Genomic DNA, 71,680 nt, shown 5'->3' on the forward strand with positions numbered 1-71,680 from the left:
GCTTCACAGCAGTTTGTGGTGAAGAACTCTGTGCTCCTGGCTGGCTCCTGCAGGCCCTGGAAGGAAGGAGAGGCTTTGGCTGGGAGAGCCCCCAGACTCCCTCCTGCAAACCCGCTCTGCACCGACAGCAAGAAGGACTTGATCTCTTAATGCAGATTTCAGTTCTAGGATATGGATCCAAAAACTGCAGGGAGAGAAAACCCCCAGGATGATTTTCCTCTGCCTGTCCCCAGCAGCACCCTGCACAGAGGGCTCCTCCCAGGCCAGCTCCCCTCTCCATCCCAGCAGCAATTCCAGCACGCTCAGAGCACGCTGTGCCTGCTCTCCTGGGACACACCCCACTACCAGTCACTCCCTCTGCTGTGGCTCAAGGCCAAACGAAATTTCATTTTTTCAGCTTTTCCCTCTGCACCTATTCCTGAGCTAAACCACAGCCAATGGAACTGAAATCAGCTTTCCTTAAACTAAATGCCATGTACCTGCAAGGCAGAACGTTCTTACAGAAAACTTGTGTGGGACAAACACCACCAGACTCAGAAACTATGAACAAGCTCTTAAAATGCAAATCCAAAAGCCCCTTTTGTGTTACCTGCAGCACAAACAAAATAGAAGTCAAACTTCAACTGCTCATAACTGAAAAAGACAAATGTAGTTTATTATTGTACAATGCTGGATTAATGATCCAGTTATGCAATAATATTCTACATGTGTCTCAGCTCCCAGTGATGCAACTCTATAAACCCTTTAAAAGGCTATTTCTATAAAAAAAGCAATCCCATAATTAGGCTGACTTCTCCAAATTCTGTTCACTTAAGAGGATGTTTTGATAACCTGGGACTGAGACTGTACACATCTAGCCTGCCCAGTCACGTCACCATCCTCAGAAAATCACCATACCCAGCAGTACTAGGTTGTTCTCCTAAAGGTGTTCACACACTGTTTCAGGTGCCTTAAGAAGCTACTGAATAAACTCAGAGTGGCAGTAAGCTGTTTGCTGTGTCTGTGCACCATCCCTTCACCAGCAAGCTCCAGCTTGAGTTTTAAAGCAAGCCCAAGGTCACAGACGGACCCTGGCAACTCTCCTGTGGGTTTTTTGTTTGGTTTTTCCTTCCCACATCCAGAGAAAACCCTCTCAATGGGAAATTTCGCAACAGTGTTGCTTGCTTTGATGCCCAAAAGAATTCAAGGGACTAAAGAGCTCAAATACCTTGACTTTGTGCCTGGAAGTGCCACCAATGCCATGAGAACCATGGACCAGGTTTTCCATTTGCCATTGGGGATGGCAGGTGCCTTCTTGCCTTCTACTCCCTTTTAAGCAGATTCTGCTAATAAAACATACCAGTCAGGTGGAACATTGCAATATTCTGCCCCAGACTTTACAATGTCAGCTCAGAACTTGCGAGTGTGAGCAAGCAGCAGTGAACTTGCTGTTTTTAAAGGGGAGAAAGTAGAAGTGAAGAGTGATTCTCCTCCCACAGAAATAACGTGCACAACTTCCCAAGAGCTCGGAATAACTTGGAGAAGACTCAGAAGACATTTTTGCTCCTCTGCTCCTGGGAAAAAGTAATTTGCAGCTCTGTCAGAAGCAGTGAGTCCCAGCAGGTAGCTTGGCCTTTGCAGCGACCTCAGAGCACTCAAATCTCCACAGACACAGAGCTGCTTTGCCTCTCACCTCAGAGAGGTGACCACAAGGCAGAGCTCTGTTCTTATTCACCTCCAAAAATTATTCTAAAGATTGACTTTCAGTTTACTCTTCTGGCCTAAAACAAGAGCCAGATCTACAGCTCAAAATGAGTTCACAGGCATCAGTACCTACCTTTGATGACTTGAAAAAAAGCACCATTTTCATAGAAAAAATAAGGAATAAAAGATCACAGGCAGTAACCACATTATTTTAAGTATCTTGTGCTGGATTACACTTTATGGGGTATGTCCATCACCTAGCAGCACAATTTTCTGTGGCTGTGAAGAACAGTTTATTTGGAAGAGAAATTCAATAGAATGTCTTTTCTAGAAAAACTGTGTGCCATAAGCATTATTTTGTAGGAGTTTATCCACTAAAGAAAGAATTTATAGCAGTTTAATTCCCTGAGTTAAAGGGGAGAGAAACGTAAATGATGCTGCAAAGGTAACTAGGCTACCAAGAAGCAGATGGCTTTAATTACCTATTTACAGGATTGCTTATACTGGGAATTTGAAAGAGACACACAGTTTAGAAACAATACTCATTGTGGGAATACTCTGTACATTTTAATTAAGCTGGATTTTAAATGGGAATGAAATGAGATTATTGAATGCTACCCAAACTCAAATTGGAAGCTGAAAACCACGTGTGCCTTGCACACAAGCCTGGTGTGATATCAGAGGTGCACCAGGATGCACAAATCCGTACCTGCCAAGGCTCCCTCGTGTTTGCTCCTGCTGCACCAGTCCTGCCCAGCGGCCAGGCTGTGGGGCAGCACCATGCACAGAGGAGCCAGGCTCACGTTTGCTCACAGAGCAGAGCTGTCTGAGGTTAATTCACACTCTCGTGCAGGACCCCAGTGACCTGAGCGTCCTTTCCCTGAGCACCTGCCAGCAGTGCCAGAGCCCAAAGCAGAGAGGCACCTCCAGCCCCCCAGGTGAGCACCTGCTGGCCTGGCCCAGCCCTAATTTGGGGTGAAGTTGCCTGGAGCTCAGTGGGGAGCTCACAGCAGTGCTGGAGGAGAAGGTTCCACCCAGAAGTGTTGCTGGCCTCTCTCACCTGCTCCCAGACATTTTCCATCTCCCCTCGGCAGCTGTCTGACCCCTCAAGGAGTGAACCACTACCCAGACACAAAAGTGACTAAGCCAGAAGGAAAAGGGCTTTTTTATTTTCCAGAGGCAGGAGCAGCCAGCCCTCCCTGCAGCAGCAGAAAGCAAAGCTGCTGCCCTTGAAACACCAGGGGGTCACACCAGAACCTGCAGGACACCTGGAACAGCAAAGCCCCTGGGACTGCCCAGGCTCTCGATTCAAGGGTGTTTCCCTTCAGGTCTCCTGTCCCACTCGTTCCTCTGAGTGCTTTCATGGTGCAAACACGGGCACAGAGGGCAGCAACCACGCTGGCAGCAGCTGAACCAACCAGCCTGAGGGTGCCCAGCCCTGCACATCCCTCAGCACACCAAATCCCAGGAAAAAAGTGCTCACTTGGAGCACTCCCACCCACACCACCTCTCAACACAGCAGTCTAAAATTACTCTTTAAATTAAGCTGGTTAATCAATGCCAGGCATTATCTACAACTCAGGCCCACAATGAGCCCTTTTTTATAATCAAGATCAAACAGAAGGGGCATAAACACACTAATAATTTAAGTGAGCAAATTATGTCTGCACAGAAAATACGCTTAAGGAAGGGCCACTCAGCTTCAGTGACTCAGTACAAACAAACCCCTGGGGCAAAGAATAATTACAGAACACTGTATACAAATGAAGAGAATAACCAAGTCAAGACAAAATTCAAATGTATGGCAGAGGCTCTGAGGTGCTCCTAGGTCAGAGCAAGAGAAGACACATTGAAGATTTTGCATATGAGACAGAACAAGAGCAGCAGAAGCCCCACCTCTCTGCATTTCCTGGAAAAACTGGAAATATTCATGACCCCACAGAGAAAAAGCCTGAGCCAAGACATACTATTAGAAAGAGAAAAGGTCACCAGGAATTTCCCTGCCAGTTTGTAGTATAACATGCCCTCCACACATTCTGCCTGCCACGAAGCAGCTCCATCAGTCCCCAGAAAGGGATGGCAATTGTTCTTTGGGACTCCACAAATGTGAGTTGAAAAATTCCTCTCTTCAAGCTGCTGTATGCTCTGAAGCAGCTCCATCAGTCCCCAGAACAGAGGTGCACACCAGAAAGGGATGGCAATTGTTCTCTGGGACTCCACAAATGTGAATTGAAAAATTCCTCTCTTCAAGCTGCTGTATGCTCTGGAGGCCATGACATTAAAACTCACTCACTTCTGGCTGATGTCGCAGCAGGATGAACCTAAACTCAGTATCCATGAGCTTTTCTGCCCTCACAAACTCTCTGCACACAGCTGTACCTTGCTCTGGGGTGAAGACCATGGTCAGGAGACCTCAGCCAGTTCTGGAAGAGGGTCTGTTCACACACCAGGCTGCTACAGACACATGGATCCGAGATCACCTGCAAATTCCTCACAAATTGGGAGATTTTAATCCCACATGTAAGCAATCTAACAAAATTAAAAGGGAAAAATAAGTCTAACAGGCATCTGAAGCTTAGCCTGGTATTTTTTCCATTGCCAATGAAAGGGATTACAGCAACAAGGGGATTGAGTTATTTCCTTTGTCCTGTAAAGTCTGAATGATCCACCTTGCTGACATTGATATGAAGGACTGCAGAAGGTGCACAGCCTCAAACTGGGTCCATCCCACATTGTTAAACCACGTTAGAGCTCCATGGAACACGGAGCTGCAGCAGCCTGGGCCAGCTGGGGGCTCACTCCACGTGAAAAATCCTGGCCAGAAGATGGAAGGGCAGAATTTCCACTGCATACAACAGGACTGGATGCTGCCACTGGCAGACACTTCTATTTTTTAATCAGTGACCAGTTTCCAAGGCTTATCTCTATCACACTTACAGATTTCAGGTACAGGTCCCATTTTATTTATAAATATTGGCTTTCTATAATTTTTTTTAATATTTTATTCGCCCTGCCAAAACCATTTTTTGGCATACTGACTGCAGCCTTCTGGACTATCCTAATCCCTGAGAAGACTGAGACACAGAACTAACTAAAATTGTCTAGTACAGCCAACACTGTGCTTAAAATAGTTTCCCATGCTTTTAATCTATTTTTACTGGCTAGGGCAGGATTTAATCCTTCAGTTACAGGGTTGTGCCTTAGATTTTATTTTTAAATGTGTTAGAAACTTTTAAATATCTGTTTTACTACATGTATTTTCTGATGTGTGTTAGATAACTTCAAACCGATATAAAATTAGGAGACACAAGTTAGTCCTCAGCAAGCAGAAATACCACATAACTTGTCTTTTCCAGAAGGGTGCCTCACACTGAAAATCTGATTATCTTGATGTCAGTGCGTGGTTATCCCTGGAGGACATCCATGTTTGTAAGGCATGGCCACCAATGCCTCTGCACTCTGGTTTATTCTTTTATTTTTCCCACAAACCAGTTGCCCACGGTGCCATTTGTATCCACCTTATGCTACCAGAAAAACCAAAATAATTATAGTTATTTTAAAAAAATTATATATGTATATATTTATAATTGCTCAGAAGTTTGCTCTGGTTTCTGTTGGCTCTCTGTTCAGCTATGGCAAAGGGTGAGAGCAAAGACCTGCAGGAATATCTCAGTGGCAATGTAATCAGTTTTAGGATTATCTGGAGGACTGAGCTATCAAAGGGTACAGACAGTGACAGAAGTTATGCCACTCAAGTCCCTTACTTGTATTTAAAACTGCAGGCTCATTTTGTCTCTCAATGTCCAGAAGCTATGGGATTTTTGGTTCCCAAGCAGTAGCAATTTGGAATAATTTGAGTCTGCTCCTCATGGCTGGAAAACCAGCCCTGATAACAAGAACCTTGGTCTCCTGCTCTTGGCTCACAACGTTTAAGGTACACTGAAATTTTTACTTGTAGCAAGGCAAGGTTGGTTATTCTGAGCCCTACACACATTAACAACATTTGTTTGAGAGAGTTGTCCTTAAATAACTGCACTTTCAGTTCCTCCTCAAAGCTGGGCAGGTAATGCCAGCCTCTATCAGAAGTACAAGAGTGGCTTAATTAATTTTTTATAAATCCGTTTGAGATGTCAGAAGTACTACTTAAATATCAAAAGCTCAGTATGAGCTTCTTCCAGCCTATTAGAAGTGGAAAAGTAATTTTCTCCAGATTTGAGGAATCCTCTAGAAGTGATCCATGACTGAAATTATGAGACATCAGTGATATCTACACAACTAATAGGCAGGCAAACAAGCCTACAACTTGCATTAAATATTTATTAAGGTGTTATTAATTTACAAGTACATACTCATTAGGAAAACTCCTACATTTCTAACACTTGACAAGCAGTGCCTCTAGCATAACACTGTAACTGGGACCTGTGATCAAAGATATCTGCCTCAAACATGTTGGATCCTAATAATAAAGTTAACCATTAGAAACAATACCAGTTATTGAAACAGACTTGTAAATTAGTCACTGGAATATCAAAAAGTCACTTACATGTAGCATATGCATGAGTCAGAGATGCCCTTTTCCTGCAGCTCCTTCACATGTACAAGAAGCAGGGCTGCTTCTGCCAGACGAGTTCAGCAGCTTTTTGCTTTATCACTGTGTGGACCCAATAGTAATTTGACATCTTTTTGGAATTAGAATTGTCTCTTACATCAAGTTCTTTCCTGTAAAAAAAGGGGTTTTTTCAAGGTCAAGGGATGGAGGGAGAGGTGTTTGCTCCATTTTAGGGACACTTGATTTTCTCCTCATGTGTTTTCCATTTACTTCTTGTCATTGAAAGAGAAGGAAGACTTCAAGAAAATTTTTTAAAAATGCAATTGCATAAAAATGCAGAGTACTTTCTTTAATTATTAAAATGAGGATAATTTAATAATTTCCCAAAAACTAACAGGAATGCTTGCTGTCTTTTTACAGGTTCCAAAACTGCCCCAATGGCTGCTGGGTTACAGCTTAATCTGTGGGGCAGTTATAACTAAATATTCTTGCAGGAAGCACTTAAAAATAGCCACTAGTTTCCATTTGTAGAAATGTAAATTTACCTGACTATGGAAGAGGAAAGCTACTCCCAGAACATAGATCAACTCCTAAAATACAGCTGATCACTCACTAAAAGCAAATAAAAAGCTGATGCTAACATTTGTGTGCCTTGAAAATGTAAAACATTGCATTCAACAAATGCCAGCTATAAACTTGACAATCTTTGTTAGTTAAAAATGAAAGAATAACTTTTATTATTCCTATGTTTCTTGGTGAATCCTCTGTCATTATTTCAGGTTAACATACTGCTTTGCTTAAAAAGATAGATTGTAGGTAAGGAAAAACCCCTTCATTTCAACCTTAAATAAATAATATAAAACATGGCCTCATGCAGGAGAGCTTTCTTCACAGCAGACCAGTAATAGGGACACATTTGGCATATGCCTTATAAGCATATATACAAATATGTATATTTATTTTACTACCTCCAAAACACCTGATGCTCCCAGACTAATGCACCCCTAGCCATCCTCCCTAGAAAATGAGGCTCTAATAGTTTTATTAGTCAACTGAATCTGGAACTGTGGCTTCCAGGCTCTCTCTCTTTCCCAGTCCTTAAAGTTCAGAAAAATAATCATGACTTGTAAAATTAAGAAGACTTTTAAAAGCAACTTTTCAAAAACCAACTTCCCACATACAAAAAAAAAAAAAAAAAAAAAAAAAAAAAAAAAAAGAGAACAAAAAGAAAAGAAAGTGCTTTCTTCCTCGTTGGTTTAATAAATGCAAAACCAAGTTGCTAACAACACACATTTTTAAACCATGTAACAATCAATGCTGCAGAAGTGACTGGCAGCTCAGGTGCACTGACTTCAAGGTGATGGAGATATCCCCAGGAAGTTGGCTTTAATAATGAGGATGTATTAATAATTTTTCCCATTGAAAACCTTGGCCCAGGCTTCTCCTAAGTGTCAGTGCAATGGAAGTTGTGCCCTGATTTCTGCCTGAGAAAAGATGCCTTTCTTCTCCTGTGCAAGGAGGGACTCCATCTCCCTGCCACCTTCATCTCCTTCCACCATAATTAAAGTTGACTTATCTTATGTGGGCCATTCACCTCTTGTTTAACAAGAGCAGCCTACTAAAATAGCTGAGAGGTTTACAGGAAGGAAGCAGTTAAATGATAAAAATGTGAAATGTTATGCAGCAAGCTGTGTACAATTAACTAGAATTCAAATATACACCTTGTTCCAATCCAAGCCATTTATGAGATAAAAATAGTCTGCTAGAAGAATGTCATGATTAATGAGGTGAGACTCCAGCTAATTACTGTTTCCTCCAGAAGTAATTAGGTTGGCATTGCTAATCAAGATGAATGAACACTCTGACCCGCTTTTTTAAATGTAAAACTATGAGCTGCAGCAGCAATAACATCATTTAGTTCAGGCAATGTAGTCTTTATTAGGCTTGTAGTTTGATTAAATTCTTTTGTTATACCAGGCTTTCCACACATGAACAGATGAATGCCGTGATGTTCAAAGAGTTTGTCACCCCTAATTAAAGACTGAAAAGGCTTGTTCAATTCACGGGGCAGTACACAGGACAGCTCTAAATTGATAGCTTTTAAGTGGGGGATAACTGGGGGAGTCAGAGGGTTTCCCATCTGCAAGAGGATCCTTCCACAGTCTCCTGTCATAGTAGTGGAAAATTCGTATCAGATATTCTTGGATTGATTGCCTTAGGCAGCACTCATTTCATCCGAGCGCCTTTTCGTACACAACCGCACAGCTTCACTTTTCCAGAGCGAACCCATCAGGAGCTATTTACTGCTCTGTGTCTGACTGTGGCCCTTTGTACCCAGAGCAGCCTCATGTCCCACCATCCCATCACAGCTACGCCATTCCACCTGCTTGTACCCAGCCCCAGAGCAGCCTCATGTCCCACCATCCCATCACAGCTACGCCATTCCACCTGGGAAGGAGGCTGGGAAAGCGACACCGGAATGGTGCAGAGACTCAGCACGTTGTAGTGCAGTTAACACCTGGTACTTCCCTTTTTTACCTCTTACAGGCAGGTAAAGCACCCCCTAGTCACCAGGATTTATTGCAGCCGAACATCAGGTCCAAATTTCCAGCTAGCACTTTTAATTAGAAGCATAAATGAGTGGGTAAGGAAGAGCCCCTCAGCCTGCTGGACGTGTTTGCTGCTTGCAAGCAGCACAGCAAATGAGCAGAGGGGGCACAGGCCCCAGCCATGGGCACAGGGAGGGACAGGGCCTGCTCCAGCAGCAGGTTCCCTCCCTTGGCACACGGTAAATCCCTGTAAATGTGGAGCACAAGGACCTGCCTGAGCTGCTGCACACACATTATTCTGGGCACAGGGAGGGAACAGGGATGGTGGCACAGGGGCCCTGGCCTGCTCCAGCAGCAGGGGCAGGCTCCTTCCCTGACCACACGGTAAATCCCTGTAAATGTGGAGCACAAGGACGAGCCTGAGCTCCTGCACACACATTAGTCTGGGCACAGGGGCTCTGGGCTGCTCCAGCAGCAGGGGCAGGCTCCTTCCCTGACCACACGGTAAATCCCTGTAAATGTGGAGCACAAGGACCTGCCTGAGCTGCTGCACACACGTTTGTCTGGGTACAGGGGCTCTGGCCTGCTCCAGCAGCAGGGGCATGTGACCATACTGTAAATCCCTGTAAATGTGGAGCACAAGGACCTGCCTGAGCTGCTGCACACGCGTTCCTCTGGGTACAGGGAGGGACAGGGATGGTGGCACAGGGGCCCTGGTCTGCTCCAGCAGCAGGGGCATGTTCCCACACGGTAAATCCCTGTAAATGTGGAGCACAAGGACCTGCCTGAGCTCCTGCACACACATTATTATGGGCACAGGGAGGGACAGGGATGTGGTGCGGGGGCCCAGGCCTGCTCCAGCAGCAGGGGAAGGCTCCCTCCCTTACCACACGGAAAATCAGTGTAAATGTGGAGCACAAGGACCTGCCTGAGCTGCTGCACACGCGTTTGTCTGGGTACAGGGGCTCTGGCATGCTCCAGCAGCAGGTTCTCTCCCTTACCACACGGTAAATCCCTGTAAATGTGGAGCACAAGGACCTGCCTGAGCTGCTGCACACGCGTTCCTCTGGGCACAGGCCGTGGATGAGCTGGTGCCGAGGCTCCCCAGCCCGGCCTCGCTCCATGTCACCCCAGGAGTGTCACACTGACCGCAGAGCCAGCGGCCCCCAGCCCTCCTGTGCCTCAGCTGAGGGCACAGCTTCCCACAGCACGCCGCTCTGAGCCTCGGTGAGGCTTCTCTAGCACGCACAGCAGCCACCCCGAGGCAGCCTGCAGCTTCCCACACGCAGCACAGGGCTGGTGGGACCGGGGTAGCGGCCTTCAGCACAGACAGCAGCTCCCTGAGCCAGCTTTCACTCATTCTCATTTTACTTAGTGAATCAGGGCTGGTTACAGATTCCTGCAATGGCAAACTCGCTAGGAATCCAGGAGACATCCACCACTCCTAAGAGCTGCATTTCGCCTTCATGGCTGTAGGCAGGACTTCGCATGGTCACCCTCTGCCTTACATCTCTGCCTCCTTTCAGTGCTTCAACAAGAAAGTCTACAGTGTGGAAAGTAATTTAAAAATACAAAACCAATAAAACACACTCGCTATGGCTGCACACCTTGTTTCTCAGGCAGGCATGCTGAGCTCACAAATCATAGAGTCACTTATGTTGGAAAGACCGCCAAGGTCACCAACCAACCTTTAATCCAGCACCACTCTTCTTCACCACCACACCACAATCCTGAGTGCCACGTCCAAATGTCTTCTGGAAACTCCTCTAGGCAGCTGGTTTCAATGACTTACCAAAATTTCAGTGTGGAAGTTTTTCCTTCTGTCCAACCTTAACCTCCCCTGGTGCAATTTGAGGCCATTATCTCTCATCATTTTCACCTGCTGCCTGGCAGAAGAGACTGATTTCCCCCCCCTGCTCCCCTCCTTTTTATAGCCCCTTTCAAGGAGTTGTAGAGAGCCACAAGGGCCCCTTCTGAGGCTCCTTTTCTCCAGAGTAAACACCCGCAGCTCCCTCAAAGTCTCCTCATAAAACCTGTGCTCCAGATCCAACCCCATCTCTGTCACCCTTCTCTGGACACACTCCAGCACCTGATGTCTTCCTTGCAGTTTGGACTTTGCAGTCCCAAAACTAAAGACCGGATTCGAAGCGCAGCTGTGTCACAGCACAGGTCACAGTTGAGACGGCCACAATACACAGAATATCCCCACACAATATCAGAGAGCTTCACCCCAAACTTCTTCAGAGGGCTTCACCCCAAATTCTTGTTTTGAGAACATTGGTTAACTGACTCCAATTAAAACAGGTGACCCCATAAAGCAAGCAATTCCTAAATCCCCTTTCCCTGGTCACAGCTGTCCCACGAAGGTGTTTCCCTTTCTCTCCACACATTATTTCCACGCATTCCTGCTGGGTGTATTCCAGGGTTCTCCAAAGGTCCTGTTGCACAGAGCATGGGCAGCAGCTCTTCTGCTGCTGGAGCATAATCATTTCTGTCTCCCAGCCTGCTGCTGCCACAGGGCAGGCATGGCATCAGTGGTTTTCCTTGGACTCCTTCAGATGCATCACTCTGGGCTGCTTCTTCCCCTGAGAAACAGTCTAGTGTATAGGGATTGGCTCTTCCCTTCCCTACATGCCCTCTAAACATGTCACAGTGAGGTGTGATGTCCTCTCTAAGGTCTGCCAGGAAACAAACCTGGATAGACAGCGGATGTTGAGGATAAACTCTTATTTTGTATGAGATCTGATTGGTTGCTTCTATTTTTTTTTTTTTAAGTATTTTTTTTAGTAGAACATGGATGTTGAGGATGAACTCTTATTTTTTATGAGATCTGATTGGTTGCTTCTTTTTTTTTTTTTTAAGTATTTTTTTTAGTAGAACATCTTTGCTGCCAAAGACTGATCTCTGCCCTAGCAGTGTAAGCAAAATTATTCTTAGCTGCACTTTTATTTTTTTTCTGATAATAAGACCCAAGAGTAGCCTAAGAAATACTGCGAGAATTAAAATTTTGGATGGCTAAATGAAAACTTCAAGCAAAAAAAGGCAAATGAAGTACGAAGCATTAATAAGCCCATGAGGTCACTGCTGGTGCTCAGCTCACTTGCAGTCATGCACATGGCAGCCATCACCCAGCATGGAGAAAGGAGGGTGGAGCCCACATCCCAGCAGTGAGCTCATCTCCACTCTGATCCTACGCTCCCCAGGTTTTTGGAGCACAGCTGCTGCTGTTTGAGCAGGAACTGAGCTCAGCCCTGCCAGCCAAGGGGTGCAGAGGGTCAGGAATTCCCAGACTGCTCCTCAGTCCAGTCCACCCCCACCAGCTGATGGTGTTTGTAAGTCCCTGTACCCTCTCTGCTTAAAGAGAATGTAGATCCACCTACTCTCTGCACTTCCTGAGCTGTTGATGTACCACAGAGCTGACCTTGGCCAGCCTGGGAATCTGTCCCACAAACGATGGTTTTCACCAGATTTTGGGTGTTAGGTGACTGTGAATGCCTGAACCACAGGGCAAATGAAGAGATCAGTCACATTTCTCAGACCCAAAGTGTATTAACCTGAAATGGAGAAACATTTATGCAGTATTCAGGGGGGCTCCCAGCTCTCTCCCCTACAACCAGCCAAAGCATCCCATACAATGTTTAACTTGCATTGTGCACTGCACTCGGTCTGGTTTGGACAGCAGATAGCAGAGGGAGCTGGTTTTCCCACCTGCATAAGCAGCTGGAAGAGCTTGCCCCATGCACAAATGAGGAAGAGCAGCTTTTTATATCAGCAGCAGAGCTGGGAGTACAAAAGTGGGTTGGGTGTACAAAAGTGGGCACAAGGACCATGTAGTTCCCTCTTCCCATGTAGTTTTTTTGGGCTGGCTTTTTTTGGGGGGAGGAGGTAGAGCTGGGTTTTTGGTGGTTTTTTTGCTCCTTCCTGCAGTTTTCCAGCCTTCAGAGCTTGTCAGGTTTGTAAAAAGAACAGCTGGGATGTGAACAAAATTGTTGTTGTTCTTTTTCAGAGCCCCCTGCTCGCGGGACTGCTGCAGAGATGGCTGAGAGAAGATGGCACACAACTGGGCTTGTCTGCTGCAGGCTTCCTTCAGCCAACTCAGGTTCTGCAAGTCTTGATGTGAGTTCTTCTCCCTGAAAGAGTAAAATTGAAAAAGTCACTGATGATTTGTTCTTTGGCTCTATTTTGGTGCCAATGCATCATTTAGCACTGCAGCAACCATCAATACCCATTCAAGCACTATCACAAAGCTTTTCCCTAACATTCACTGTGTCATTTGGAAAGTGATAAAAATCCCAGTTACAGCAGTATATTCTTTTGTGGTCCCCTAGTTCCAGCAACCTTTTAAGGTACTGGACAAAATTAGCAACAAATTACTTTATGAATACCAAGTCCTTTTGTTGCAGTGTTCTGAGAGTTTGCAATACTGTCAGATTTGAATTAAATATAACAAAAATTAAGCTACTTTGTGTGGCTGCTTGCTTAGACAGTGAGGTAATTATATATAATAAGGAGATCTGATTAACAATCACTCCTAGTCATGGCAACCTCACACCATTATTGTGCTTAACATGGAGACAGATTGTTGTATTGTTTTGGAATGTGGGAAACCAGCAATAGCAGCAGCACACCAAAAACTTAATGCATAGAGTAGGATTTTTAACACTGCCAGCTGCAGTGAATTAATTGTTACCAATATTGTATTTTTTCAGGGAGTATGGTTTTGCACACAGGTTAAAGAACTGTAAGATGCTCAGTAACTTGTACACTGTTCCTTCAGCAAAAATACCATAATGTCCAAGCTTTTGTTGCCCAAAATAAAAACAACTCTGTGGGTACTGGTTTTTTCTTGTTTTGAAAGGAGACCACAGCACAAAATAGTCATTGTCCTGTCACAAGGAGGTGTGGTGGCAGTAGTAACAGCAACCATCCTGGAAGAGACACCTTCAGCACAGTCCTGCCCCAGCAGCTGCCCAGTGCCTTCCTTTGAGCCATCGTGCCATGGGCTAAGGCGACTGGAGTGTGTGCTGCCGAGAATTCAAGAGCCAGCGATTGTTTCATTTGGGCAGACCAACACAAACAGGGGGTTCAGACACAAGATTTCATTCACACATGGCTCAAGAGCTTCTGTCCCCTCTGCCTGAGCAGCCCTGAGGGCACACACCCTGTTTACCCTGGAGGAGGGAAAGGGGAATTTTATTAATAATGCATTTTTTAACTGTGTTGGTAAAGTGTCTTGTCCAGGGTTAGAATAAGCAGCTCTATTTTGGGACTCTCCTTCACAAGCGTGTGGCATTTTAAACTCAAGGAAGCAGCTGGAAAAGAAAATGTCACATTCCATTCTGTTCAGGACTGAGTTTTGGATCTTGGCTAAGCTTAACCAGCCCATCAAGGAGTGTAAGTCAGCTTGCTGATTTGTGCCTCCGAAAAGGAAACAGCTCCAGCCTCAGCACACACAAAATAAACAGCGGTGCTTTTCAAAGGACAATGCACAAAGCTGTGAAACTCTCCTCAGCAGAGCAGGAGGGAAAACTCCTTGGTGCTGGGGGGATTTATGAAACATTTGAGACACATTTCAAAGCTGAGGGTGAAAACAGAGCAGAAAGCTCTCACAGGCAGCAGTAGCCAAGTCGAGCTCCCAAACATCCCAGAGCAGCTCCCAGCTGGGACTGGGACACAAGCCAGCACAGACATTTGGCAGGGGCGGCATCTCGGAAATCCAGAGGTCCATCTGTGGGAGGAAGTTATTGGGTGAGGGGGTGATAAGGTAGCCAGGAAAAGCACATGGACACCAAGAAAAGCAAGCACTGCACTGGGGCAGGGAGTCACTGTTCAGGAAAGGGCTCGGTGTCACTGTGCACAGCGCCACTGGGACATCCAGCCGTGCTGCAGGGGGCTCAAAAGGCAAAGGAGGCACAAGAGCCATGGGGCAAGGGAGGGCAGGGAGAACAGAAAGGACAATTACTGTGCTTGTGCCTGCTTCAAAGCCTTGTTGTTACCCTTGAAAATGACACAGCACATATAGAAACAATGCAGCAACAGCTGGATCCCTGTCCAGACCAACAGAGGCACCCTGGGACTCTCCAGCCTGGAGGAGAGGGAACTTCATCCTCCATGTGCTGGTGGCAGAAGTGAAGAACAGGAGGGGGAGATCTGTGGCTCCTTCTCAGTATCTAAGTCCTAAGGACATGAAATGAATTATCTTGCAACAGAACTGGAATGAGCGGAGGAAGCACTTTTCCATGTGGCACATAATTAAGCTCAAACACAGATAATTCTGGAAGCCAAAAGTATAATATGGTTGAAAATGTAGTTTGACAAATTCATGGAGGAAAATCTATTACGGGCTGTGCAACACAAAGCCACAAGTCTCCAGCTCAGAAAATCCCTGAGCCATGGGGAGGGGAAAGTTGTATGACACATTAGACCCCTTCCTGCACTCTTTTTGATTTTCATAGGAAGCAGAAAATGTTGTCTGCTCTGACACGCTGCTGCTATCCCAAATTAGCTGGCCAGCCTGCTGTCACTGGAGTGTCCCTAGACCCAGCTGGATGGCTGGCTGTGCCCTGCAGGGTCTGTTGGGAAAACTTCCTCCCTGCACCTACTCTCCCCCGGGTAGGGGATGCCCTGTGCCTTTCAGATCTCAGCTATACGGAGATTTTTCTACTCCATGAGGAAGATTATATAGATTACACGAGAGAGTGCAATAAAATACTAGTTTGAAAAGCTTGATCAGGGTCACATCCTAAATTAAGTAGAAGGAAGATTCCTGTCCAAATCCTGCAGACGGCTGGGGGTGGCAACCAGTCTGCCTCAGGTTTCAGTCCTATTTTCTCCTAGAGCACACTGAACTCATCATCTCATTGAACAAGCTTTAGCAGTGAGCAACTGCCAATAAGCTAAATCCAGAGAAGTCTGCATGGATAGAAGGCAAAATGCAGTGTTTTTCTCCAGGGAGCAGAGATATCCATGAAAAAAATGTAGAAGCAATCTAGTCCTTCTCAAAAATAAACAAGGAAACATAAAATCTCCCTCTTTTCTTTGATCATAGTGATCTTCATATAATCACCTTTGGGTGCAAGGCTGGCATGGAAAATTCCAGTCCAAATGCTGAAAGTCTGAGAGAGTTAGAGACATGAAACAAGGAAGCTATAGATGAAACCAGGCTTTCAACTACCTCGGGCACATGCAATCAGTCTTCTCATCAAAGGGTGTGAAAGCCAGCACATGAGGCCAAGCTGAAACCCCTGCTCTTGTGCACAGCACCCAGGGTGTGCAAGGGCACCCTGTCTGCCACAGGCTGCTGTGCCCACCCTGCTCTTCACCACATTTCACAATTACAGGGTCTTACGTACAGGTGTAATCAGCATTTCATATTGACTGGACTGAAAATGTCCTCTGAGCAGCTTTTCACAAGGGCAGGTAGTGGCAGGACATGGGGAAGAGTTTTAAACAAAAAGAGGAGAGATTTAGGTTAGATGTTAGGAATAAATTCTTTACTCAGGGTGGAGGGAGGTACTCAAGAGTTCACCCAGACGAGTTGTGGGTGCCTCATCCCTGCAAGTGTTCATGGACAGGCTGGATGGGGCCCTGAGCAACCTGGTTGAGTGGGAGGTGTTCCTGCCCAGGGCAGGGGGTTGGAGTGACACCATCTCAAAGGTCTCAGCCAACACAAACCATCCTGTGATTCTGTGATTTGTAACTCCTCTCTTCTGTGTCCATCTGAAAATATCAGTTCTGCTCCTACACTGCCTAGAGACCTTAGGGAGACTTTCTATTTAGAATTAATTGTGTATTACTGTTTCACACATTTTTTGCTCTCCTTGGAGAGGTTTGGCAGGCTTGGGGGCAGCAGAAGCAGCTTCTGGAATACAGCTGACAGGTGCCTGGTCTGCACAGGCTGCCTCTCTGGGGCAGCAGTGGGCAGAATGGTGCTGTGACAGCCTTGCTGTTCAACAGCATTCTCCTGAGGAGCTTCTCCTGAGGAAAAGAAGAGAATTGCATGTACCTGCTCATGCTACATGAGGATAAAGCACAAACTGAGCAATAAATATGTTTAATGCTTCCAGGGGTTATGTGGCTTCCTGCTTGCACTTCTCTGCTTCTGTTTCTTCAGTATCTCTTGTTACACGACTGCTGGTCTTGTTCAGGTTGAATGTTTTCCTAAATCTCTTTCACCCTTTGCTTTCTTTGAATGTGTTAGGCATTGCTCTGGGACACAAAGTAAGCAGGAAATCTTGTGAGGCACCTTTGTGTCTGGTTCTGTGAAGTTTGAGAAGCAGAGCCTGTGTCCTCTTTAGGCAGAGGAGCCAGAGAAATGGCAGTGTGCATCTATCAGCTGCACAGTTTGGCACTAAGCTCATGTATTCTGCTACCAGCACCGAATATGCTGCCTAAACACAAAAATTCAGGCCCCTGTCCCAAAGTCTGTAAGCACCTGAATCAAAATCAATCACTTTCCTGTTCTGTCAGTGCTCTTCACTGTCTGAGTGCTGTAAGCAAAGCATCCTCCTTTTGCACCACTGGCATTAAAGGTCCCTGAGGAAAAGTTAGGTTCTCCATCAAAAATGTGATTTATTGAATTTGCAGGGGGATATAAATAAAGTTTAGTAAAATTCTCTTCCTGAAGCAAAAGACCATCTAGGTCAGTCATTGCTACTGTTGCTCTGCAGCGCTAATGAGAGAAAAGGCAGCAATTTTTTGTCACTTGGAACATGACTCAGAATCAGAGACAGACGATCTACTGATTAGGAAAGGGGAGAGCTGCTAATTTAACTAAGGAGCCACTTAATGAGTTAAAATGGTACTTCAGATCTAAGTATCTATGCCTGCAAAAATTTTAGGAACATTGTAAGCTTTTGTATTTCAAAAGCAGCTTGGGTTAAGATTATTTATCCTTCAGAGGTGACATCTCAGCTTTGCAGATGGAGAGAGGACTTGGAGTTCTAGAGAGATTAGTCACTGCCAGTAACATCACCACTATACAATAAAGAAAGTATATTTTTGGGTATAATGTCACTGCTACACAGGGAAAGCAGTTTGAGGTAAAAGTTTGTTACTTTTAATGAAAAATGTTGACACAGTAGGCAATGAATTTTTTTTTTCTTAAATATTCTTTTGTCCAAAATTTCAAACCATAAAGGTTTGGACGTGTACAAAATACTGACGCTGAAAATAGCATGCACAAGGTTTTAGCCAAGTATTTCACCAGGCTGGATACTTAGTGGCTATTATTAAGGAGTTTTAAAGTTTAACTGTTCTTTGGAAATAATTTTTTTCTTTTTAAAGAAAAAAACAAATCAAACACTTGCTAAGTGTTTTTTTTTGTTTGTTTGTTTGTTTTTTGGTTGTTGTTGAGAAGACCAAAACAGTAACAGATTTCAGTCTTGGTGCATGATACAGAATTGAAAACAGACATTTTCCCTAGGAATGTCCATTTCATCGAATTTCCCACTTTGACCAAGCTGTTGTTTTTCTGCACACAAGGTGTGGGAGGAGTTTCATGACTTTTTTCTCTTACCTCTACTATAATTTCTTACTTTCCATATTCTGCCCACCTTCAGTTGGGTTACAGAGCTGCTGGCTGCCCCATCCCATCAGGTTTAGGCACCTGCTGGGAATCACAGAGTGGTTTGTGATGGAAAGGCCCTGAAGGATCATCTTGTTCCAAACCTCTGCCTGGGCAGGGACACCTCCCTCTGTCCCAGGCTGCTCAGAGCCCCTCCCAGCCTGGCACTGGACATTTCCAGGGACCCAGGGGCAGCCCCAGCTGCTCTGGCACCTGTACCAGGGCTTGCCCCACTCACAGGGAGGAATTCCTTCCCACTATCCCATCCAAACCCAGTCCCTGTCAGTGTAAGCCATTCCCCTGTGCCATCACCACAGGCCCCTGTGAACAATCCCTCTCCCCCTTCCTTGTGGCTCTCTTTGGGCCCTGCAAGGCCACCAGGGTCACCCCAAAGCCTTCCCTTCTCCAGGGGAGCAGCCCAGCTGTGCCAGCCCCTGGTGCCAGCAGAGCTGCTCCATCCCTCTGCTCACCTGGAGCTGCCCTGGGCTCTGCAGCAGCTCCAGCTCCTCCTGGGCTGGCCCAGCCCTGCAGGGGCTCAGAGAGGGGCAGAAGCCCCTGCCCAGCCCAGCCCAGGGCTTGGGGTCCCAGGCACAGCCACTTCTCACCCTGCAGCACCCTCAGGTCCCTCTCCTGGGGCCTCTTGGTGACTTGCTGCTTTTCCAGCAGGCTCTCTTGCAGCACAGCCCGACAGCAGCAGGAGTTCCCTTCACAGTTTACTGGTGAGCAGATGCCTCCAGCTCCTCTGCAAGGCTGAAACCTTCAGTCAGCTCCCTCTGGCCATTTACAACCCACTCCAAGAGGCAGGCTCTAGAGTGCCTCTCATCCACTGTGCCTTTCCAGGCTCTTGCAGGGAAGGGAACTGCTCCACGGGAGCTTTCCCAGCCATGCCCTGTGCAGCAGCAGAGGAGGCTGGGGGCTTCACAGGGGCTGGCCCAGCCCAGCAGGACCCAGCAGCGGGATTGCTCCTCTGTCCCTTTGCCAGGCAGCTCAGCCGGGTGCAGCAGGGGCAGAGGAGGGCAGAGAGGGGGAAGAGCCAGGGGAACACCGAGGCTGAAATGAAGAACCTGCAGGGCAGCCAGAAGCTGCAGCAGACGGGATTGTGCCTGGCAACCCAGTCCTGCCCGGGCTGGCAGGAGCCCAGGCCGTGTTGGGCTGGGGTCCGGGGTGGAGGGGAGGCAGTGCAAGCCCAGCTGTGCCCCTGCAGCTGCAGCCCCTTAAACCACCGCCCTGCAGGGCAAGAACTGCAACAACACCGCTTGAATTGCTAAAGATTAGGAAAAAGAACAGCCAGAACTGTAAAATACCTATTATTCCAATTGTGAAGAGACAAAATGAGCTCACTTTAGTCGGTGGATAAATATGATTGGATAGTTGGTGGATGAATGTTGTAACTAAACCACTGTTACTGCTCATCATTTCCAGAGAGGGTGTTAAATAGATTAAGATTGCAAATTTACCTTGTGGAAAATTCAGGGCTGTGGAGAGGAGCTGAAAGTTTTCCAAATCAGAGCAAAATCTTGTGACTTCAAAATTCAGTAATGGATTAAAATTTGCTTTCAGTTTAATTTAGAACAGTGAACATATTTCCAATAATTCATTTGGATAATGTTTATCCATCTCACTTGAGCATCTCTTATGTGAAAAAGATGTGTTAGCTGGTGTATTTAATATGAAACATGTTAAAGATACATTAATATAGAAATAAAATGAAATGAAAACATGATAAAGTCAAAACAATTTTATCTTATATCCAAAAAATGTTTTGATATTATTAAAATAAATCAAGAAAGTAAAAATGAAATGTTTTGACTTTTCCTTGTTAAAAATATTTGTCAAAATTGACATGTTCTTGCAAAACATTTGGACTTTGACAAACAGAATTCTTTTTTACAGAAGAATTGTTTTGCTGAGCTCTAATTAAAAACTGGCTAAGTCACAGATCTCAAAAATAGGTGTCAGGGTGAATTATTGCTGGGAGTCAGCTGTGTGATGAAAGGGAATAGTTCATTGGCCAGTGCTACTTAATATTCTGACCTGGGATCCTGAAATCAATGCAAACTCACTTCTGAGAGGTTTCCAGGTGCCAAGGAGGGCAGCAGAGCGAGCAGGGCCATCAGAGTGTGGTGGGGCCCTCCTTGGGACCCCTGACTCAAACATCAGCTCTTTCCAGCCAGGAAAATCCAGACACTGCCCCACAAAGAGCTCTGCCTCGCCCGGGCAGGACAGGGGGTTCAGAGAAGGAAAGCAGGGGAGAAACAAGAAAGATGCTGAGGGACACCAGTGCAGGAACCTGCTCTGACAGCAGCTTAAAACTGAGAGACTGGGAAAACACACTGAGGAAAGGATAAGCCAGTTAGAGCCCTTTGTTATTTGCCCATCAAAGTCTGAAAAGTGATGAGGGAAAATGAGGATAAAAGGTTACTGGGGGTTCTTCAGGGGCAGAGTTTAAAAAAGGAGTTTAAAGCAGACAAGTTCAGAGGAAAAAATGAAGTAACTTCTTTTACCAATGACAGCAGAAACATGGTAATTATCAGCATGATAAACTCATCATTTCAGGATGTCTTTAAATCAAAAGTTTACTGAAGGCACAAGTTACTTTGGCTCAGCCCAGGAGAAGGGGAAAATTTATCTAACCTGAGGTACAGAAAAGAATTACAGTTACAGATATTTTTTAAATATCCACTACATTTATAACCTATGGGAGTCTACACATCAATTATTTGAACATGGTGAGTAATCTGAAGATAGCCAAGATTTTTTAACTGAATCGAATTATGCCAAAATCAGGAATTTATTATCAATGCTGTCAACAGTTGTTGAAAGTGGATGATTGGATTAAAAACACTATCCTGGACATGGTTTCACAAAATTCTTTCTAACTCAAAATTTGGTATGAAATCCAATGAGGCTGAGCTTTTGACCTTGGTTTTAGGAACAGAAAAAGAGAGCAGATCTAGCATGACTGCCCTGGTGGCAGGGAGACACGCAGATGCAAGAGGGATGCCTGCTTTCCCTCCTGATCCAGAGCTTCCCTGGTCCTCCTCCACTGCCCCAGACCTCAGGATATTTTCAGCAAACAGAACATTTCTGTAGAAACATTTTGCTCTCAGCAAGCACCATTTCATCAGGAAAGAAATTAAAACTTGATCAATATAATATCAATGTTTAATTCCTGCTCGTGCTACAAAACTAATTGTGCAGAACTAGGTTTGCAATTTATGTTTCTATTATGTTCTTCTCTGCATGTAAAGTGGGAATCTGAGCTTCTTCTACCTTTATATCCTTGGGTGGAAGACTTTCTCCCTGTGTGGGTATACTTACTCACAAAGTAAGCAGCATATCAGCTCATTTGTAACAGAAATGATGCTTGTCCTTCTACTGCTCTATTTTAAAAAAAATACAGCCAACAGCTAGGAAGGCAGAGATTTTATCTGCCATCCATGACTTGAATATTATATATCCAAATAAAATATTGAATTATTTGAAGAAATGAATTTATTGTATGCCATATGTTTCTTTGCAGAACAATGTGACAGTGGGATAACATTTTGCAATTTCAGATTGTTTCCCATGGCAAGGAAATGACATTTGCCAGGCAGCTGGTTTCTTTTACTCCCTTTAATGTACACATGATGGGTACTGGTGAGAGTGGGAGACAAGGAGCCCTGCTCACTCCAGCTCACAGCAAGCCCTGTGGGAAAGGTTCAGCTGACAGCGAGGCACAAACCCGCTCCTGGAGCCAGGGCTGGCTTGTGCTTGCCACTCTCCAGTATCTCCTGCCCCTCATCTTGGCTGCTCCCTTTCAGTTCATGTCCCTGTTTTTAAACCCTCCCCTGTCTCCCATGTCAGTGCACCTTTTCATTAATCCCTTTTTCCCACTACCTGTCCCATAAATCTTTCCTTGCCCTTCTCCTCCACAGTGGTAGCTCCTCTTCCATCAGGGAGACATTCTTCTTTCTGATCCCTGCAAAGGAAGATCCTGTATTTCAATATATGAATATCCCTTGACACTATTGCTAATATTGTTGTCTGTGATATATTAAGACATTACTTGGTACCCAAGTTTTCAAGTTTTACCTGCAAAGCTTCACTGAATTCTGTGCTGTGTGAACTCAAGGCAGTGAATCCAGGGGCAGAGGCTGGATGGGCACTGCAGCTCAGAGCAGCTTCAGAGCTCTCACACTGTCACCACGGCCCAGAGCAGCAGCTGCTCACAAGCTCGAGCTGCAGCACAGCTTTCAGAGAGTAGCTTAAGTACTTAAAAGGTCAAATAAAAGTTCTGTGCGTCTCCCTCTCTCCACAGTTTTTTCTTGTTACTTCGCTGATAAAATCTGGGGAGGACATGCTGCTGTTGTTATAGTGCAACAGGACTGGCAAAGCCCCACTTTAGAAAAGTGTAGGTTGTGGCATGCATGACTAATGATTAATGATGCTCATTAAAAAATGAAGTTCTGATGAAATTCATTAATGCTTGGCTTGAGTCTTGCTAACAGTTATGCAACATTAAGAGCAAGGCAATTACAGATCTTGGCTGCAACTCATTGAGAGATAAAAGAATACCCTTTTTCCTGTTTAACTCAATGTATGACATGCTGCACTACAGAAAAGAGCTGTCTTGAAAAAGCTTCTCCAACAATGAGACACAGCCTGCAGCTCCATTGCCACCTGCGGGTAAGTGCTGGAGTCTGTCATCCTGCTTCAGTTCCCAGAGCACAGGGGGAAAGCATCCACAAAAAGGAGGATGAGAAGTAAAAGCCGTGCTTGTGCCTTGCCCTGGGGCTGTGCTGAGCCCGAGCAGCAGGCCTCAGCCAGAGCTGCCTTACACGATGGACCCTGGGCACTGTGGCTGACACCATCAGTATTATTTAGCTAAAAATACATGACTGAGACGCTGATGCTGTCTGTTTAACACCAAACCAAACTGCTTTGGTAACTTTCACATAACCTTGTGCAGTTATCTGCAAGAAATGCAGCATTGCAAGGACCTTTCCCAGCTGACATGAACAGACTTGGCTGTAGAGCATTTTACAGAAAACCCTCCCAGCCAAGGCGAGGGCCCTGGCCAAGCCCTGCTCCCTGCTGGCTGGCAAGTGTGCCATCAGGTCCAGGAGTTTCTGTGATAAAATACAATCAAGCCACTTGGACTTGCTGATTTGGGCCTACAAACGCTGGTCCCACTTTTGGGGTGAACCTGGAGACCTCACCTCTGGGTGGAAGCACTGTGTGGGATTTTCCCAATTGCCAGGAAGGGTTCTCCAGGTCCTTGCTGTGAAATGGGGCTCCCCAGCACTGTGGGCTCTGGATGATGGAGTGTTTAGGCAATTGGTGATGTATCTGTCTCCCTCAATCACTACTCTTTCTCTTGTACAGTAACGATTAGGTGCATTACCTTTCTTACTTTTGCTTGCTACTAAAGCCAAGCATGTAGTGTTATTGGATTATCATTTCACTTTTCTGTTGCCTTAAAATTCACAGTAAAATAAGACCATTCTTTCCATTGGCATCTGTGTCCTTTAAATTGCCCCCATCAAGTGGCAGAACACCTGGTCAGCCAGAAAATAGTTTCCAGCAGACATCACCTTTGGCCTCTCAGGTGAGGACTTCTACTTCAACAGTTGTATACATTGGTCCTTTCACACTCCTAAAAATCTAAAGCCAGATGAGCAAACAGCACAGCAAGAGAGCGGGGTAAGGGTAAACTGCCTATTGGTTGTAGGGAATATTAACAAGAAATGGGAAGGAAACATATATAGATATTACTGTGTCTATTAACAATGTGTTCATGTCAAATATATTAACCTGTAATCCTACATACATCCCAAATAACCCAAATCAGCTTTGTATTGTTATTAAGGTTAAATGTGCTATTTTGAATTGACTCAGGAAAACTCCTGGGAGTGCATACTTTATACAGCTGACATTTAAGTGTCCTAGGCATTGGAGCCCACTACACATGCCATTGTTTTCCCTCCTGTTTTATGTCTGTACTGTGCTCTTTATCTAAAGAATTATTAATAACTTACTCAGGACCATATTTTCTGAGTTGGCCTCATAAAACCTCTTCATTACTTCCCATGGACAACTCCATCTCAGTCTGAGCTTTCTCTGAATGTTCTGGCCAACCTGTCAATGAAGGGTTTTTGCTTAGGGAAGAAAAGGAAGATTCCAGGTTACCTTGGATTAACTCACCAACACAGATCTCCTTTCCACTGCAACCACGACAGTGAACAATGATTAGCCACAGCTTAGCTCTCCCTGTGGAGCTCTGAGGATCTGGGCAGTGGATGCCAGAGAAACGCCCATCTCTGGGCTCTGAGCAGCAGCTCAGTAGGGACAGCAACCCCAGAAAGCCAGCCACAGCCTATTTCCTATTAAACTGAAGTCATAGGAGGTTTGAAGGAATCCTAGAAGAGCATCCAGTTCCAGCTCCCTGCCATGGGCAGGGACACGTTCCACCACCCAGTTGCTCAGAGCCCCATCCAGCCTGGCCTTGAGCACACTCCAGCTGATCCTCAAGCTGTGATCCAACCCAGTGCCACCAGCACTGGGTGCAGAGCTTATTTCCAGCATCAGGGATCAGCCCATCAATGTTCCCCCAGAGGGAAAACAGCACTTGTGAGGCATAAATTAAACTCCGGTGCAGCCCTGACTTTGCACGCTTTCCTCCTTCTCCTCAGGGGCAGTGACCCCTCCTGACCATCCAATTCCTGTCTCCCACATTCCATTTCAGCAATGATCCATCCAATTCCTGTCTCCCACATTACATTTCAGCAATGACCGAGCTTGTTTAACATGCAAAACTGTTAACAATTCACTTGGTGCAAGCCAAATTCTGGTTCAAAATATGTATTTTTAGGTGCATTGTCAATCCCATGGAGAGGTATGCATTTGGGCACCTGCCACAACCCTTTGAGAACTCTTGACAATTCTGTACCAAGAGTTCTCAAACCTGGGGAAAGCAAAATCATCACAATATATACCAACAGCGCCATTAGAAACCAACTTTATTGTTGCAATTTCAAATTATTTACACAATATAAATCTCTTTGAAAGGTACATTACTTCATTTAATCAGTGGTAGAAGGCCTTAGAATAGTTTCAATCACATTTAGCTCAAAAGAAATACAATTCACTCCAATGAATAAATGATGCACCTAAACACCACAACATACAAGAGCATGGGGACTCCTTTGGGGGATGACAGTGCTGGAGATGACAAAGGCTCTTTTATAAACTGAGCTCGGTTTACTCACAGGACACGAGTGGACTTGTGTTTAAAAGAACACTGGAAAATGACACAAAATGGAATCTACTCCTCATACGCTGTGGCCCTGTGTCTGCAGGTGTTCAGAGGGTTCAGTGAAGAGGCTCAGAAGCAAGGGCTCTGACTTGAAGCCACAGCTCAAAGACTGGGTACATTCTCTGTGCTGAGACTATCCAAAGCACTTGTGTACAAAGCAGCAGCATTAACTACCACACTGTGATACAAAATGGTAAATGGAAACTTGCTACAAAATAAAAACTTTCACACACCGAAGGCTGGACACTTATTTTCTGACAACACTTAGGAATTACTACTACCAAAAATTTAGAAACACATACTTTCTCTCCAGTTCATGCTGTATTTCATCCATTTTATATGATATTTTTCATGTTTCTCTTCCAAGGTCTCTTTCATTTGCATTTTGCATGGGTCTCTATGCGGGGAAAAATCCCAAAACAACTTAATAGAAGAAAAGCACAGTTGCAATGCCAGAAAACCAGGCTGGTGCAGCACCTGAGGTTATGTCACCATTTAGCATCAAAGTTTACTTGTAGATTTCAAGTAACTTGCTTTCCTTTCCTTTTCATTTCCATCAAGTTTCCCTCTGTGTCATCTGTCAATAAACAGCAAATCAAAGACACTGGGGAAGTGCATGAACTGAATTCCACAGCACAGGGAAACTGTGATAGCAGCTTGGCATCTTCAGAAGGCTGCACAGACAGAGTGTGGGACCCTGAACCACAAATTCGCTCATCTGGCCAAGTCTGGCCATCCAAGGTCCCAGTGGTCTTCATGCCAGTCAGCTTTCTGACATTTCCCAACAGCAATAAAACCCTTCAAGAATTCCATGCAGAGCACCAGCCACACTATTAAATACACAGAAAAGCCCAAAACAATGTATTGCAAACTAATCAGCTACAAAGGTGCTTCCTTTTTTTAGAAATGATTTTTTGAACAGTTTCTTCCCTCTCTCCCCAGGTTGACTGGTTTCCTAATCACATAATCTCTGCAGATCAGACCAACTGCAAAAGTCACTTAAAAAGAAAAAAAAATTAGAAAAACAATGCCTTATCCAGTGTCTCAGCACTTCACTTGGATGGAGCACCTCCTTACAACCAGCCTGTGCAAACATTTCACACATTTTCCTTCCCACTGAAGGTCTCTAAGCCACAAAGTCTGGTTCAATCCAACACTTTCCATCTGGAATGGTGTGATTTCTCACTGTTGAGAGCCCCTTTCCTAAAGATCCTGTGTCTGGTTAACAGAACATCTACCCTCCACAAGCTCAAAGGTCTTGGTTTTTCCTATCTTTCAGAGCTATTGAAAACAATCAGTTTGCCACTCTCAGTCACAAAGAGGGAGGAAAAATCACCTGCAAGACTGCTCCACATCAGCCCTGCATTTCCCTTAAGGTCTGAAAAAATGCTTTCTGCTCCACTGCCATGATTACAACCTGCTGGGTGTGGAAGATGACAGCAGATAGTTGCCAAGTGCAGCAGTTTAGCAATCTTAACACACAACAAATAACAAAAAAACATGACAACAAGGAACACACAAGCACCTAAAACACAGACACGTGAGACATGCTCAACCTGCTCTGCTAACTAGAACAAGGACTGCCCCAAACGAGACCACAGCATCACTGTGGTTTGGAACAAAGTTTTATTTAATCAAAAAGTTACCCAATTTAAAGATTTATTTTGGTATGAGTAACAAAAGAGCATTTGGAAGCTTGTTACCTACCAAAGGCTTTTTTTAAAAGTCTGAGCTTCATTCTGAAACAAATTTTGCCCTTTATAATTTGCTCTTGTCCTTATACCATGAGAGTAAACAAGCATATTCAATACCTTGCTACAGCAAAAAATTGAGATTCCAAGTGAGTGATTTCCTTTCACTTACATTTATCAAGTCCATCTCTCCTCTTGACTAGCACTTCTTGGATTAACTCACTTCCCAGGACCTTTGTACCTCAAGTGTCACCACAGGTAAGGCTGAGAGGTTGTACAAACTGCATCAAAATCAATGTGTCAGATGGAGAGCAACATTTGCAAACCAGAATTTTCCAGCCGAGGTACTCAACACACCAGTGAGAAGAATAAACTGAGAGCTTGAAGGACACCATGGAGTTCAGAACAGACAATGAAAGGCAACAGTGATGAAACACAGGGAAAAAACCAACCTTTGTTACGTCTGTGTTTCCAAGGTTAAAGGCCTCTTTAGAAAGGGACTGCTTACACAAAAGAATTCTGATGATAAGTCATGCACTGACAAAGCAGAATGTAATTTCAGTCCAAAAGGAAATAGTGATAAGCCAAGTATGGAAAAGAAGATTTAGATTCATGTTTATGCTAAAAGAAGTAGGATTGTGGGCTCAAGGAGGAGAGGGAAGGAATCACACAGGGAAAGTATCTCAGCTGTAAGTTTTAAATACTCTAAAGGGGTACAACAGTTCTAGAGTTGAGGTACATTAATTCACAGAACTCTATGAGTGACTTGGGCATTCAGTATAAGCACTTACAAGTTAGCACCTAATCCTATCAGGAGGCTATATCCACCAAAAGCATTTGAGGGACTCCATCACAGCTGCCTCAACCAGTGTTCCCATGGGAGCACACACTTCAGGAGTGCTTCAATCCAACACCCTCACTTTAGAAGTCAACAGCATTCAAGAATGTACAGGAAATGTTTGGAAGTTAAAGAAACAATTTCAACAGCTTTCCCTATCCCACTGGTACTGCATATACCTCTGGCACATGGTTTGCCCTATTATTAGAACAGATCTTCTCTTAATCTAGGTACTGTATAAATCTCTTTATTCCCAGAATCATTTCCAAGAGCAAGATTTCAAAAAAGCTAATGGGGGAAAAAAGACACTGGGTGTCCAAGGCTATAAATGGATATCTTAACAAGAAAGTATTATGCCGCGTTATAAATCAATTTAACAAAAGAAGTCCGCACACAGAGTTAGATTTCTTCTTTACAACAAGATTTCTACAAAATAGGAGAGAATACAATGCAATACACAAGTCCATAAATGCAAGATAGAGTACAATTCACACTAATTTACAAATGGTTATTTACACTGTTGTATATACATGTACAGTCAGACCTGGTTAATGCAAATTTCACGTCCTTTTAAAAAGCAAATCAACAAGTGTCAATGAAGGTATTTAAAATGATGTGACAGGAGACTAGTGACCGTTCAGAAATCTTTAGTGCTTGAGTGACCTAGGAAATTAGGTCTGGATTAGCCAGATCTGACTGCAGAAATGAGAAGGAAAAAAAATCACTCTATTCTGCTTTACAAAAGCAACCAGGCCACTACAGTCTATTGACTTGATGCTATTTCTGCAAGAATGCCCAGATTAATGATCCTTTTTATATTTACAATATAGCTTTAACTACAGCAAGAATTATTAATTTTGGCATTCGCGCCCTTAGCTTAACAAAGGCAACAGAGTATCTTCTTGGCAAGTCACAGTCAAAACTACTACAGGATGTTTCTAGAGCTCAGTCATTTTTTTGTCCTCCTTCCAGTATCTTCATGTTGCTATTACAGAGACCAAGATAAATTAAGTGAAACAATTACATGTTTTCTAGTACCTAACTTACATTCAGAATGTCCTGTATTCACAGTTTCAAGCTACCTTACCATCTGCAATGCAAATTACTACTTCCAACTGAATGCACCTGTAGATATGCCTCAGGCAACGAGGATATCCGAGTGCTACTGGCTCAAACGGGTGTGGAACAAGGCTCAAGGCAACTGGCATTTCATGTTGGGAGATGCTTTACTCTGCATTTCCTCAGAGTGATCACAAATGGATTTAAGCTGCGCTCCTCTTGAGAGAAAGCTGACGCAGAGCAGTGCTGAAGTGAATTCCAACGTGCAAACTTAAAGCCTTGACCAGTACTGCAAAGTGAACCACTGTAACCTGTGACAGTCCTCGTGCTCCTTCAGTGGCTCAGGAAAAGCTTGGGCTATTTGCTACCTGCCTCAAAGTGCTTTCACAGGATTCACTGCACAAGGATGAGACTGAGCTGCACTCAGGAAAAGCTTTGGTTCTGCGGAAGCAAACTTCCACTCCTGCACTTATTGCTACTTGAGCTATACAAACAAAATACTACTGACAAAAATTACAGTAACTCCAAACCTAAGTAGTACTGGTACCTGAAAAGGGAATGTGTTTTGTCAGCCATTGGGAAACTTCGGATCTCTCAGCTGTTGGATTTCCCAAGACCAAATGAACTTCACAGCCTTCTTTCAAAATATTTCAGAAATACAAAGCAACACTGTCAGAAATAAAGCCGCTGCTTGGAAGAAAATAGTAACAAAGAGCTCAAAAATCTTCAGCAAACTTCATTCCAAGGACATCTTGCTGAACTTAAAGGAAATACAAGACAGCGGGGTATTATTCATCAAATGTCAATAATGTCCATAGGGAGATAGTACAGAAGATTAAGGACTTCAGTGCCTTCATGAGCTCTAGCAACATCCTTGATAACTGCTACAAAGTAAATTATAAATGTCTACTTAAGCTATTTGTTTCAAATCAAAACAGAGTTTGTCCAGTATAGTAGCCTCCAGCTAAAGAAAATGGTCACCTCATTTCAAGTTACAAAAAAATCCCAGCTCTCCCATTTGTATAAAGATTTTTAAGGTTTTGACTGAATAAAAATAAAATGAAAACATTCATAGATTAATATAAACAAGAGGAAAAACAAATCCTAAACGGTGCTTTTGTAAAACAAGAGAATACCATAGGAAATGGTCTTTCTTGGTGAAGATTTTTCATTCACATGAGTTTTCTTTGTCCTGAATCACTCCAAGCTTTTGTAAAGCACATGTGTTTGTACACGTGTACATGCTATACACACATACACACACTGCCAGGTGCCATAAAGCAATTCTGAATAAATATCTTTGCTGGAGTCTGTACAACAGACTCCCCAGCTAAGTTTGTGTTTGCACGTGCTCGTGCACATGCACAGACTTTGTACACGTGGGCACTTATGTGACCAAAGTGCAAAGTTTTTCAGAGTATCATCAGTCGAGCTCATGCCTGCCCCAAACCGCATTGCTGGGCTTGAGCTTTCTGCTGTGGGTTCCTTCCCATCTCCTGCCCCCAACCCCGCCCTCCCTTCACAGTTAAAGCCTCTTTTCCACACAAACTTATGCATTGTTCCAGTAGGTAAACATTTTGTTTTCAGTTAACATTTTGTAATCCAGACCATTCTTGGTATAACAGCTTTAAGAAATGAAGTGTGAGATGATCAAAGCCTCACTGCCAAAGTCATACACTTTTCCACACTCTCCTTCAAACTGGAGGCTTTGAAAAGCAATCTGCTGACAGAAAAAAAATAAAAAAAAAAAAGAACCACCAGACATACCAGAATTTGCACAACTACAGGACCAGGCATTTAAGACTGAAGAGTCCAAGGTTAGAAGAGGACAAAGCAGAAAGTTGTCTTCGATACAGGAGCTGTGAACCTGTGTCTTGCACCCCAGTGCCACAGGACCTCTGCTCTCCTATCTCAGGTCCAACAGTCCATTCTGCCACTGGAGCACAACAGATACAGACACCAGAACGGTGCTCAAATCCACATCAAGATGCAAAATGGAACAGAGATTTGGAATAGTGGTCTTTTGATTCTAAGAGTACAGGTAATAAACAAGCAGCTTTCCCAGGGAAGTTGGGAATGGCAGGCTGCAGTTGGTACAATATCCTCAGAAAATCTTGTGGTCACAGAACTTGAACATTTCTACAGCCCAATCCAGATGCAAAAAAATCAAAATGTTATTTATAATTTCAACAAGCTGCTTGATTCTTGTGCAAAAGAAAAGTACCATTGTATGGAAAGCTACCTTTAAAAAAAGGGGTGGGGTGGGAATAAAGATCATCCTAACCCTTCTCCCAAGCTATACCACACTAGAGATCTCACAAGTCTACTGTCACTCCTTTTGCTCATAGGCCTCTAAAAGAACAATTGTCTCTGACATGTCTTCTTCAGCATAAGTGAATGCAACTTCAATAAAATAAGTTGTTAAACGAATCCTTTGGAACAACTTCACTGTCTGCACCCAACTTCAACAGAAACTGATGAAAGCAGCAACGGAATCATGTTAAACGTATAATAAATAATTCACATACAACATATGTTAAATTACAAAGAAGGATTAAATTGCCATTTCTACAACTTTTTATAGATTTAGCAAGTTTCTAATCCGTTTTATATCAACAGCAGTACGTATGTTCTTCATAATAAATTTAACATTGAAGGACTGTCTAGAGGCATTATTTATAAAGCAAGAACCACCAAGTGAGCATTACAGCACTTCAACAAATGTTTAGCTTTTTTCCAGTATCTGTTCTCAGAAAAGTTTCAGGGGTTGTCCATCCACTTGGTAAGAGTCCTCCTCTTCATTACTCAGGAAGAGTTAACGTCATGACCTCCAGTTTCATTTTGAAATACTGGTTAAACCGAACAATTGCATACCTGGTCAGAGGGAGAGAGACACTCCAGGTTAGGAACAGCTAACTCTTCACGTGACAACAGCCACGCTAAGTAGGACTAGTCACTGACCCCAGCACCCTGTTTCCAAAACTGACTCTTAGCAGCTGCCAAAGGAAGAAATTAGGAACAGAACAATGACACTACAGAACTTCTTCTGTACCACCCCCAGTCCCAGCTTGCAAACGAGATGCTGCTCCAGGATTATCGGGGCAGTGGTTCAGTGTTTAACTGTTCTTGATGGACTGCCCAACAAGTGCAGCGCCAGAGGAATTTGATCCTGGGGGTTAAAACAGAAGTGCCCGAGCTGCCAAGTTTTAGGGGTTATCGTCACTGGTGCTTTCCCTCCCTCTCGCGGTGACTGCCAGGTACTGCGGCTGAGACAACCAACGCTCACTCACAAAAACGGCATTACACAGCCCAGAAAAACGGCCTGCTGCAAAAAATCCTCAAGTGGGACCTTCTGCCAGCAAAATGATTAATTTTATCACTTTTCTGGTCCCCAATGGAGAAATTAATTCCTCTGCTTGTTGCCATGAAAAACCATTTATAAAAGGCCAAAGATGCAGGTATCTTCCTGAAACAGAACATTCATTGGTGGTACAAAGACTCTTTAAAACAAGAACAGCAACTTCCAGTTTCAACACTCCATGCAGCAGGTAATCAAGCCCTTTTGTACTGTATCTTTGACTCTCACTGTTGGACATGCAGGTGTTGTATGTGACAGACAGCACACCTCACTGACCAACTTGCCTTTTATGCTTTTGTCTCCCCAGCAAAAAACACCTGATTCCCAAAAACATTGTGTTCCTTGCCTTGTAAACCATGTGTTTTAACACAGGGGCACAAAATTTAGAGAACTTTCCACAACAAAAAACACTGACAGACAGCTTTTACTGCCTTGTTTTCCCTTAAAAATGAAAGGTTCTATTGTATGATCAGAGAGGCCAGGTGTGTTGCTCAGATCACAGTTTCTGATAGCTGGGGTGTTGGACTAAATGGCACCACAAGCCCCTTCCACCCTCTAGCATTCCATGATTGTACACAGCAAGCACTTACCCTAGAAAATCAAAATCAATGGTGGAATATTTGGCTTGAATCAGAGCCCACAATCCCCAAAAGAAGTGCGAAGCCTGAAAGAAAAAAAAATTAGCAGAAAAAAATTAACCTTATCTTAAATCTAACACGAAAACATATTCTCACAGAGACAAAACTTCATCTGTAAGACAACACTCAAACCACAAGCTTTCTGTAAAGTCATTTGATCCCTCTACCAAAGAGATTTACAAGCAGTATTACAGAATAAATTACTCACAAGCAGACAAGGAAATCCATTGGAGTCTAACTCCCTCCCCATGTTGAAAGCAGCAACTGATTGCTGCTTTTCAAGAGAAACAATGTTCCATTCACAAACTGTCACCTATTAAGTAGATTGTTGTATGACTATATACACCATGCTAAAAAAATGCACAGAAATGTAACCACCACCTCTACTGCTGTAAATTTCTATTATTCCACATGTATTGAACTCCAGAGCAAACAGGAAATTCCTTTTGAATTTTCAATTACACCCTTAGACTGTATAATTACACTCACTTTTCCAGCCACTGTTGGCTTGGACAAAGAGAGATGTAATGCTTTAAGAAAAGCTCTAATTCATCAGCATCTACACAAATTTGTCATCTGTTCCAGACTTACTTCCATTAGGGGTATAGAGGAGGAGGCTGGAGGCCTCTGTTCATGTTCAGATTGGAAGTATGGATCGTATTAATGGTGTGATGTTAATACACTTCAGCATGAACATGTGATGGCCAGAAGCTGCACAGTGTCCCTGTGGAAGACACTTCTGGACAGACTGTGAACTTCAGTAAATGACTGCTCACATGAACTACCTAAATGGCTTCCTGAAGCTTGCATGGAACACTTGACCAGGAACTGAGCAGACATCCATGGACTCGCCTGACAACACCTCAGAACAGCAACTGATGTGTGCCCACGAGAATCCTGTGCCTCTGGTTCACATAACCTGGCCAGACAGCTGCAGTTCACCGCTTCGCACCAACATCCATGAACTTCATGTCAAGTTTTCCCTACCAAAGCTCCCCACATGAACTGACACACGAGTCACGGGGTGTTTGTGCACCACAGGTACTCTACAGGCAAGTCCTGACCTGTTATCTGAACACAGCTCCATCCTCCTAAACACTGCTATGGCCATTGTTTGAACCTGACACAAGAGTGCTATTCATTTTCAAACAGACCACCAGCCTGCAAAACTGCAGCTCTAAGGATCCTACATGAATGGGCCAGCTGAATTTGACAGTAGCAACTAACATTTTAAAAGAACAGCAGCACACAAACCGTTGGTTTTAAAGCTTGTTTAATAATCAGCCTCCTGTTAACTCCACTTCCTCACTGCAGCCAGTAGCTTTTGCCAGAAAGCTCAGGGTATTACAGTAACAGACGTGTGCCTGAATTAGTAGGAAAGAGGACTAAAATAAGGCCAATGTGGCTACTTTAGCCTTATTCCTCCTACAAATAGCTGGGAATGTTATTCTTCAGAAGAAGAAAAATACAAGCACTTTTGCTGTAACATTTCCTGTCACATCACCTAGACAAAAGATCAGCAAGAGACTCTAGAGAGTGACCTATTTATCTGCAAAAGAAAAAATAAAATCCATATATTCTAGTTTAACAGAATCTTATTTTTAAAAAGGCTTTTAAAGCTTCTAAGTCTTCATGAAGCACTACCTTGTTTTCTGTTTTCCCACCACTACAAGCAAAAACTCAATAAAGACCCACCCTAAGCTGTGGCAAACTTAAACTTGCCAGGCCAATAAACAGCCAACAGAAATCCTCACTCAAAGCTCATCTCCTCGTTTTCTGAATGTGCAGTGCCTCCTTCACTAGGAATATTCTACAGAGAATATTTAATATGCAACACAGAAGCAAGTTTCCATAAAACAGCAAAGTTTTATTTCTCATGGAAGTTTTCTATACATGCCACTACACTCAAATTCAGGAAAACAGCAACCACATTTGTTCACAGAGTATCAGGTTTCTCTGCATCATTTCAAATATTCTAATCAAGTGTTTGTTACTTACCAGTGCAAACTGATTGACTTGGACATACAGAACTTCAACTTCTTTTTCACTGACTTCTGTACCAAATCCTTTATACTCTTTGTAGGCCTCAAGGTAAGATCTCAGCCATTGCTCCTGTAATTTTCTGTTGGGATAAAGGCTGTAGTCTACCTCATTTACTCCTAGGAAAAAGACAAGAACACTATCAGAACCTCATGTTGCATAAAAAGACCATGAGAAACCCTTTAGTACTACCATTAGCAGTCCACTACTGTGCCCCTTCCCACCCCAACACAGGCACACACTGATGTGAACAAATAACCACATTTTTACTTTGACCTCACCTTAAATTACATGCTGCCAAGAATTTCCCACACACAAATCACAGTGTTCCACATTACAAATTTGTGTTTTCAGCCAGATACAGTCTGCTTGTACATTGGGATTCAACACCTTGGGTTTTGAGAAAAAGCATCTGCTTTATGAAACAAAACCCCTCACAAATAGACCAAATATTACATATTTTGTAGGAAAAGAGACTTGTATGCCACAATATCCCAAGCCAAATCCAGATGCATACCCAGTTATCACTGAGCCCATGTTTGAAGAAAACTTCTGTGAGTCTCCTCTCTCCCCCACAGGGCACTGATAGAACTGGGAGCCCATAACTAATTTTTATCCTATTTTTCTTCCTATACCAGAGGTGCTTAGTCACAGACTATAGGAGTCAGCTAGGAGCCCCAAACCTGGATCACAGTTCACTTCCATTATCACTCCCAGTGAATTTGGGAATTCTCATTAATTTAACTTGCTTTCCAAATGTTTAAATTACCAACTATACAACTCAAATTACCAAGCACATGCTCTGATTTTTTTTTTCAAGTTATGTAAACTTAACATGGTTTGTGAAGTAACTGGTAGATTGAGGCTCCTCATTTCACCACAGTGGCTTTCCATCTGCTCTAATTATTAAGTAGGTTTTCCCTGCTGGCCCATGCTCTGAAATAGTACAGCACACACTTGAGGTCATTTCTCTCTTACGGAGTAAGAGGAATGGGCATTTGCTGTAAAAAATGTGAACTAGTCAATAAATTAATCTAAAACCACCATATTCCCAAAATCCCACCTTTTCCCTAAGACACAGTCTTAGCCTTTACTTCTCCTTTTAGGACAGGCCAAGTACTTAGTGCACACATTGAAACCACCAAAAAACACAGAATCCTGCCTTTTTTCACTGTGGAATCCCACAGAATATTGTCAACACATGCACCTCTAGTGTGACATGCACAGTACTGCACCACAGTGGGCTGTCTCTGCTGTCACCTCACAGAAGCACAGGCTGGAAGCTGTGTGTTCTCAACTTATCTAACTATCAGAACTCAGGACATGCTGTTTCCAGCTCTGGGTTAGAAGAACTGCAAAGGAAGGGCACAACTGGTCTGCAAAATGAGACACCAACACATCCTGAGCTGACAGCTGTGTGTAACCAGACACACAAACAAAAACAAGAATCAGTTTGCTGGGGTTTTTAGATAGATCAGTCAACTCTTACCTCAGAAACCCAGTTCTTACCTGCAAATTCGTTGAAGTGATTTCCAATGTCATAAGCCAGGTAGTTGTACCCAGAGTACTCATAGTCTATGAACTGCACATCACCTGTGTGAGAGACAACAGCAGCAACATTAGAGTCCAGATCAAATCAAGTACCAGCCCTGGTCCTTTGGTGTCCTTTGAAGATTTTTGGGGAAAACAATTACAGACCTACTTATACCCAGTTGTGTGTGCTCAGACACTTCAGGGTTAAGCTGTGACTTCTACAATATGAGATATTTAAGGGTAAGTATTCACTCAGCAAAGTTCTTAAATTTAGAGTTTACAATTCTCTCTGCTTCAAGTCTGAGCAGGAGAATTCCAATTTTAACTTCTACCACATGAGGGCCTCCCTCACTCTCAAAACGAGAAGTACAGCAGCACGTTCTTTCGTTAAACTTGATGTAAAAATAGCAGATCAATTTCTCCCTGACTTAAAAAATAACAGTCCTGTTTATTTATCACACAAAGAGGAGCCACAGTGGACTAACACATTGCAACATGCTGATACTTGCTTTGTGAGAGTGGTAGAGGAAACGGAAGATTATTCCTAACTGTTGCTTTTTTTAAGCTGGATTCCACTAGCCTCAAGTAACCCTCAGACTAAGGTCCCCAGAGTTACCAAACTATGTAGCATTGTGTAAGCAAGGTATTGCTGATAAAGCAGCAAAACACAGACCCAAATGTTTCCTAATTATGTTCACCTGCACTGAAGCTGGGGAAAATGCACTGAAGCTGCTCATGAGTGTCTACAGCACACAGAACAGTCAAAATGTAAATGAGGTTGATCAGGTAAAACTAGAGCTCTTGTATTTTAAGGGAAACCAGCAAAATTACTAAAAAAACAAAATGAAGCAATGGGCTAACATAAGATCTGTTTGCACTAGAACATTAAAATTAAAACCTTACATTTCTCACTGTTGTATTGAAATAAGTAATTTTCACCATGGGGTGCTTCTCCCTCTCTATAATCTTTTTTTATCACTACCTACATTATTTAATTAACAAAAACATTCTATTATAATGACAACTCTTAACATTACTTAAAACTCTAGGCTAAAAAGAAAATCAAGAACAATGTTAATATTAAGAACATTATGTATGTGTTTCCTAGACTAAGGATTTTAAGTGCCTCCTACACTACCTCCTTAAGATTTAGGAATATCGTACATCTCAGGTAAAATAGTTTCACCAATGGCCTGACCAAGTTAGCACAGAAGTTTGTTAGAAGAGTTCTTTGCTATGCAGTTCATCTTTGACATTCTTGAACTCCTAACACAATTATGTTTGCCAGATGGACAAGTCTTTTTGTCTAAGCACTTAAAATGGAAATTAAACTGTACAACACAAATACAATCACTTAGCCACAAATCCTCCAAGTGTGAGTTCACCCTTACTTCCACTGAAAGAAAGGCTTGCTTACCAAGGTTATGATGATACATCTTTTAGGTTCTAACAAACCAACACCCCTGCAAAGTGGCAAGCTCCTTCCAGGAAACTCTGCTGGCAGTGGAAAAAATTGAAGTTCTCTAGAGCTTTGAAGCAGCAAATCCTACAGCAGCTGCAGGCAGGATCTTACTGTCACTGATGAACTTGTGCTCTGCCTGACTGGCAGATTCCCAGCCCTGCTCTTCCCACTGCTGCTCCAGGGCTGCTTCTCACAACAGACACCTCTAAAGCCACCAGCCAGTTAAAACCCCAGCCCTGACTAATGTTCTGCTACACAAGTGATCTCCTCTCCCTTTTCTGCCTTCCAAACATTTAATATCACTGGTATTGAGAGGTTTGTTTTCTTCCTTCCTCACCTAAAATCCAAACACAGCAGGTCAAAGGCTGCTAGTAAAATATGGACATAAATACCTTAAATTTTCATGCACAGATCTCACCTAGAACATCCCTATGTGTCATCATGAATTTTTAATTGCATTTAAACAACTTACTACCAGATATAAAGAATATTACATAGAAGCAGAAATTCAAGCTAACAGTTATGGGTGGGGCTGTTACTAGGCACTGTCCTCACAAAGCAGGAGCAAGGACTCACCCAGCCCTTGGGTAGCAGACACAGAAAACGTGGCAAACTCCCATTTTACAAGACAAAAGTCCAAAGCAAAAAAGCTTTCCACTTACACTGATCCATTTCAGACTCATACTACTGTGCAACTCAACCTTTTAAATTAATTTTTGCACAATGCTCAAAAGAAACATGCAAGTTCTTTCTGTGGAACTGAAAGCGAAAACTTTGACATTTTCTGCTTCAAAAATGTGCAACATAGACATACTTATACATATAAGTACACACAGACACACTCATCTACCCTCCTTTGGAAAAAGCAGAAGGAAGTCTGCAGGCATTGTTTAAATGATCAGTGTATTTTAAGATTTGCTGCAGTTCATACAAGAAAGCCACTTCTAAAAGCTATGCCTTACATTACTGGCTTAGCAGGTAGCTGTTGTTTCAAGGTTTCTAAAAGGGATCCACAAATTGGGCATCCCATCAATACCCCTGAGAGCAAGAGACACTGGTCTAAGTGTATTTGTGCTTTATTGAAATGAGAAAATCTGCAAACAAGCTCTCTGGAGAAGCTACTGCTACTGACAGAAATAGGCACGTCAAGAGTGTGGAATATTTCAAGCTGAAACACATGACTTTTCCCAGGCATTTCCTAGGGCAGACAACATGCAACGTACCCCACAAAAAACACAGGATCATACAAAATGGAATTCACTGTATTCCATATCCCAGAAATGCACTTTTACATAGATCAAGTAGCAATCAACCAAGCATCTGCTGGATCTCCTCAGGGATCTGACAGGTAGGAGGATGAGGACCCTCTCTTCCTAGCTGCTTTTCCTTTTCAATGGTTTCACAGGGAAAGCACTTCTCCTGCCCAAGTCTTGGCTGCAGCTACCAGAGCTGAAGGATGTATCCTGAGTTCTGTCCCATCCTGCTCACTGAGCCCCTGGAAAACAGCTTCAAAGACAAGGATCTGTGCTAGGAACATGCTTGAAAATTCACAAACAGCTCACCCACCCACAGGATAATTTTAGCTATAAATACCCAAAAGAGCTCTGCAAAACAAAACAGGTTTTCAGATCAAAACCAGAAGCCTTAAAAATACCTCCCTCTTCAGAAGCACTGAGCACCCACAGACTCCTACCAAAGATCATAGAAAACATCAGGCAGGCAGAGGGAATAAACAGAACAAAACTATCCATCTACCTACACACAACTCCCTGCTGCTCATTTTCATACATGCAAAAAGAGCACACACAGAAACAGAAAAGTACTCTGATGCAGCATCTTGTTGAATAGCAAGTATTTGAATATTCTTAAAATATCAGGTATTTTTGGAAATTTCCAGGTCATGCTGGAAGAAAAAAAAAAGAAAATCATATAAATTTAGGAGCATCAGAACACAAGGTCTATAAATAAGCAGCACCAAGCTTCAAGCATATTTTGAATAGTCAAAACTGCAATAAAAAGAAATGTGAAGTGCTGAACTATATCCTTCAAAGGGTAGATGACAGTGATAATTATAAGTTATGTAAAGTACCACTTGCAGATTTCCATATCCTGAGTGACTGAGAATGGACATTAGCAGAACAGCAAGAGGCAGAGTTCTCTCAGCCACAGCAGGAGCAAATTCAAATCAGATGAGTGAGACTCCATTAAATGAAGTTGACACTCAACATGCTCTTCCAGGCTCATAAATAAGGACAGGAGACTGATTTTCTTAGAAGCAGTATGTGGCATAACTAGGATTTTTCTTTCAAGTCTGAAAACTTTATGTGAATTTAATGCAGAGGACAAGTCTAAGGCAAAGCTCATGAACAAGCTATAATTATTCATACTGCATTGGACACAAGTCCTAGTATGTCCTGATAGTCTGTAACTTAAACACATCCCCACACATCTCCCCAACTAGTAAATGTGCAAATTAAGCATTCAGAAACAAAATTATAAATACAGTATTACTAAAACAAATAAATTAGGTTTTCTTTGTGACAGCTTCTGAAAAGCCAGACAACACTACCAATTTTGCACAAATTTTAGTGAGGAATAAAGAAAAAATACAGTAGTTAATCTGGAAAATCAACTTCCTCTTGTTTTCAGTTTAGGGTCACCAAGGTCTTTTGGACACACAGCTTTTCTAGATGGAAGAGTGTGTTTGTAGTCAGAGTACTGCACTTACCAAAGCTGTTAACTACCTTCAGACAATTTGATGCCATTCCTAGTGAAGCTCATCTTTTAAAAGATTACATTTTGCGCTCTTGCAAAATTTTTTTTATACCAAGAAAAGCTTTTGCTCCGCTGAACACAATTCCAGTCATACATGATACTTTACAGTTAAAGCTGAGCTTCCTGCTGATGCTCTGTAAAAAGTGTGCTATAAAAAACAGCTTCCAAATGACAACCATCCTTTCCACAGATGGCATTGAGGTTTGGTTACCATGAAAATGGTCCCTGCTGTACCCAGATTGCACAAATTTTACACCACAGTACATGTACAGTGTTCAAACATAAGTTTAATAATATATTTATTACTTCACATTTCCAAGTGTTTTCCCCAGCTGTTCACAGCTTGCTTGAAGCCTAAGCACTTTACAAACCTCCCTCTCCCCACCCAGTCCCCAAGCTCTAAACACGCACACACTTGTTACTGGAGGATTGCTCACAAGGGATGCACTGCTGGCATTGTTTTTTCCCCCATCCTGCTTACAAAAAGAAAAGCACACAGCATTTGTTTTTTCAGTTAGGAGCTTCAAGCTTATCGACAAGAACAGGGAAGCTTTTAAAGGAATTCCTCAAATTTTTCTTTTTGTTGCATGGTTCCGCTACGAAAAGTGACTAAAAAAATAACTTTTATCTCAGTGGGTCTGCTCTGGAATGCTAAAACAACCCAAGGTAATTTCAGCACTAAAAAAATCCACATGGTAAAAAGATTTAGTGTTGGTACTGCAGTATCACAACTCCAAGTGTGTAAGACCACAGGTCTGGTCTTAAGCACACCTGTCATGCTTTCGAAAGCCCCTTTCTCTTTTTAAGCAGAACTATAGTCCATCATTGAAACTCAGTAAAACCTCTCAAGCTTGGTACTGAACTCACAGAATGTGAAGTTTTTGTTAATAGCATTGTTAGGCTGCACGTACACATACAGGCATACATAACTTAAAGCAATTCCCTCCAAAGGTGGCATTACTCACAGGGAAACTTGTATACAAATCACCAGAAGAGTTTATTTCCTCAGCTCACATGGTGATGCAGAATTCACACATGCTGCAGAAATGTGTTAGCACACACAGCCAGTTCTTCATGCTGGAACCAGCACCAGCTTAGTTTTGTTCTTCTTTTTCTTTAGGAGTTAAGGCACATAACTTACATACCAACAATCTTACTCAACTGGCACAAAAATATGCAGCTACTAGAAGGAATGCGTCATCCTTATTTCAAGAGAAAGCCTTGTAATCTGATTAGTCACATTCAGCTGAGCTCAGGTATTTGAAAAGGGAGGAAAATTGTGTATTTTTACTGCCCAGTGGCCATTTTAGTGTCAAAGTTTGCGTTGTTTGTTTTAATTCCTGATTGATTCACTTAGTAACCGAGCCCCAAACCACTAAAATCAATAAACTGTGGGTTTATATGGAAGCTTTAACAGATCTTAATAACATTAACTGTGAGGTAAATGTATAATAACAGAAACAAAACTGTAATTCGTTTTTGCCAAGACGTGTGCTGCCTACAACTGTTTAAACAAAACATGTATTTACAAAAGAAATCTTTAAAGATGTCTGATCATACAGGAAACAAATTGAGCTACTGAATGTAGTATTTAATATCAATAAGATTCCTCATTATGAAAGTGTATTCCCCACAATCACATACCAAGACAAAATGTTACAGGAGACAATTTTCATATTATTTTCTATACTTGCATGATTTTCTTTTCTTCCTAAAAGCTTTATACAGCCAGAATAGAATTAGCATTCAGCTACATACTTTGAAGCCCAGGCATACAGGCAAGCTGGGGATTAACAAATTCATGAGGCCATTAAAGAAAAGCAAGGAACACTGATTTTCTTCCTCTGTACAGTAGCACACTGATGAGAATGAGCTAATTAAGTACAGGTATCACTACCATGGCACTGGGTCTCAAAAGCTCAAACTGAGTTCACCCCAACAAGTGAGTAAAACACCCCCACTGATGCAGCACAGCAATTACAGCACAGCCAAAGCCCCTCACTACTCACACCTACCTCTTTTCTTGTTGTAAATAATATTCTTACACAACAGGTCGTTGTGGCAGAGCACCACTGGCGATCCTAAATTTGACAGCCTCTCCTTCATCCAGGCCATCTCTTCCTGAAGAACTTGGGGACTCGGAATGTCCCTTAAGAACCTTTCCAGGTAGAAGGAAACAGAGTTAACTTTTAGTGCTCTGTGTTCCATAGCAAGCATTTGTGATGAATTCTCTCTACATTCTTCCTGCAAATAGTACAACAGACCTTCTCCCAAATCAGGGTATCCTTTCCCAAGGCACAAAGCAGTCAAATTATGACAAGCCTTTTTCTCTGTCCTCCCCAGAAAACAATTTTCTGAAGATCATCTGTGCTGTAAACACAACAGCAGGCCAAGAACCAGGAGCAGAACATGAACACACTCCCACACATTTTAAAGGTGCAAAGCTTCAAATAATTACCATGTGAATTTCATTGGAGTAAGTACAGGAATGTGAACAAAAACTGAATGAAATTCACTTTTTGTTCACATTCCAGTACTTCCTCCAAGAAGAATACACAACAGTATAGGTAACTATGTATCTATACTGAGGAAATTAACACTAAGTTTTAGTCTAGTCACAGAACACATTTCAATGGCCATTTTGTCCTCTACATTTTAAGTTACCTATTTATGTTTTCTCAGTCTTATAAGAATTTGACATTGTAAAGTAAAAACCACTTTGCTAGAGCATTCTTTAATTACAATGCAGCAAGAAGGGCCTCCACGATTTCAAAGTCACATGAAGAATATTTTTAAGCTGTCTCAGAAGGAGTCTGCCTTCTGAGCAAGATACCAAGTCTGATGATACTGTACAAACACAAATTCCAGCAGAAGGAATGTGAAGTTTGAAAAGAACATGAGGAAATACCCACCTTTTATTTACTTCCTCATCTGCAAATTCTGTGGGTATGAGAGAGAAGTATTTCCCCATTTTCAGCCACAAATTAGATTTAGGGATCCATCCATTGTGTGCATGAATAGTATGGATTTTAGCAAGCTGTCTAGCAATGAGTCTAAAAAAATGAAAATTAAATTAGTGTTATATTTAACTGAAAAAAAATCTAGAAAATACGGCTCAGGAATTGAAAGAAGGTTTAAACAAGAGTAGCACAGCCACAGGGTAGCACATTTCAAGACTCAAAAGTTCATTAGGATCACAACCTGTGTGAAGGGAAGGGGGAAGGACTGGAGTTCAGTTACAGCACACAAACTTCACCTGCATTGACAGCCTACTCTTGCTTGTTTTTCCCAGTATTGATTTAAGTTAGCTGCTATTTTTAGGCAAATACATTTCAGTGCACACATGAAAAGCTAAAATCTTACAACATCAGCACTTTCTGCTCACTGCTAACAATTTAAAAATCATTCCTCAGTGGAACTTTCTGGTACCTATTCACAAAAGGAATGTCTTGGAAACAGCTGGAAGTACTTTAACCAAGTCCAGCCCCCTACAACCCCACCACAGGCGATGACCTCCGTAACGGTGACGTGCAAGTGTTAAACACAACAACCAGCCCTCCAAGGAGCACAGTGCTCTGTGGGGGCACCAGGGATCACCGCTCAGCACTGAAACAGCACAACTAAGGCAGCGTGAACACCAGCCCAGAGCAGGTACAGAAACACGCATTTTCTGCTCAAACTCAACTCTAAGCCCCTCAGGGCAGGCAGAACTTCATAAACGCACAGTGAAGGGAGATTTTAAAGAGTTTAAAAGCCTACCTGAAAATGTCAGGACTGCAGACGTGCTCTGGATCCAGGGCCTCTCCCTGCATGAACTCGTAGCACAGGCCGTTGTTGAAGGTGCAGTAGAGCTGCGGGGCACAGCCGTGGGCCTGCAGCACTCGGAAGCTCTTCACCTCCTCGTCGCGGTCCACCAGCAGCTCCGTCTTGTTGCCGTAGATGCGAACCAGCACCACGTCGTCCCGCGTGTCACCCACGTAGCAGCCAACCAACTTGTTGGTGATGCCGTCGGTGAACAGCTGCAAAGAGAAACAACGCTCCAAGCAACACGACCCTGCGTCCCCAACAAGCAGGAAGGGAATGCCGTCATCCCTGAGTCCCAAAACACCAGCGTTTACTGACTGAGCGCTAGGAAATAAAATCTTAAAGACACAGGAATGCCATGAAGAAGTACTTGAATAGAAATGTGGTGGGCTCTCTGTATTTACAGTCAACTCCTCTTCCACTCTGTGCCCTCGAAACCCTAATTCTTAAGTCAACCCTCCCACAAAACATCCTCACAGTAAAACAAGAAGCAGCAAAAAGCAGCTTCAAGTTGGATAACAAACATTTTTTAATTCTTAATAGCAATGAGGTCAGAAAGTCAGCTGAAGAAAAGAAACCTATTTATCAGGATCAGAATACTAAGTGTTCAGCGATGACAGTTCAATTTCCTTATTTACTCATGTCCAGTCATGCACCCTCGGACATGACTTTGGCTTTAAGCCCTAAGGTAGAACAAAAATACTGACAAACACAGTGATCTGTCCTGTGTCAGACATTATTCTAAGCCATAGTATTGAATGAAAAAGTGCTTTTGCTAAAAACACACACCAACAAGAGGAAGCATACCTACAAACTTCACAATTCTTTAGAACCTTGGACAGTTCAGGTGGGGTCTTGATATGGGCTGGGGGACAAAGGTGTTTAGGGGGTTTTTTGTGTGCTTTATAAAACAGTAATACAAAACTCAGGAAGTTTGACTTCTACTCCCCTCCCCCTGCTTCAAGATATACCCTTTATTTTGAAAAGTAGTATCACTCAAACACAAGTGACGGATTATTTCCAAATCTCAGGGGTTTAGAAATATTGAGAATTAGGGGCAATTTTTTTTAATTACTAAAGGAAAAAAAAAAAAAAATCTGAAGTTGGGTCAAGTCTCCCTGTCTAGGAAAAGACAAGACCTTCTCAGGAGACGTGTTTTAGCTCATATGCCTTGCTTTCCCCAACATCCCTAATTTGATGAGGTCAACAGATTCATCAATAAACACAGAAAAGAAGTGGGGAAGTTTCAGTTGTCATCACAAACTAGAAGAAATAGCCCTAGCTCCTGAGGAAAGATGCAGAAGATACAAAGGTACTCTATTTTCTTGAACAGTTACAAACACTTAATCTTGAAGAAATAGGTATAGCAAATTACATAACTTCCATCTAGACAGGATAACCATAAATTCAAACAAAGCTGCTTACAAGGGCTCTTTGACTGACTCAAAACTAAGACTTGACAATTTCTGGGCACATCTTCCTATTAGCTATGACTTTAGTAACTCAAGATGAAGAATGAAGAATCCTGAGCAGTGTTCACAGTAACAGTTACAACGTTAAGCACTGTGAGTAAGAATACTGTTCCACTTAGCGCCGTGGATACCGGCTTGAGCAGGTGTCACTGATCCGAACAGGCAGTACTCCAACGCATTTCAAATGCTTGTAAACCACAAATTACTATAAAAGTGCCCATTTATAACCTCCCAGTCATATGTGCATGGTCACAGAACTGCTCAGGTGAGGAAGGGACCTCCTGGGATCCTCTAGTTAAACCTCCCTGCTCAAGCAGGAGGACCAGGCAGAGCCAGCTGCCCAAGACTGTGCCCAGGGAAATCTCCAGGAATTCTGGAGACTTTATAACCTTTATAACCTGTCTGGCAGCACATTCCAGCGTTTGACCACCCTCATGGTAAAAAATTTCTTTTGTTGAGATGAAGCTTCCCACGTTTTATTTTGTGCCCATTGCCTTGTTTGTCACTGGGCTCTGAGAGGAGTCTGAATGTCTCTTCAATTCCCCCTCCCCAGGTATTTATACATCTAAGATCCCTGCAAGTCTCCTTTTTTCCAGCCAAATATGAAAGATTGTCCAGGTCCCTCTGTAATCTTCATGAACCTTTGCTGGACTTTCTTCAATGAGCATGTGTCTTCCTTCTACTGGGGAGCCAAGAGCAGGACACAAGCACCTAAAGATGGCAAATCAACACACAAGTACTGATTCTCATACCTTTTAACATAAACCCAGAATAAATTTGTTTAAAAAGTATGAAGTTCACTTTGCAGAAGTGATTCATGTTGAGCTGCCCAAGTCAAAAAGTCTCTTGTCTGCCATACTTCGACAAAAACTTCCAAAATGTAATTTAAAGAAAAAAAAAGTACTATGAAAAAGACAGAGCTCTAAGGTAATCAGAAATAGTGATACTCCAAAAAAATATGCTAACAGTGCTGATGCAAAGAAACAGTAAGAATTGGAGTTGTTATGGTGTTGAACAGAAACTCCTGGGCACATTTCACCTTCTGTCATAGGTCTATTATCCCCTTAAAACAAGTTTCATTAGCACTAATAAAAAGAAAGCTGCAACAAGGAAATTGGACTCCCTCAACTGTTAATTTAGGAGCTCTTCTGATTAGCATCTATTTGTAACATGCTGCTACAAATAATTATTTATACCCAGGAGCATATTAGCTCTTGCTTCTTAAAAAGGAAGAAGGGCTCACTTACTTTTCTAATAACATTATTCAAAGTAGACAATTTCCATATTCCATCATAAGAAAACATCTAGTGTTTACTACCACCAGTAAAAGAACATAATAGTCACTTTACTCTTTCATTCAGAATGCCTTTACCATTTAAAGAATCAGCTTAGAAGGCCTTGCCCGAAACATAACCTGAAATGAAGCAGAGCAACACAGGAATTCCATAGCAAAAGCATCAGTTGAGCATGAAAAGCAGAGAACAGACTCTGACAATGTGGGTAAGATAATCAGTAAAGTCTCAAGGCCACATGGAAGAGGATGGAAGAATCTACAGAATGCATGAAAGTAGAAAATTCTGGGAATAAATTTTAAAAAATGTATTTACAGAGACAACAGAAGTTAAGAACACGATGCAACACAGAAAAAAAACCTCCAGCAGCAAGGTTCTGACATGCCTGTAATCCACAAAAAGTTAATTACTGTGATATGTGCTTATCACAGATTAATACATACTTTCACATGAGATGATCCAAAGGTAAAACTAAACTCAGAAACATTTCTGGGAACTATATTTATACTGCCCACAGTCAGATCTAGCTTGAATCCAAGGCTTTCTAGAAAAAAAGAAACTCTTTAATGAAATGCAGACTTCAGCTGAGAAAGGCACAAATAAGCTTCAGCTACTCAAGTCCCAGAGAGCAGCACACGGTACAAGAAAGGCATGAAGCACCTTTGAGACAGCTTACCCTAAAAGCACTGTTATCAGGTTACTGGATTCCTGGAGAGGGCATATGATGCATCTGCTTCCATCTAATAAGCAGGTGTTCCATGAAAAGCTTCTCTCTAATCCCTTTGTTCCAAACATTCAGAAGAATGAGAACAAAATTGCAATCACATGTAACAAGAACAAATAGACAGAACAAGTGTCATGGGGCAAAGTAGAAAGTACTTATGACTCAGAAGGGCTGACTTTTCCCTTCTAAACTGAGTTATGACATCCACAGGAAACAGTACTGCAGTGCCACAAAAACACAACAGTGATGTGAAACTGCAGCATCAACAAGCAGGAATTCCCCACATTCTGCTGCTGAACCCCAGACTGATTTTACAATCTCCAGAAAGGAAAATACTTCAATAACATGCTTCTTCAATGCTCACAAACCTTCAACTTTGTATTGTAAATCTAAGTTGATGTTTTTTCTGGAAAAGTACAGTCTACACAGACACATCCACAGGTATACAGGTGAAGAACTGAACTCCTTGAAACAAGGCTAGTCATTTTTCTCTCTCTGTAGCTACTGTAGCTGCCTTTCTGCAGCTATTCATACAAGAAGGACAAAGTACAACTGCTGGAAAATGCCTCGGGTAGATTCTCACATGACCAGCCTCACTCAGAGGTCTCCAGGCTCTGGAGCCACATCCTCCAGGTCATTTCACCCAGCAGGTGAAAGTCACTGTCTGCAGGATTTAGGGGGTCAGATGATCAGGAGCAAGATCGTCTGGTGTTAAAAATACCTAAAAAAAAGCAGGAAGCAAGCAGGTCTGCATGACTGCTCTGTGCCAAGTGCTGCTGAGCTGCTGGGGCTCCGTGCAGGACAGCAGCACAGCAGCACAGAGCCAGCAGTGCCTGCAGCACACCGAGCTGCTGTAACCTTCACACGGCTCTTCTGGCCTGCAAACCACACGCACTTCAGCTGCAAGGTGTGGGGGCTGGTTTGGACTGCAATGGGCGACAACACGGGAAAGTTTTTGGTGCAGTTTTTCTTTTGGTGAAGGGGGAGGAGTTTGTTTTGGGTTTTTTTTAATGCCAGAAAAAAAAAAAAAAGTTACTTATTTTTCACCTTTGTTTCTGAAGAATATTCCTCTACCTCAAAACAGTCAACATCAGGTAACTAGTTAACATTTTGAAACTGATGAATTGGCTTTACAAATTTTGTGATGCTGATTAAAACAGCTAGAGACTTTTAAATAATAATAATAGTTTAAAAAAGCTAATAGGAAAGGAGCCTAAGAGTTTATTCTAAATCCAAGAACTAATTTGCTGTTCCTCCCCCAGAAGATTTGACATGAAATGCCTGGGGCTGGGGAGGGAGGGGCAGAGGGACAGGAACGAAACTCTCTTGCACTGTTCCCTTCCAACGTTACAAGACTGCAGCAGAAGTTCTCCCCCTTTACGGGGACTCCCCCAAGCTGTGCCTGAACAAACATGGATTCCCTGTAATCACAGCCTCAGCCATCGATAAGCGCCCCTCTATCCCGCACAGCTGAACTACACACGGCACACCACTTACATAAAATGCCACTGCAGTTTCTGCCCCACACAAACCTTTAGAAACAGGGGACCGAGACTGTCAAGCTTCATCAGAAGCTTCCACAGACTGGAGAAACCAACCCAGCCTCCAAGGACATCCAGTCCTGCTGGCATTTCCCACTGACTGGGACACTGCGTTCAAGGCACACCTCAAATTACAGATTTTCCACAAAACATCAGTAATGCAGCCCAGTCTGCAGCCCTAACTTTTCTTATTCTTCTCCTCGCTCATCGCTTCTCCATTTGGAGCCATCAGCACTGCTCTTGTGGATTCAGCCCTTCCTCTTCATGTGGCAATTGCTTTCTCAACTGCTGAAGGGGGTGATGTGCCAAAACCAGCTGAGCAATAAACACCTCACTTGAAAAATGTTAACAGCACTGAGATACAAAATAAAGTTAGCTTCCTTTGTTTCCCAGACACTAACATTTTCAATTACTTCAATGCTTTTAAACCCACGCTCAGTCTGTTTAAATAAACTAAAAAATATTCTGACAAGTTCAGAACTCTGAACCAAATGACAGTTTGTTATAAAAAGAATACCATGATCAACACAAGCAAAGAAATTAGATCAGCAGCCAGAAAATACTGCCTGAAGAGAAGCTACTGAGTGCAAGTCAGGATGAAAAATCCAAGAAAAAAAGATAAAAGCTAATATGGCAAACATAGAAGTAGGTGGGTGGTTGTTTCACTGGCGAAAGTACAATTTTTTTTAAGCCTTGGGTCCATCCCATTCACATTTTGTAGCTGAAGGAAAAAACCTTTGCAAATTACAAAGTGTTGCAGTAGTAAAATCATGCAAAGTGTTGATAAGTGCAAAGACATGTAAATCTAGGAGAAAAAAAAAACAAACAAAAACCAAAAAAACCACAGTACCATAAAACAAGGAAGGCCCAAATATTTCACAGAATTTAAAAAAGCAAATTAATCCAACTTATTTGGAAATGATAGGTGCTTGCAGGATTTGCATGGGGGGGTTATGGAGTGTCTTTATGAAAAATTTAATCCCCTTTGCAAAACAGATTCTTTCCACCTCTCCTCAGGTTTCATCCAGGACAGGAGCACTGTTTGCCAGCCTAACGCATTCATGACTTTAGATCTTTGAATGATTCCTCAACAAATTTTTTCCCACATGTATCATTCCAGTCTACCCAAATAATGGTATAAACTAACACTATTGGTATTAAGCCTTTTCACCAACAAAAACAGGCAGCCTTTATTGTCAATGCTAAATATTATTTCAGAATGGTAAGAAATACTGATGGTTTTTCCTGCACTGTAACATTACACTGCAGAGAAGAAAATGTGTATTATCCTACTGAATCCCTCTCTGCCACCAGACTTACAAGAGGCAGACAATCATGGGATAAAAGAACCCTGAATCAGCACTACTGAAGTGCTAACTAATTCTCCCATACTGTAAGCAAACATTGATCTTCCTTGAATCTCCTCAAAAGAGAAAAAATAAGGAATTCTTCAGGCGGGCAACAAACTCCAATCTGTGAGTGCATTTTTACATAGGAAGGGTAATACCTCTTTAAAAGAGTAAAGAGTTAAAACAATTAAGTCTCTATATTTCATTAAGAATCACGCAGAATATAATAACTGGAACACCCCTGTTTTGAGCTAGAAGAGCATTTTTAAGTGAAATTAAAAAAAAAATTCTCATGTTCACAACAGCCAGTTTCTAAATTTAGCAAGCAGTGAGTTTCTCAGCAGAAGTTTGGGAGGGATATCCAAAGATTCCTTCCAACCAGAACTACTCAACATTGCTATTACTAAAAAACAGCCATTCCAGAACCAAAAGTGTGTACTGCAAAAAGCAGAGAAAGCAAACCTCAAAGTTCAGGAGTCAGAAAATCAAGCACCCAATTCCATACAGCCCCTAGGACATTTTTAGCTGACAACTGCACAAAGTACACAAAGATGAGTGTTTAGGCAGAAAAATTCTGTTTCTCCCTAGCAATGTGGGATAACTTGAGCATTTATACTGCCCTGTAGGGACAAAATTCACCTATAACTTCATATAAAGGAGATACATTACAGTATAGCTGCTTCCATTTCAAAAGGTGATGCTACTGATGTTATAGCCTTGCTGATAAATAACACAATACAAATTCAACTCTTCAGTGCTTAAATTATTCTATTTTCATCTCCCAGCCTACATTTATGTTTTATGCTATGGTGCAAAAAAAAATTTCAATGTTAAGATATATACCTAATTTGAGGTACTTATAAATCTTAGGGAAAGCAAGGATTAAGCATTAACCTATCCTAACTACAGTTTAAAAGTGGTTTAGCTGACTAAACAAATTAACACTCAACAGTAAATTTTTGCAAGAGAAGTTAATTAACTTTTTCAAATCAAACTCTGGACTCTTCAACTGCTTACTAAGTGTTCTGACCCAAGAATTACTAAGAGCAAAGGTAGCAAATGGCAGAGTTCACCAGAAGAAGCAGCAGTTCATTAAACCTATCCTTGTCCTGTCATTAAACCTATTCTTTGTCCGCTTTGCTGTTGGATTAGTCAGGCACGTTCTCCATGCAGCACAGGAGTCCCACCCTCATCTCCCTGCTAAACACACCCACCTACAGGGAGGACTCCCGGGCAGCATCCTCCTGCTCACTGACAGAGAGAGAGGCAGCACCTTTCTGCATTCTGCAGGCACACCACGAATCAATCTGCACTGCCACCGCTGCTGCTGGAGCCCGCTCCAAACCACGGGCACTGCTGCTCCTGACACACTCAGCGCAGCCTCAGCACCAGCCACAGTGTCAAAAATAAAAATAAAAATAAAAGGCCACTGAAGGGCCTCGTGAATGGAATGCTCTTCCACTGTTCTACAGGAAAACACCCAGCTGAAAAGTTGTGTTCTTAAAGTAACTTGATAAAACGAAACTCAAGACATCTTTTAGACAGAAACCGCTAACCACAGACAGTGATCTCCTACTTCACTTCCGTGTGACCAGTCAACAGAGATCCTGTTCTACACCAATGGTACTGGTATTTTTTATTCTGTTAATTGTTTCCTGCAAAGGGAGTGGCAGAAGGAGGCAACATATTTTTTCTTAAAGCTACTACCACTTTACCCAAAGGACAGAGTCATCCCTGCTTAACAAGATAATGTTTCGGTTTCGTTTTTCAACAATCCCAAATGAAAGACAAAAATTTTTTGCTGAGAACTGCAGTCATCAGAGAACCATAAAAATAAAACTATTTATAACTTTATGTAGCCCTGCAAAGTGCAGCAAGTTGGGTTATGCTTATGGACCCCTTCCAACTCAAGATATTCTATGAACTTTAACAACCTCATTTAGCTTTACACGTTGTAAAGCTATTTCCATTGCAGCTCAAGATATTGGGACTGTGCATTACTTATGGCCACTGCCTCAAACAGATTATTTAGAAAAAGCTCATTAGCTTTATTTCCATGCTTAGGGGACTGTCACGTGTCAAGTTCCATTTTTCTTTCAAGACATCAGAACATTTCAGTCAAATTACATGCCATTACCTCAACGTGCTCAGCTTTCCTATACAAATTAGTTCAGCAGCTCTCCGAAGAGGAACTCCATTGAAATGAGACACCTCCACGTAATAACAGCTGAGTAACACAGCTGAGCATATAACAAAACGCTCAACTAACCACAGGCTGAACCGCTATTTCAGCCAGACAAATTGGCTAGAGTTTTTAAGTCCGGAGGCCATGTTAAGTATATTCCAGAAGCACAAAAGCAGCCAAACCTCCGGCAGATGACTCGTCGTAAGTCCGAATGCCTGCTCACCTAGAGCAGCAGGCAGCCGCGGTGCTTCTGCCAGGAGCAGCGAGCACGGCCCTGAGCGGGGCTGCTGCAAACGAAACCGCCAGCCTAAACCCCAGCCCGGCTGCGAACACAAGACAGATATTTATTACGGTTTTTATTGCAGGAAGCACACGACAAGGCTGCGCCGCCGGTGGGAGCGCCCCGGGCTGCGTTACGGCCTGCTCCGACGGCCCGTGCCCCGCTCCACGAACACGCCCAGCCGGCAGCGACACGGCGCGGGGGACGCCAGCAGCGGCTCCCGTTCCTTCCCTCGGCCCGGCTCCGGAGCTCTCCCCGCCGCCAGCGCGGGCAGCCGAGCTCCGGCGGGGAGGGCACGGCAGGAGGAGGACGCAAGCGGGCGGCGGGGAGGACGGAAGGAGGGAGGGAAGGAAGGAGGCAGCCGGGGATGCTGCGCGCCGCCCCGCCCCGCCGCCGGGCCGCCCAGCAAATGGGGCTCCGCGCAGGGGGCTGCGGCGGCGAGCGGGGGAAGGAGGGAGGGGAGGAAACAAGGCGGCAGCTCCCCCGCACAATGGCCGCCCGCCCTCGCCCCTGCCTCGCCTGCTGCTCCCCTCCCTGCCGGCCCGGGCTGCCGCATCCCCGCGCGAAGCGGCCCGCGGACCCCCGTACCTGCAGCGTCACCTCCTCGGGTCTCCAGTGCGGGCGCAGTCGGCGCAGGAGCTGCAGGGCGCCCTGGCGATAGCCGGGCCCCTCCCGCTCGCTGACCGTGATGTCCAGCTTGGGCACCTCCGGCGAGCCAGGCGGGACGTGGATGTAGTTGGACATGACAGCGGGCAGGACGCGGCGAGACACGGGGACACGAGAGTAGGCGGCCCTCGCTGGTGCTCCCTCCGCGGCGGAGCCGGCAACTGACGGGGAAATTTCCACTTGGGCTCCCGATAAAGCGGCTCCACCTCCCCGGCTGCAGCGCGGAGCAGCTTGGGAGAGCGGGTGGAGCCTGCCCCCAGCCCGTCCCCTCAGGCGCCCGCCCGTCACTTTCGGAGCCCCGCTGTCCCCTCAGGCACCCGCCCGTCCTCCCCTGAACCCTGCTGTCCCCTCAGGCACCCGCGCGTCCCCTCCTGAGCCCCGCTGTCCCCTCGATCACCCTGCCCAGGAAGGGATTTACCGAAAATGCCCGGGGCTGCTGCGGGACAGCGGCCGTGAAGGAATGCGGGCAGCTCCCGGGCGAGCGGCTGGCCCTCGCCGGGCTCGGAGCTGCCCGCTGCGGTTGATTTTTTGTCTTTGGTTTGGTCCCGGCTTTCGGAAGCCCTCGCCGCGTCTCCCCTCAGGGCGCGCACCTGCTCGGCGCCTTGAGCCGCTCCTTCCACACAGCCGCTACGTTCTTTCATTTTTCCCCTCACGTATTTTATGCTGGAAATCTCGTTGCCTTGAAGTTATTTTCGGCGGAAGAAAAAAAAAAAAAAGAAAAAAAAAAGAAAAAAAAAAAAAAGTAGAGCTCAGACTACACCACAGGTTGTGTGGTGGAAAAAAAAAAGGAGAAGAATCCCATCTTTTTTAGAAATATTTTGAAGCTCCCTATAACAGTCCTACGAGTACCTGCCTCCTTTCATATTCTGTGCTCTTCCCACAGAGGAAACCCCGACCAAGGTGTTCTCTGTAAGAAATGAATTGAATTAGATGAAGACACAAGAACTACGTAAACAGAGGTCCAGCTGTCCCCTGGAGAGCTGGTACTCTGAAACAGACCCAGATCAGGGCATCTTTAATCTCAGTATTCTTTTCCATCTAAACTTTGATTCAGACCAAGTATTTAAAATCTTGAGAGCCAGGAATCTGTCTAGGAGAGCTCGAAAATAATTTTTCCTTCTGCTGTATTTTAAATTAAAATTTAATGTTTTCGGGTTTATGTTATTAGTGTAAGTTTGTTATTCTACATTAATAGGATTTTTTTATCAAGCATTGAAGGGGAAGGAACTTCGGGATCTGAATCAAATTTCAAATGCCACAAAATTTCACCCATTTCTTCCATTAGCCCATTTCCTTGTTTGAAAGTAACGATACTTTGAAATTCAAATGCTTTGAAAAAATAGTTTTCTTTTAACACACTCACCTTCATACACTGTTTAGCCCTATAAGTCAATATTACCATAGAGGCATGATATCACCCTACCAGATCAAGCATGTGATTCATAGTGGCCTCTGCTTCTGCTTAGGCAGTCTGGTAGATGATAAACTAAGATTTATTTATAGATTAAGGCCAAAGAGATGTTTTGTTGAAATAAAAAGGTTGAATGCTCCAGCTTCCAAATGTTCATTTCAGCAAGAACTGGTCTAAACAGAGATTCCATCTTGCTAACGCTGGGAATAATAAATACACCCACCAGAATGTTTCAGTTATTAACTCTGAGAAGCCTTGTGAATTTACCCAAGTCTGATTAGATTTCCATAAGTTGTATTTTTAACATAGAAGGGGGAAGCTGGAGAAGTTATGGTGCTTAGATTGCTTGGGAATGATGAGAGCTGAACTTCTGTGTATTAAATATTTACATAGGACGTGAAAGAACCTTGAACATTTAGACAGTAGCACTCCCATCTTTCTGGTCATGGTATAAAGACACATCATTTTGGCTTGTCCTCAAGGTGCATTGGGAATTCTTAATTCCTAGGGTTTTATTTAAAAAATTCCTTATTTTCTTAATTCCTGTTATTTTAATCAAGAAAAGTTATAGTTAGCTACTCGCCTGGTTTCTTTCCCTTTTGATCTTTTATTTCCCACAAATATCTGCTGTGTCCAGATCAAACCCCAGAAAATGTGTTTTCTCTTAATGCTTGGTACGTTTGCAGGTACACCACACCAAACCAAACTCATTCCAAGGCTGGTCAGAGATGTTCAGTGCAAGGAACTGAAGAAAACAGGATGTTTTGCTTCTCTCCCAGGCCTGTGCTCTACCAGTCTGACCTGCTTATCCTCCTTGTTCTGCCACTCTCTTTTCCTTTTCTGCTATTCAGGAACCAGGTTGTGCCATTTAATTTATTCCTACACTTTTCACCTTGCCTTTATGTCAGTGCTGGATGCTTTATAAATGCTTGAAAAAAAAAAAAAAAGAAAAAGAAAAGAAAAATAAAAGGCATAAAGAGCAACATCAGGATCAGAACCAGTTTTAACTTCCCAGGTGCAGTTCACCTGGCTGCTTTCCAGAGCCACTAATTCAGTAATTGCTTCAGAAGGACTCATTGCATAAATGTGACTAGAAATAGGACCCCTTCTAGCCATAATTAATTTTAATAGCCTTTTGCAAAGTAGTGTTTCAAAATGCTTTATATCGTCCTAATCTCACAAGTAAAAAACTGAGTCATCAGAAGGTTTAAATCTGCCATTAGACCAGACACAGTTTTGGACTTGGACGCAATTTGGCTCGGACACAATTTTCTGACTTCCAGTCCTGTGCTTTGATCACAGGATTTCTTCGGTGCATTCAAGCATATCATTTCTGTTCATTGTCCCACATGTATTATTTGTGTCAGGATGAATCACATCTCTGCACACATGGTATAAAACTGTAAGTCAGCTCTTACATATTTATTTATTTATTATATTAATTTTTTAAATGCCTGGTGGCTTAGCATCCACCCAGCAGCATCCAGCAGCATCCTAGCAACAACTCTTGACACACAAAGTTGATCATTCTGTCATGTTTATTGTATTCTGTAAACAGATTTTGTTTTAATCTCAGGGAAGATGAGCTTGAAATAGTTTATTTTATAAAAATCTTGACAGTTTAGAAATTTCTTAAAGATGGATACTGCTTGGTATGTTATTGAAACGGTAAAAAGTCCTCTCTGGTGCAAGTTGCTTGACACAATAATAGGTTGTAGCTTTTTCAAGTGTATTTTGAAAGCTGTGTGAGACAGAGTAAAAAGCCTCAGGGCTCATTGCAGTTTCCCAGCTTGATTTTCCAGCAGGCTCCGGGCTGTCACTCATGTGACAGTTCCACAAGAGGACCTAGTTCCTGACCACCTAAGCCCTTTTTCCAGCATGGCAGTGCTGAGGTGCACAGTGTACTGTGTTACAGGGGCTCCTCCAGCTGCTCAGGGTTTCACAGGGAAGTCTCAGAAGCTTCTGGAGGAAGGCTGGACATCTGTGAACGGCCTTGGCTACCCCCAGGGCCTCTCCAGTGAGTTCCCTCCGTGCTGCCATGAGCTGTGTGTGAACAGTGACCCAGTCACACCCTGCTGGAAACCTCCGCAAACTCAACCAGCCCCTGGGCCAGGCCTGCTAGTTCAACTCAACACCAGCAAGAGGCAAACCTGACAAAACCTGCCCAGCCATAGGAACAAAGACATGCTTGCACTTCAGCAGGTGCTAAATCAAAACAAGCAGCTTAGAAAGGAGTTCTGCAGCTTCTCCATTTTCTGCACGCTGTATGTTTGTTTAGGTCTAGTTATAAAACAATATAGCCACTGAGTTAAAAGAAAGAAGAAAAAAAATCTTCATTTTAGTTACGCTACTCAAAAAATACCTGTATCAAAAATAAGGGATTAAACAAAGCAACACAAAATCATAATTAAGGCCAGTGCCTGTATTCATTTTAATAGATTAAGCTGCATTTGAAAAGTAGTTACAAGTTGACTGATCCTTGACTAAACTTGAACTCTACATGTGTCCAGTGATTTACTCTATCCTGGTGTTTTTCTCAAGGCCAACAAGTACACATAATGCATAAGTACCCGAAAAGAGTCTACTTCAGCGGATTTAAAATCTCTTGCATTCAAGAATAAATTCTCCTGCAACAATACAGGAGGAGGAGTTGAATGGCTTTTGTACTTTCTAGAAATTTATGCTTTTCTAACATTTTATTGACTAACCAAACATCCTCCTACAACGGAAACTTATAACCACCAGCAATTTAAAACACAGTCTGTGAAAAGGACAGTATCAACTATGCATTTAAATGTCATGCAAGCTGTAAAAGAAGCCTAGAATACTTTTTCCTCTTCCTAAGGAACTATCAGAATGTCATTGTGTGTTCTCTAGTGAAATCTCTAATCCATTTTACAGTATAAAGGGGGGCAGAGAGGAGACGGCTGAGCTAAATTAAAACAATTAAAATCTGTGTAGGGAATTATCTTGAGGGACCGAGAGCACGGTTATCACACGTAAATGACTGCCACTGTAGATTGAGTGAGAAGGGAGACAGAAACCTCACGGAGGAGCGCTGGCCGAGGGGCAGCCCTCGGGTGCTGGTGACCAGAGTCCAGCTGGAAGCCTGCAGCTCGGTGTCCCCAAGGGCCAGCCTTGTTCCACTCACTGACCTGGTCTGCTGATGATACAGAGCTGGGAGGAGTGGCTGATCCCCCTGGCAGCCCAGCTGCCTGGCTGTGAACCTTGGACAGCTGGGCACAGCAGAGCTCCACAGGGGCAGACACGGTCCCTGCAGCGGGGGAAGAGCCCCAGCACCAGCACAGGCTGGGCACGGCTGCTGGAAAGCAGCTCTGCAGGGAAGCACCAGGGAGTCCTGCGGGACCAGAGGCTGTCATGAGCCAGCACTGTGTCCCTGTGGCCAGGAGGGCCAGTGGCATCCCAGTGGCAATGAGAAGAGCAGTGCCTGCAGGTCAAGGGGCCTTCTGTCCTCCTGCTTTCATCTGCCTTGGTGAGGCACCTCTGGAGGGCTGTGACCAGTTCTGGGCTCCCCAGGACAAGAAGGGCTAGGAAATGCTTGAGCCAGCCCAGTGGAGGGCTGTGGAGACCATGGGGGTCTGGAGCTCCAAAGAAAGGCTGGGAGAGCTGGAGAAGGGATGGCTCGGAGGGGACATCACCATGCTTCCCAAGGGCAGAACGTGCTGCTGCTCTGTGACAGGAAAAGGGGCAGTGGGCACAAACAAACACAGGAAGATCTGTCTGAAGAAAAGGGAAAACTTTACTTTGAAGGTGACAGGGCACTGGACAGGCTGCCCAGAGAGAACATTGGGTGTCCTTCTCTGGAGATACTCAAAACTCACCTGGACCTGACTCTGTACAACCTGCTCCAGGTGAGGAGAAAGGTTGGACCAGAGGATCTCCAGAGGTTCCTTCCAACCCCAACCATTTTGTGATTCTGTGGAAGGCAAAGAAGGGTATCAAAGAGGGCAGATGAGAGACAGAAGGGAAAGAGCAGGAAATTGTTGCAATTCTGTGTTAATGAGAGAAGAAATTATTAATCTGGTTTATGTGTCTTCCTCACACAAACACTATTCCCAGCAACTTTCTTGGTAGTTTCAAGAAGCCAAGGACTAAACAAATGAGAAATCATGCAAAAGTTGCATGCATTCTTGTGCTTATGACCAGCTCCTTTCCATTAAATTGACAGATGACCAGGAGGACTGGGCCAGCACCACAGCATCCTTTCCATAAGCATTCCAGCTTGTGCTGAGCCCCATGTGTCCAGCAGACTCCAAGCTGGATGCTCTTTTGGTGCCCCTGTGTGCACCTTCTTTCTAGGTCTTGCTTCCAACCTTGTTCAAAGCCCATTTCCTACAGAATTAAGGTTAACATGAGCAGATTTTGTGTCTGCCCTCCATTAATGATTCAAGAAGGAGCAACTTTAGAATTTCACTAGGCCATTAAATAGCAAGGATAGTTTCAAATCCTATAATTGGGAATGACTGAACAGGTGAAGCCTACAATGTGTAGGTCATCATGTCAGGCTGCTTTTGAAAGCCCTACAGATTGTTATTATTGTTTCCAGGATTATTTCATTATTCACCTTAGGGATTTTATTTGCTCCCAAAGCATTGGTTCTCAGGGGGCTGGCAAAAGGAGTATCGTGGGCACAACAGAAGAACAGCTCAGAACAGCCTGATATTTAATCATAGGTTGTAAATATCTCTTACAGACTTGTCTGTTTGCAACTGTCACTAAGCATAGAAAATTACTAAATTAGTCAGCTTCATTTCTATTTTTCTTAAGGGAGATCTTGGAACATTAGTTACATTACATTTCAGGTTTAAGGACAACAAAGCTATGTATTCCTCTTGGAAAAGTAAAAGAGTAGTATGATAGAAAATAAATAAAGTATAACAAAGTTATTGCAACTATACCAAAGGTAAAGGGGCAAATTTTGCTCAATTCTCCATCTTCTCTTCCACAGGGCTCCGGAGTTCTACAGCCACAGGAAGCACAGAGACCGCAGGGGAGGAGAATTGCTTCCCTGGCCCCTGCAGCTTGGACATCAGCATGAAGCAATCAGGAGGGTAATCAAGGAGAAAGGTATACAACAATTGCCGCAAGAACATTGTGTCTTACTAGGAGTTCCCAGTGCTAGCGAAATTCAGAGTTTAAGTTTTCTCAAAACATCTCGAAAGAAAACAAGCCTCGCTGCAGTGTAGGCAAGCACAGAACCTTTAGTGGCTTTCCTGGATTCTGGTTCTTGCTCCTCTTCCCTTAAAATGTTTTGCATTGTGCAGCAGATCCAGCTCCGCAGTCTGCACTTGAAGATGCACACTGGCAAGGTTTGTGGTTTTGTGAATCCACCGAGCTTTTACCATGTGAAAAGCAAAGAATATTCATTGGGGCTCCCCCAGGCCTCCCCTTCCCCCACGCACCGGAGGTGTGAGCCGTGCCTCCGATTCTTTGTGGCTCTCTGGAATTTTGCATTTCTGTGTCAGCTGGGCCTCCCTGCCCGCGCTCCTGGGAGGCTGAGCACTCCCAGGGCACAGAAAACCCTGTGCGGGCAGCTGCAGCCTTTTGGGTCTATGGATCCGTGTGTCTGTGGCTTCAGGGTTATTCTGATAGCTCCATTTTTATCTAGATTGCAAGCTTCCAAGTGAGGAGAATTTTTGTTGAGGAGATACTGATTTCCCTGGTATTTGTTACAATTGGCTGTATTTCGAGTATGTCAGGCGCTTAGTCAGCTGTTCCTGCAACTGAGACTTGTTTTTCTTCTTTTTATCCCTTTCATCCAGTGGAAAAAGTTTCCTGCTGCTCTCCCTACTGATATTTGATATCCTATCTCCAACTGATGTACATATTTAACTTTTAAAGAACAGCATATCAGCTAGCTCTGCTAATTAAGACTCTTTCTGGTTTTGTATTGTTTGGTTTTCTTTTGTTGTTTTGGGGTGGTTTTTTTTTGGTTTTCACTGAAAGATTATTTTGGAGGTATTACTTCTCAGAGGAATAATTTTTTCTAGTCCAGCTCCCTCTTCTTAGCAATAAGAATTGTTAAAAATCACTTGCTCATGCTTGGTAGCAATGTATTTATTTAATCTTCAGCATTAAAGGAATGCTTACAGGGAGCAAAGCAGCCAGTCAGCAGCTTTTTTGAATGTCTGCTACAAGTCATTATAATGCAAAAAAGTAGGGAACTTGAGACATTTGCTTTTAGTTTCTCTAGGAGTGTTTTACATTCTAACAGCATTCCTGATAATCATCTTTCCTCCTCTTTTTTTTCTTTTTTTTTTTTTCTTTTTTTTTTTTACAGGAAATAATCTTTCTGGCCCCACCAGCAACTACTTACAGTGGAAAGCAACAGTGGGAAGCCATTAATATGTGGTTGTTGATGATGTTATCAAAATGTCTTAGTAAGAGAAAGGCTAAAAGCTGTGCACTGATCTTTTTATGATGCCTCTATGACAAGGAAGCTTCCAAAGCATTCCGTGAACACTGAACTCCCTGCTTACCTTTGCAGGTGTTTCCTTCCCACTGTCTTTGGGAGCAGGAAGCTCCAAGTGGTAAAAAGCCACAAGTACACAAAAGCAGGAGTACTGAAGGAATGTTAGAAGGGTGCAGTGACTGATGCTGTCATCCGATGGATTCATTGCCCAGATTTATGTGTTTGTATAAAAACCTGCAGTGCTGTTCACAGACCCTCAGTGGTGGACCAGTGGAATTCGTGAGATAGCAGCTGGGACAATCACTTCCAGTTCAATAAATCTTTGTTTTCCTTTGCTTTGCTAAGTTGCAAAAAGTCATTGGTTCAAGGTCAATTTCTGTGTGCTTCTTAAAGTGTCCCCAAACCAGCTCTGACACAGCCTCAGTCACATCTTCCTTAAAGCAGCACCACAGGGCGATGAAGGAAGTAGAACAAACCCAAATACCTGAACTTTCACAATCTACTTTTTAAAAAAAAAAACATTTAAAATCCCGTTGACGAATTTCAGGTCACAGCTTATTGGTTGTTCACCTTCTGCCACTCAGGGATTTACATTTCCTCCACCAAGAAGGAAAGCTTTTCTATCACCAAAATTGATGCCAAAACCTAAACCTGTGGCCAGAGCTATTTTCCCTACAATAACATCTCCCTTGCTTGCTCTTTTATAAAGCAAACTCTTTAACTGCTTCCAGAAATATTCTGGGCATCTGCTCCTCTCTGATGTATTTTAATTTGCCCTTTTCATCTTTGTGGTGTTTTTCAGCATTCTTTCCTCAGTTAGCTGTTCACATTTGATCCTCATAATTCACTGGATATTTTCTTAAAAAAAAAAAAAAAAAAAAAAAAAGGGGGCTAACAGGTTTTACTTGGTCAAAAGAGCATTGCAAAATCTGAATTTTGTATGGGAACAATCAGAGCAGAACACAAATACAAGAACAAAGCACTTTTGATGCAGTTGCTGAAACTATAATCAAGATCAGAAAAAGGTTAGAAAAAGAAATGTAATTAGTACAATGTTTGGGGTTTTTGAGTACTGCATTGGAAAACACAACCTAGTTGGGGCAGGGGGGATGGCAGAAAAGCTGCATGACACAGAACCTCAGGCTTGAAGGGCAAGAAGCAGCTGAAAGAGGCACAGAAGCAGCCATGGCTCATGTCTATGCCCCTCTCCTACAAAAGCCCAAATGTAATCCCGGTTTTACAGGAGGAAAAGCTGTTCCATGTGAACACAGGGTGAGTGAAAGAAGTACAGGCATTTAAAAAATAAGACAAGCTGTTTCCACCGGTATAGTCTATGGAAACCTTTTCCAAAAACCAGTCATTACTTCTGTGACCCTTATCAGCAAAACAGCGAATTCATGCAATAACATTTATGTGAAATTAATTTAGAATAAATTAAAGAAAGGCATTTTTTTTAGCTGAGATAGGCATACAGAAAATAGTGCTTTGGGCATTTTAGGTAAATTTTGTGGCTGAATAATTTTAGAGCTGATGGTAATAAGTGCAGTTATTGCACATACCAAGTCAAGGACAATTAAGATAAGGGAGATTAAATGTCATTCTCATATAGTATGAATTAAATTGTCAAAAGTCAGGAGGCAGTGTTTTATCCAAACTTTTTTATTGCACGCTGTATATTTTTAGGGAATATTAAAATACATTCACCTGTTTTTGGAAACCTCTGCTTCTTGGACACAGCTGGTAATAGAGGAGAGGGTGACTGATACCATCTGGTATTGGATTACTTCTGGTGTCTGTGGTGCAGAGCCACCGGGCCTGCAAACACACCTCTGCAGGAATTTGCACTGAGAACCACATATTGCATCGTGGATATGTTCAAAAGAATGGCAAAATATTCACGGAGCCATCTTGAGTACGCTGTAAATTTCCTGGTTTGGTGTTGTGTAAGCACCGGAACCTTTTCCTGCATTGAGTATTCAGAACAAGTGCTGCTGAGCATTGGCGCCGAGATCTGAGGGAAGTGTCTGCCACCAGCCTTTGGTGCCTCAGGGAGCTCCCAGCCCTGCAGGGGCTGCGGGGGCAGAGTTCCCTGTGCTCCCCACATGCAGGAACAGCTGCATTGGTGTGTGCAGGGTTCTCTGAGCTCCCCACATGCAGGCACAGCTGCATCGCTGCATGCAGAGTTCCCTGTGCTCCCCACACGCAGGCACAGCTGCATCGCTGTGTGCAGAGCTCTCTGTGCTCCCCACACACAGGCACAGCTGCATTGGTGTGTGCAGAGCTCTCTGTGCTCCCCACACACAGGCACAGCTGCATCGCTGTGTGCAGAGCTCTCTGAGCTCTCCACACACAGGCACAGCTGCATTGGTGTGGGCAGAGCTCTCTGTGCTCTCCACACACAGGCACAGCTGCATTGGTGTGGGCAGAGCTCCCTGTGCTCTCCACACACAGGCACAGCTGCATCGCTGTGTGCAGAGTTCCCTGTGCTCTCCAAATGCAGGCACAGCTGCATCGCTGCGTGCAGCACACACAGACAGGTTCGTGTCTGTGACGGCACCGTGCACAGGCGCTGCTCTGCTTTTTGCACTGGTCTGTTTCTCTGATGTGGATACATTTCTGGTCACGTCTGATATGCTCGTCCAACAGAAAAACAAAACCCCAACCAAACAACAAGCATAATTAAATCACAAGAATCCTACTCACTCTGTCCTCTTTGAGACTGAATCAAAAATAGCAGGCTTCTTCTACCCAATGCTGGGTAGTGTAACGTCTGTAAGGAATACCAGACATTCCCAGGAATGCTGGAGCTGTACTTTAAATGCAGCATCCCAATATTTTCAGTTGTTCCAATTTGGAATGAGGAGAGTTATGCAGAGAAGTACAACCCAGCATGCAACCAGCCCACCCCCAGCTAAGAGTTTTGATGCTTCTGTGCATCTGACCATACGGTTGTAACAGAATTCTTTTTCCAGATTACTTCTTAGCTGCACCAATTTCAACAACCTGATTTTGTTCATCACAATTTAGCTACTGCCAGTTAACAAAGCTGTGCGTCAGGATTGCATTTTACTACACAACAAAGTCATTTTCAGCAGCTGTCTGGAAAAAGCATGTCTCCCACCCTGAATAGAAAATGAAAGTGACACATCTCTGGTTTATGAGGGGAAGGTTCCCTTTCCTCTGGGAGCCACTCAGTATCACAGAGAGGTTTGAAATACAACTTCTGATAGCACAGCCTCAGCTAGAGGCTGGGAAAGATCAGAGCTGCAAAACCTGCATCTGAAAGACTGAGCTGTTACTTCTCTGCTGCAAGCAGATAAGAAAAAGTGTCCATGGAAACCATTTTTATGCTGCTTATCCAGCAATCCCTGAGCAAAAAACCTTGCAAGACGTGGATTACGAAGGACAGGCAAGTATCTAAAATGGCAGGGGGAGTCACCATCCTTTCCTCACCTCTCTACTGGTTCCCACCTTGGTAGCATCAGTGCCAAAGATGTTTTGCCTCTCAGCTCTCCCCTGCTCCCACGTGTGCAAGGATTCAGAGGAGTGCCAGAGTCTGGCAGTGACCAGAGTGTGTCTGTGTGTCTGTGTGTCCAACAGTCACAGCGTTCCCCGAGTTCCCTCTCAGGGTGACACAGCAGGCACTCCCAGCAGAGCTTCCCTAGGCTTGGCTCAGCTCTTGGGCCCTCAGCGCTCCGGGCACACGGAGCTGCAGCCCCCAGCAGTGGCTGCACATGAACTCGAAGCTCTCTGCAGCACGGCTCCTCCGCTGGCACAGCTCACACCTTCCTGATCTCAGAGGCAGTAGAACCCAAAGCCAAGCCCTGCGTGCACGTGTTTGTTAAGCACGACTCTACATGGCAGGTATTCAAGAAAAACGGTCCAAATGTTATCTGAGACACTTTGTGCTTTTTTAAACTTGAAGATCGGTGCTATCAAGCTGTTTCCCCACACACGCAAACAAAAACGAGGTTAAAATAATATTAGATCTGCCTTCATTTCAAAACAATCCTCCAAAATTAAGTGAAGGCTGATGAAGTGATTAATCTATTCATCTGAGGCACTCACACTTAACATAGTGCTTTGAGATAATCTCTGGCATAAATGGAAAATCACTGGAAAGGCGCAGATAAAATAGGAAACTCCACGTACTAGCAGTTAATTTGTTGGATTTAGAATTGGGCCTCCACAGATCACAGCTATGCTTTGTAACAAATTCTTGGAATGGTTGTCCTTTGCAAACTGATTATATAGATTTCTTCACTGGAGGCTTCAGCACTCACAGCAATAAGATCAGGAAGCCCAGTAAGTTTTCATACTCTGAAAAGTCATCTGTGAAGTATCTCAAGACTGGGAGTGTAAAATTGTGACACAAATGTAGTGAACGTGTTCAAAAATGAGGATGGATGTACTGGAATATTTTTACTCCTCCTTGCCTTTTTCAGACTGCTAAAATTAGCAAAGGATGGTCTGTTCTTAGTCCTGATATTAATAACAGCAAGATAGTGGAGATCTTTCTTACTCCAAGAGCCTAAATTGTAGGATACAGCTCTTACAGAATGGCAGCCATATACTTGTGTGCATGAAAACTCTCATGTAGCTGCTGTAGAGAAGGAATTTTTTTTTGTTACTTCCTAAAATACAGTAGTGTGTCTCCTTATTTTGGTTTAATATTACTTTAATTTTAATTTTGGCAGAATTTTCCCAGCTGCTAGGTGCTTTGGTGCTAGGAAGATGCACAGTCATTTTGCAGAATTCTGTATAATTAAGGAATAATTAGCAAGTATTTCTCAAGTCATGCTGTTCCTAATAATCTTGGCTAAGAAAATCAAAGCAGCATCTCCCTCAGCTGCTATGAAGAAATAAGTCCAAGGTGATGACCATCACTCTCCCGTAGATAACAGCAGAGAAAGGCAGCCCAGGCCTGAGGAATGGGAATTTGTGTGCTTTGAAGGCAGTCTGAAGACACTGTCCTTGCATTTCAAAAGCCCCATAAATTTCTGTTAACAGCCCTGAAGACAGCTCTGCCTGGGATGAGTTAAGGCAGAGAACAGAGAACAAGCAGCAGCTACAAGTTTCTCCTTTGGCCAGCTCGTACTGGACAGGAGTTTTACTTGAGAATTAGGATGGTAAATAGAGTTTGTTCAAATGGCTAATAATCAAGAAAGTGAATTGCATAATTCCTGTTGGATAATAAGGAATGATCCTTCTATCTTCTTTCCACTGTAGATAATTCACTTAAGTGAATCCACAAAGATATACAAATTAAGAGTTTTTAAAAGGTCTGTGGGGTTATCCTGCAGTTCTCTGCTTTGTCTGTTGATGGATATTTCCTCCTGACCTCAGGTGGGACTGCATTCAGGAATAAAGATAGGTCTAAAGTGATTATTTGCTTTGTCAGAATTATTCCTCTTGTTCCATTAGCCCATCAGCCATGGATAAGAAGACTCAGAATTCAGATCCTGAGCCTCATTGGTCTCCTTTGGCTTGGCACAACACAAACCCCTCTGTATCATGTTTTGACAACAAACAGGTATCACTGTAGACACCAGCTTCAATTCCACCTTAGTAAGAAGCTGGATGTGAGGCATTGCATGCTTCTAAAACCAAAACTCAGCGGTTTGCTTTGTTAATGAGTTTTATTTCTGATCTATTTAATACTTGAACATTTAATAACTCACATCACCGTGTCCATTTCAAGTGGAACACACGAAGCAAAAGCATCACATGGTTATTAAGAGCTTCACTCACTCCATGTTTTAGAATATGAAGATGTATTGTTTTGATTATAATCCAATTTAATGTCCTTAATGCACCAGAGAATAACTTGCATATCTTGTGAAGTATCTTGAAGGCTATTCTAAGGAAAGTTCATGCAGTTATTACAGTTAAAATAATCTCCTTGGCAGCACAGAGGAGCAGCACTTCTGTGCTCTTCCTGCCTGTGCCACAGTTCCTGATGAGACAGGGACAATGGCTTTAATAAGCATTACAGTACTTCAAAACTGCAGAATCATCACCTTTGATTGTGGCACCAGTTTCAATATATAAATACAGACATCCTTTAGTATGTCCATCGTTGGATGTGGGACCTGAATAAATGATCTATTTATTACATTTAGGCAGGAAAAAGGAAAATACCTACATAACATAACACAACGAAATGTAATGTAACATAACCAGCAAATATAACTGTTTTAATAACTGTGGAAGTGTAATACATATTACTGGCACAATTAAATATCTCATTTATCTCGACTCTTAAAAGGAAAAAAGGCAGAAATTCTGAAAGTGTCACTGAAGGACTATTTATTTTTTTAAGGTATAAATACTGCTGCTGACAACTGCATTTAATTAAATTATTTACTAGGTGTTGACTAATTAACTGGGACACTGCACATGGAAGGACTCTGAGCAGCTATTATTACTCTAGAGTAACTCAATATCTGTGCTTGAGCATGTGCACATGGTTCTGATTCAGTCTCTGTGAACTGATAGCCCAGTTATGCCACTGCCACTCATAAAAAGCACCAAGTCCTTTGCAATCTTATTTCCCTCACAGAACTGTGAGAAAGAGAAATGAGATCTAATTACTGCCTGAGAAGGTGGCATCAGACCCAGTTGCTTGATTCCCCCTGTAGGCAAGTGCATTCATTCCTGTGTTAGTGAATATTTATTTTATCCAGTTCTTTCAAGTCTAGATGGAAATTGAGACCTTCAGACAGCAATAGTGTATTGAAACAGAATTAAAATTCTTATGATTTGAATGGCTCTCTATTTTCATATTATTATTATTCTGCTTGATATGGACCAAAGCCCAGACTGCTGAGTCCACACAGGATTGACATGAGTGGACTGCTGGAAAGGTGTCACATTCAGAAGAATACAAAGTGTTCAGATCTCATTTCCAAAGGAAGTAATTTCCTTTGATATACAGGAAACAAGTGTACATAAAAAATACCCAGAAATATAATTTTAGGACTATGACATACGGGTTTTATTTTTACCCTCTTGAATGCAAGCCTTGAGAATAATTCTTGGCTTCTGTTTTTCCTTAAAGGGCAACAAGATTTTATTCAATTCACTAGATCTTCATGGGAATATCACTTTGAATATTACTGGAATTAGAGTTTATTGGATAAGCTTGTCTCACACATATTATGGAATATTTGAAAGACACATAGATGTGGAACTAGGTAATGTAGTGGTAGAATTGGCAGCGTGAGGGTAATGGTAACTGAGAGTCAAGATGAAGCACATATTTGAGTGTGAGCTGGTCCTGCTCAGGCTTCCCTGCCACACTGCCATGTTAGAGCTTCTTGTGCTAGCAGGATTTTCTTCCAGTGCATGGTAACAGACATCCACACTGCTCCAGCCTTGTTTTTGAACAGTCTGACTGCAGAGAGCTCCTCCAGGGCAAAGCAGAGCCCTTGCTCACAAGGAACCCATCTCCTTGTTGCAGGGAGACTCTTTCACCTGGCTGCTTTTACTGAGGAGGGTTTCACACTTTCAGTCCAATGCCAGGGGCTGCAGCGGCAGGCACACACTCACAGGGATTATAAACAGAATGACTGGGCCTTGCCCTTATCCCAGGATTTGCCCACCCAAATCCTTGCAGCGGACACACAGCACATACAGAGCAGAAGGAAGTTTGGGATTTTTCCTGGGACCCATGACTCTGGACACAGAACCCCTATGAGCATTATTAAAAATATTTTTGGATTGGTGTCCATCAGATTTGAGCTGGATTGATTTGAAATGTGTTCTTAGTTTTGCAGAGAAATACAGGAATATTTCCAGAAAGCAAAATCCGACCCTGTGCTGATGGAAGCTGAAAGATTCCTCTTTCAAAGTGTACTTATGGCAGTAACTGCAGCAGAAACAGAGCCACTATCTTCTGTGGGCCAGAGGTAAAAGCATTTTTTCTGTGTTTCAACAAAATAAAACCCCTCCAAAAAGTTTCTCATTGGTTTCTGTTTAAATCATCTCAAGGCAATATAATCCAAAAGCACTTTTCCCTGTGGAGAAGAGACAGCCCACCACACCCCAGGTCCTGCTGTAACCTGAGGAAAACCTAGACCCCACCTTCTAATCTGCATCTTGGGTGGTAAACCAATATAGCTGAAACCTGCCCTGGTGGGATGGGTCAGCAGACTGAAGTTACAAGGAAAACCTTATCCCTGAAGTGTCAGTTTCCAAACTAAGGGTTCAACATGCATAGCTATCACAAACTCTCACTTGGAAATGAAAAAGAAGTTTTGCCTTTAAGTGGCAAAATCACCCACAAAAGCTCTCCTATTTTTCTGACACTCACTGTTCCACACAAGATGCCTTTAATGTTGAAATTAGCAATATTCTTGGTTGTTTGGCAGAGTTACAGTGCCATTTGATACATAACAACACCTGCTCAAGGAAGACAGTGCTGTCCTTTAAGCATATAGTAGTTGAAAGAGGATTTCTATTGTCATGACTTACTAAAGCATCACTAAGCAGAAGGGAAAAGCCTCAGCAAGGAACAATCTAGACACTGAAATGCAAAGTCCGGTATCACATCTCATTTTTTCCTTATTATGGAAAAACACCTTTCAGTATTTTCTGTGGAGTTCTGGCACGCATATTACTGAGCATGTACACACAGTATATCCATTCTGTTTGCCTAGAACCAACGGGAGCTTAATGCTATTTTGGAAGCCTCAAGTAACTTATAAATTCTAGGGCTCTGAGTATACTTTCAGCTGAGTCCCTGCTACCTTTCCCAAGTCCCTGCTGGCCCTAGAGAACTGGAATGCCATTGGCAGGAAAGGTGGGAAGTAACATGCTGATTTATGGAAAGCCAGGTCTCATTCTGCCAGTGTAGAAACTCCTCAGCCCCGAGGTAGGTCTAATACACCAAGCACATTTCTCACTGCATAAAGCCATGTCTAATTTGTCTTTCCAAGTACCTGAAAGCCAGATTTGAACTGGCTCCCAAAATAGGTGTTTTCTGATTTCTAGTCATTCAACTAAGAGAATCTTCCATTGAAAAAGCTGGATCCTCAGAAATCTTTCGAGAAAGAAATATGCATTGCATTAATCCCTGTATTTCATAATCCCAGAGAACAGGAGACGATCACTAGGCAACATCTGTGAAGCTAGTTAGAAAAGCAGCAGATAAACACAAGTTTTGTCAGAAATAAAGAACACAGGACAAAGGCTACTTTAATGTTGTTTTTACTTGTTTGAAGTCCAGAATTTTTTTTTTACATTCCCTCAATCTTGGGCTCCACAGCAGTGCACCAGAAATGAAAACATACCAAACAGTGCTGTACCTAACAGGGACAACAGGGAATGTTGGGAGGTTTTCTGTAGTCCCAGTAGTTTTTTCCTGTGACAGGGAAGTTAAGAATGGTTGTGTTCACAAGTAGTACAGTGGATCAATGGCCCCATTTTTGGGGTGCAGCAGTGCTGAGGACCCACCACCCACAGTTCTGGTGGATTATTTAT

At 43.2% G+C, this 71,680-nt stretch overlaps 1 protein-coding gene across 1 annotated transcript; it reads right to left on the minus strand.

Moving 5' to 3' along the window:
* Positions 1-25,333: 25,333 nt before the first annotated feature.
* ETNK1 (ethanolamine kinase 1) lies at positions 25,334-54,901 on the minus strand. The gene is made up of 9 exons (XM_041398514.1): positions 54,772-54,901; positions 54,276-54,514; positions 44,800-45,059; positions 43,953-44,093; positions 43,056-43,198; positions 36,780-36,863; positions 35,229-35,389; positions 33,183-33,256; positions 25,334-32,108 (listed from the first exon to the last, which is right to left on the minus strand). Exons 2-9 carry the CDS (start codon positions 54,429-54,431, stop codon positions 32,036-32,038), a joined length of 1,092 nt encoding a protein of 363 aa, XP_041254448.1. The 5' UTR covers positions 54,432-54,514; positions 54,772-54,901; the 3' UTR covers positions 25,334-32,035.
* Positions 54,902-71,680: the final 16,779 nt, after the last annotated feature.

Source organism: Onychostruthus taczanowskii, unplaced genomic scaffold, assembly GCF_017590055.1.
Source record: "Onychostruthus taczanowskii isolate IOZ18803 unplaced genomic scaffold, ASM1759005v1 scaffold15, whole genome shotgun sequence".
NCBI lineage: Eukaryota > Metazoa > Chordata > Aves > Passeriformes > Passeridae > Onychostruthus > Onychostruthus taczanowskii.

Excerpts from the sequence above, each read along its gene's own strand:
- ETNK1 (XM_041398514.1), bottom strand. The coding sequence starts at position 54,431 with ATGTCCAACTACATCCACGTCCCGCCTGGCTCGCCGGAGGTGCCCAAG. Across the intron at positions 43,199-43,952 it reads GATGAGGAAGTAAATAAAAG|GTTCTTAAGGGACATTCCGA; the intron begins GTGGGTATTTCC and ends CTACCTGGAAAG. Across the intron at positions 36,864-43,055 it reads TATTTACAACAAGAAAAGAG|GTGATGTGCAGTTCATAGAC; the intron begins GTAGGTGTGAGT and ends TCTCTCACACAG.